Raw genomic sequence first — 71,388 nt, forward strand, 5'->3', positions numbered from 1 at the left:
GTCCTGAGAATACTTCCTGACCCTGCACGCTCCACCTCAAGCCTCCATCAGCGCCCAGGCCACTGGAAGATCCCACAGACACAGCGGACACACTTGCTGTGCGGTACAGGAAAGGCTCAGCCTCTCTTTGTGCTGCTCTCTGCAAAACGGTGGGCCAGGAGAAAGCTGGGTTCCATGCTCCCCACACTTCACAGGCTACATGGCCAGCCTCTGACTGAGCAGAGTCCAGCCCAGCTCTAGGTCCCTGATAGGGAGACGGAGGTCAGCTGGGGAGAAAGGAAGGGGTCCTGGGGAAGGCCTGGGTTTCTGTCTTGGCTCTCCCACTTTCTTTGACCTTGAGCAAGGTGCTTGCCCTCCCTGAGACTTAGTTTCCTCATCTGTGAAATGGGACCATGGTCCTGCCTAACTCATAAGCTGTTTATGAGGATCAGATGAGAGGTAAGTTGTAAGCACATGCGGTTAGTTGCGAAGGGCACGTACATGTGAGCTCCCTGCGTGCATTAAAACCTCTCCAAGTTCTTGGCTGCGTGAGGGGACTCAGCGGGCCACTCTGCCTGGTGTGAATCATCAAGAACGAGGGCTGCGATGGCCACAGCTGAAACCTTCTGTTCAGACAGTGAGGAGTATGGGAACCTTGTCGCATGAGGGACCTGGATTCTTGACCTGACTTGGCCATTTCCAAAATACCCAGTGGACTCGTTGAGAATATTTAAATTGTTCTGTGTGGGTCCCAGTCATAGCCAAGGGCCAAAAGGGTTGGTAGAGGTGGTAGATTTCAGCTCAGTCTTTGGATAAATTTCCCCCCACCAAGGAAATGGCATCTGAGGAAGTAATGAGTTCTTGGTTCCTGGAGGCTTCAGAGCCTGGCCATCTCCCAGGAGGCTGAGTTCCCTCCTTCCTTCTCTGAGGTTCTGGCGGGGGGAGGGGGGGGGGGCGAGGAGGAGGGGTCCTGGCAGCCTCTCCCAGCCCTAGTCCCTGGTGCTTACCCTATACCTCTGAAACCACCACTCAGAAACCACCTTCTTCAGTGCCTGTAAACACCAGGAAGGCCTTATGATGCTCAGGGTTGGTTTGTTTGGTCTCCACCAGAGCACTCAGCCCCACAGCCCTCCTTGTTCCATCTCCTCACCTGAGGATTCTTGACCCCCTGGGCTCATTAACCCTCAAGCCCTTTGGGGGCAGTTCCAGAATCTCCCTGTCCAAGGTTTGGGTTTCAGGGTCCCTAAAGCGCTCAGAAATGCCCCTGACAGGGGCAGTGTTAGCCCAGTCAAGGCAGAGCTCCTATAGGAGGGCAGCTGGTGGGAGCCTCCAGCACATTCTCTCCTAAGGAGTGGCACCCAGAGCCCTGAGAGAGGAGGGGAGCAGGAGCCGGCTCCTGTGCAGCACTCTGTGGTTGTTCCTGCGCACGTGCTCACCGACTTCTCCCACGGTTACATAACGGAGGTGTTCTCCCCTTCTTATTTTAGATCCTGGTACCATCTGCCCTGGTTTTCATGCATCACTAGCTCCAGGCTGCAGGTTAGATCTGGCTTGGCCGCCCAGCTCTATCCCTCACTTGGTGAGAGACTTAGAGTTGTCTGTTTCCTTTGGTATAAAATGAGATTCTGGCTCCACCCTCCCTCCCTCCCAGGGCTGCTGTGAGAATGGGGGGAGAGGAAGGGGTGAACTGGCTGTGTAATGTGCTCAACTATACAGATGTCCCTGGTTGTTACCTGGCAGCCTGAGCCTGGTGTCTCCTGAGCTGAGGGTGTGTGTGTGGTGGGGGTGGGGGTGGGGGGCTCTGCTTGCTCACGCCCGCACCTGAACCAGGTTTGCAGAGCTGGGCCCTGTTTGAAATACAGGAAGTGAGCAGGCCACACAAGGGGGGAATCTTTGGTAGGCCCCCTGCTGTGGGCAGCAGGGGCACAGCCCAAGCAGCTTGTGGCCGGCAGGGCCAGGGAGCCTGTCACCTGCTCACAGTGCCTCTTGGCCCAGGGTGGACTGTCAAGCACATGCGCTCTGTAACAAGGCATTGTCAGGAGGTCAGTGCAGGCTGACGGCAGGCCATGGGACCCACGGACAGAGGTACTACTGGGCAAAGTCTGGGGCGCAAGCTGAGCCTCGCCTGAGGCCCCTCCCAGTTAGAGGCTTTGTCTACTTGCTTTCCCTCCTCTTGCCTGAGGCACCAATTGAGGCCCTGGACTGAGAGCCACTGGCTGAAGGTCACACCACAGGGGTGCACAGCAGGACCGGCAGAGGGTACTGGATGCTCTCCAGTCTCACAGGCCCTGAGGAAGATCAAATGAGATCATGAATGCTTGGTCCCTGGCCCAGGGACCTGCTGACTGGGAGATGGGAGTGTCCGTCAAGGGGTCCAGGCTAGTCCTACTGGCCGGAGACAGTGGGAGAAACATCAAGCCTCACTGACCCAGGGAATCCTTCCAAGGGGTGGATGCTGGAGACAGTGCTTCTCTCCAAGGCAGCGCCTGGACAGTAGGACTGGACAGTGAGAGCCGGTGGCAGCCTTTGGAAGGTTTCGTCTCTCCTCTCAATCCCACAAGAAGGGGCAGCTCTCTGCAGACAATCAGTGAGGGCCTAGGTGCCTGCTGTCCCTGACCCACCCAGTTCCCAGGGCTGTTGGGGCCGCAGGGTCAGTGATGGTGGACAGCAGCACTCCGGGGACTGTGACACTAAATAATTCACTTCCCCTGTTGAGAACCACCACCTCTGTTCTGCCCACCTCAGCCGACTCTTGTGAGGATCAAAACCAGGCTCTGCACCTCAGTAGGCACTAAGCTGCCAGAACGTGAATGGTAAATGTGAGGTTTTAATTAGTACTGAGGTTATCTGGAGGGGAGGTTCTCTGGGGTTTTCAATCACAGGGACAAAAATTAAAACTCAGGCAGCCTGCCGGCCAGCCCAGCAGTTCTAGCTTTCTCCTGGAGACCCCAGCAGGCTTGGATGCAGCTTCTCCAGCGTTCACGTTACTGCTGACCCCAGCTCTGAGCGTGAGACCATCTCCCCCACCTGCTAGATCCTAGCTATCCATGCATTACTTTTCCTTTAATAAAATTAAGCACGAGCCCTAGCTGGTTTGGCTCAGTGGATAGAACATTGGCCTGTGGACTGAAGGGTCCCGGGTTCGATTCCAGTGAAGGGCACATGCACGGGTTGCGGGCTCGATCCCCAGTAGGGGGTGTGCAGGAGGCAGCCGATCAATGATTCTCTCTCATCATTGATGTTTCTATCTCTCCTTCTCCCTTCCTACCTGAAGTCAATAAAAATATATTTTTAAAAAATTAAGCATGAAAATAAAAGATGTGAAAATGCAATTCTAAAAGGCAAGCTCTGTGAGAGAAAAGGACCTTAGTGTTATGTAAACATGATGGCCATCATATGTCCCTCTCTGGGCTCTACGGCATTTCAGACCTGTCTGCCCTCACTGTCATCCCTGCAGGCCTCTCGGCCTCACCTTGCAGAAGGGAGCTGGGACAGGGGACAAAGGGACACAGGCAGGGTGAATTTGCTCATTGTGGGATCTGCTTTCCCTTGGCACTGCCTGATCCCTGTGGTCAGTCCCAGCTGCCGAGGTCCTTCCGCCTTCTCCTAGCATCAGCTCCACATTGAAGCCAGATAGCTACAGAGCCGCGGGAGCTGTTTCTAAAGGGCCTTGTGTCTTTGTGCCAGTGGGCATCACAAACCCTTTGAGAGACCTCAGGCTTGAGTGGAAGCTCCCAGCCGTGAGCACAGGGTGTTCCGGCTGCGGGTGCAGGGCGCCCTCTCGTGGCCGGCATGGCCCTTCCAGGGAGGACGGAAGTGCAGTGCTGTGATTGGCGAGGCTTGACACTAATGATCCTGTCCTAGGCCTGCAGCCACCTGGAGGAGGGTAGTGCCTGGTTTAGGTCTGAACATCCAGGCCCTGGGAAATTTCAAGCAGGGCAACCTTCAAACCCAACTCCAAGAAATGATGACAGCCTATCAGTGACCTGACTTCTTAATTAAAAATAAGGCCACAGCCCTTGCCTGTGTGGCTCAGTTGGTTGGGAGTCATCACATGCACCAGGAGGTTTGGGTTCGATTCCTAGTCAAGGGCACATGCCCGGGTTGTGGGCTCAATCCCTGTTAGGGAGCATGCAGGAGGCAGCCAATCGATGTTGCGCTCTTACATCAATGTTTCTCTCTTCCCCTCTCCCTTCCTCTCTCTCTAAAAATCAATAAATCATTCTTTAAGAAAAGATAAGACCACAGTAGAAAGGCAAGCCATCAATGAAGGCCACCCTGAGCCCTACAGAATAGGTGTATGTGTGTGTGTGTGCATGAATGTGTGAGTGTGAACACCACATGAGATAGACAGAGACTTGCCCCACCCTGGGGGAGAGGGTGCCACAGTGCCTGGCCTTTGCACCATAGCTCCTACCCAGAATGCCTCAGGGGTTCCACTCCAGGCAAAACTAATCAGACCCAAACCAGAAACCGCCCTCTTAGCCAAAGAGTACCTCTCACTTAGTCTGTCCTAAGTCTTAAAAGAGGTTGGAGAAATCTCAAATGTAAATCTCCACAACATCCCACCCCCTCCACAGTCAGTTCTGAACTCTGGCCACACACACCGGCACCATGGACATGCAGAAAGGTGCACCGTGGGCACATGAGGCTCAGGCGAGGTCACAGAGCTGGACCCAGAGCGCCCTGGAACACAGAATGTGAAGCGGTTCTACAGCAGTGACAGGAACACGTGACCTGGACCATCCACAAGCAGTAAAAGGATTTTGCATGTATCCTCTCTGGGCTGCAAATTCTTTGTACAAAAGAAAAGAATCTGTCCCCTTACTCCTGAGACTGGCTTAAGGATCAAATGAGATAACATTTTTTGAACGGGGTTTTGGCTTAAAATGTAAAAGATTAGGATTCTGTTTTATAATAAATCTATTTTTAATACAAAGATACTTCCCCCAAATCTTTGTATGAAATCAACTCCAGAAAGACAGAGGCACCATATTTGCCCTGAAGTTTAGGGGCCCTGCCCACCACTCAGCACCCAATGGAAGAGGCCCAAGCCACTCACTGTGCACCCGAGTCAGGCTGGGCTACCCGTTTCGGTTGATAGTAAAACTGGTAGTGGGTCCTCCTGGGATGGTGGACAATCCACAAGTGAGTAATGAAGAGGTGACTACATAAGCTCCTTCCTTCCTCCCTCCCTTCCCTCCCTACCTCCCTCCCTCCCTCCTTCTTTTCCCTCCCGCCCACCAGGGCTCCCGACAGAGGCCAGCTAGAAACTCTTCAGTGTATGTAGATCCTGTCGGAGATCGCTCCGGGCAAGTGGGTCATGATCTGCATTCGCAGCCACCAGTAGTAGTCCATGGGATGGTAGCGGGTGTAGGGGCTGGCAGCGGTCAGGGCGTGGGTGATAGCGTTGATGACCGGGGTCGTGTCGGTGGAGCCACTGTTGCAGTAGGTCTCCATGGCAGCGACCTTCTCATCAAAGTACTTCTTGCCGTAGTCCTTGCGCACCACCTCGGGCAGCTCATCCCACATCTTATTGGCGATGGCCTGGATGCCCTCGGCGCTGTAGAGGCTGGTGGCAGCGATGAAGTTGCCGGGTTCCACCACACAGACCTTCACACCCAGAGGGTGCATCTCGTAGCGCAGGCAGTCAGAGAAAGCCTCTACCCCGAACTTGGTGATGCAGTACGGGGAGCGGGCCGGGTTGGCCATGCGGCCCAGCATGCTGCTGATGTTGACCACACGGCCTACAGAGGAAGACAGCAAGCACTGCTCAGGGGGCATTGCCTGGGCGGTGAGGGGATGGTGGTGGCAGAGGGCCTGGAGCCTGGCATGTTTCCAGAGACCTGGCTAGAACCTGGCCTTCTGGCCCCTCATACTTATTTTGCTGCCTGCCAGGCTGGGGCCCAGCCTGTACCACACAAGGTCTGAGGGCCTTCTCATTCATCGTCAAGGCCAGCTCCCACCCACACATCAGTATCAACATCCCTGACCCTCTCCCGGCAGCCAGCTGTGCTGGGCAGGACAGAGGAGGAGAAATGAGTAAGAAGCAGAGCTGCATACCAGGAGGGCACAGTAAAACTCACAAAACAGAACTAAGCTGTGTCTCACCTCCCACGTTCTCCCATTGTATTTCCCCCCAAAATGCTATTACCTGGCAGTGCTCTGTTGGCAAGCAGGGAGGGGCAGGGGCAGGGGCAGGGTTCTGGACCCGACTTCAGGGCTGGGACATGTGGGCAGAGTCTCGGGCACTGGGAGAGAGTGATGACCTCAGAAGGCTCTCCCACAGGCCCAGCTAGGTGTGCCAGACCACAGCTTCTCCCAGCCCTGGGGGCATGGAAGGGGCAGAGCCCATCCAGACAGACAGCCCGGGCAGACCTGGGACCCACCCACCCTGGGTGTGCGCCCAGGAAAAGGCACAGCCTCATCCTGGGCACTGTGGGAGGCTCCCTTCATAAGCCTCTAAACTGGAAGTCACTGAAGGTTGCGGTCTTCTTCTAAAATCCCACAGCGCTCTCTGGGTTCATCCTGTCGTTGCTGGGCCCTCGGGATAGACCACATGGATCTTCCCCTTTTTGCCATCATTGTTTGTTCTTCTAGGGAGGACATGTGAATCGGTGGCTTTGGGGTGGTTTACTTACATTGGCTCCTAACATGGTTTGGGCATGTGGTCTGTACACAAGGGTGGCTGTTCCTTCAGATTAGGTTCCCAGAGCGGGATTTGCTGCAGAGAAGGCTCTATTTTCTGAAAAACCACACATCCCTTTCCGCCTGCCAGGCCACACCACCTCCGCTCAACACCACCCACAGGCCCCCACAGGGCCCCTGGGAGATGTTGGATCTGCTGAGACCTATTCCCATTCTGAGCAAAGACGAAAAGGTGGGGCAGGTCCAGGGGTCATGAGGAAGGTCCCTTTCCAGCTCACCTTTGGCCCTTCGGATGAGGGGGAGAAAGGATTTTGTCGTCCGCACTGTGCCCCAGAGGTTCACTTCCGCCACCTGCTTGTAAGTCTCCATGCTGGTGAACTCCACCTCCCCGAACGTCGAGATGCCCGCGTTGTTGACCAGGCCCCACATACCTGGTTGGGAGGGAACAGAACGGAGGTCACCACATGGGCTAGATCACCCATCAGCCTGCAGCCCGCTCCCCTCCTCACTTTCATCCTTTTCCCCATGACTCGCCAGCTTTGTGTCCAAGGCTCTCGGGACACCTTCTAGACTCAGAGTCACCAAAGAAAACAGGAGACAGTGCTGGCTGTAACCCTCCCTTAGATCTACCACCAATCCTTATATTTCTTCTGCCTTAACTGAGTCTCTGGGCCCATCAGGACCCAGCCCTGCCGGTGCCCCAGCTTGGAGTCCCACCTCACCTCACACACTGCCACTCTCTTCCAGCCAGTCTCACCCCACACTGCACGGGCACTGTGTAGTCATCCCTGCCTCTGAACTTCCCCTCTTGCCAGAAGCCAGGGGAACCTCAGGAGTCTTCCAGGCCAACCCTCTATGGAAGACCAGAGAGGGGACCCAGTGTCTAATGTCACACAGCCAGTAAGAGGCTCGGTCAAGCCTTGATCTCGGGTTGGGCCTCCATCCTGCTTCACCCTGAGACCCAGCTAGCAATGACGCCATGCTCTGACCTCCCTTCTCTGAACCATGCACTGGTGCTGGTTATCATGTGGCAAGCCCCGGTGACCCGGTAACCTGTTCCTCAATACCCCAGGTGTGTACACCTGGCCTGTGCAGGTAGAGAACACCCCTCAGCCTTGTGTGGTCCCACAGGTACAGGGTCGGAGCAAATGGACACTCACCCAGGATACTTGCGCTGGCTATTTCCAGTAAAACCAGCAACGGGACAGCTGGCTTTTCTAGACACAGAACGCTGGTGCTAGAAGGCTCCTTGGAGGTCACGTCGTCTGATAACTAATTTCAGAAACAGGGATACGGACCCCTGGGGAAAGGACTGGCTGCAGTGCCCAGTACGTTAGAGGCAGAGCCTAACTGGGGAGGTGGCAGTGAGGAGGCAGTCGCATTTTGCACACCCTCTTTGAGTTCTGTTTTTTTGGGGTGCAAGGACTGGATGCGCTAGAGCCTCAGGACAGGACAGGCCCTGCCTCTTTTTTTTTTAATTTTTTATTTATTTTTTAAATTGTTTTATTGCTTAAAGTATTACAACGAGTATTACATATGTCTCCTTTTTTTTCCCACTCTTGACAATCCCTTGGCCTCCCCTACCCCCCAGTGTCTTATGTCCATTGGTTATGCTTATATGCATGCATACAAGTCCTTCGGTTGATCTCTTACCCCGCTCCTGACCCCCAACCCTCCCCGGCCTTCCCGCTGTAGTTTGACATTCTGTTCGAGGCTGCTCTGCCTCTGTATCTATTTTTGTTCATAAGTTTATAATGGTCTTTATTATCCATAAATGAAGGAAAAATACCACATGATCTCAGACCCTGCCTCTTTGTTGTGGAAACCCTCAGAGTTCAGTCTCAGGGAAGCGCTGTCCAGGCCCCCTGCCTGTGGGAACTCTGGCCCCGCCTGCTTCCTGAGTTCATCTTGGAGTTTGTGTAAATGACAGAGTAATTGGTCTCTAGCTGCTCCCTTCCGTGCTACCCAAATTAACGCTTCATCAACTGACCTCTGGTGCCTTCTCCTTCAATTATGGGAAATTAAGGACATTTATTAGGGAAAGGAAATTGCTGGTTAACAAAGTCCTCATGAAGTTCTCACTCCCACTCGCCGAAAGCTAAAGCCTGGCTCTCAGGTCTTACCGAGGACCTTGCAATGACTCAGCCAGGACAACCCCCCACAGCTGCCGCCCCCTCCCCTCCCCACCCCTCCCCCAGCCCTGCAGATTCCGCCATCCCCTCCCCTCCTCTTCCCAGGAGGCCTCTCTCGGCCCTGGCCAAGGCTGACACTTCACTCTCCACCTTCCTAATGGTAAGCCATCAATCCTTTCTCGTTTTTGCAACTTCCACTCTTCCATTGTCCCTGTCTCCTTCCCTTCAATGTCGTCGTACACATTAGGTACTTAATAGATGTTGGAGAGGTGAATACAAATACCATGTCTCCATATCCTAAAGTACCTTCTCTTTACCAGGCTACTCCCTCGTGCTATTCTCGGCTCCCCTCCCCTCTGAGGCCAGTCTTCTGAGAACACAAACTATCCTCCCCAGTCTCCCATTTCCCTGCCATTCTGGGTCCCAGCCCTACTACTGGCTGCTCTGGTTATCAAGGATGCCACATGCTAATGATGCCCCTTGTCTTCATTCTCAACTTCTCCACCATATGAGTGCTACTGATGGTGCCTGACACTCACTCCTCCCTCGGCGTTAATAATATCCAGGCATCTCCTCCATCCTCCCTGCCACCTCTCTTCTACCTGCCCCACTAACATACAGGTGTCGCCAATGTCCTGTCCTAGACCACCTATCCTCAAACTATACGCACTGCTGCCCGGCCAGTGTGTCTTAGGTTGAACACTGACCTATGAACCAGGAGGTCCCGATTTGATTCCCGGTCAAGGCACATGCCTGGGTTGCAGGCTTGATCCCCAGTGGGGGTCGTGCAGGAGGCAGCCAATCAATGATTCTCTTTCATCATTGATGTTTCTCTCTCTCTCTCCCTTCTTCTCTGAGATCAATAAAAAAATTCATGTTTTTAAAAACTACACTCAGTGCTTAGGCAGCCTCATTTTCTTTATGTTCATGGAATTTTCCAGCTGCTTTGTGTTCAATTCATATGGGGCAGTATCACACAACCTAAAGTAATCTTTCTTCCATCTAACATCAATGACATCTGACACTGACACCCAAAAAGGTTTACCGGAAGTTGGCCTGTGAAAGCACACTGTGCCTGGGTGATAAGCAGGACAGTGTGTGGACCCAGGAGCTCTCTGGAGGCCTCATGGCATTCCTGCTGGTCTGGTGACAGCTGTGTTCCTGCGGCAGCCCCATCACAGCAGCCCCATCACACCTCCGTGTGAGGGTCGGTGGTCAAGGCTCTCTCCTAACCCCAGTCCCCTCCTCCTGAGAGGCACTTTCACCTGAATGTCCCGCAGGTCCCCAACTCATCCTAACCACACCCAGCCCTGCCCCTCCTCCTTGTTAATAGTTTCACTTTAATGGTTGACTCCTCCGGCTTCTTCATTTCTCCCCCATCTGATGAGTACTGTTAACATTACTGATAAAGATCAAAAGGACGGCCGCCAGGCCCTGAACTAAACATTTTGCATCTACTAATTCACCTGACCCTCACAACCGACCGATAAGGTAGATATTAATTTGTCCCGTATCTGAGTGAGGCACTGAGGCTGAGAGGTAAAGCGTCTGTTCAGTGTCACCCAGATAACGAGCGGACAGGATGGAATCTGGACCCGGCCTGTGTGAGGACACAGCCCTCATGCTTAACCCTGTGCTGTTACTGACTTCCTCACATGTCCCTAGAATCGGCGTCTGCTATCCTGTTTCCAAGGCGTAGTTTGGGTCCTGTATTACCGGGAAGCTTCTCCCAGGTCTGCCTGTCTTCGTCTCTCTCCTCCACCTCCATCCTGATCCAAACGCCTCAGCCCGAGTCTCCTCTCTCAGTCACGTCCTGCTCCAAAGGTTCCCTTCCCTAGTGGGGTATGTGAAGCATTTTCCAGGCTTCTCTCACCCACTTCCACTCCCTTTCAAGTATTCTGCCTTCTCTGAACTGCCTGCCACTCCTCTGGCATCAGGGCCCCTCCCACCTTGGCTGCTTCCTGGCTCTACTGAGCCCGGCACCCGCCACCTCTCAGTCTGAGAGCGGCTTTTTGTTGAAATGCTACCCATGCTCCTGCAGCCGCCAGATCTAGGTATGAGCACTGGATGGCTCCCAAAGCACTTTTCCCACTTCACAGACGGGCACGGTGAGGCCCACACAGGTGAATATGCAACCCTCTTACTTCTAGTAAGAGGTGAAGCTCCGAGTAAATCCAGTCTTCTCACTCCCAGACCCAGGGTGTCCCAGATACTAGGGCCTTCCCTGCCCGTGGTGTAATGTCTCCGGTGCTATAACCGTTCCTCACCAGCGTCCACTTGGCCGGCCACCAACCACACACTCCTCCTGCCAGGTTGAACCCTTCCTGGTGCTCAGTACACTACCAACTACACACCAAGTGTTCACTCAGTACATGGTTACTGACGGTGAGGTAAGTGGTTTCGAGATCAGACATGCCCACAGCCTGCCGCTGGCCCACCCCCTCGGCCTTTCCCTGGGGAGGGAGTCACAGGCTCCAGATGCCCAGTCCCTCAGAGTCCTGCTGGGGAGACGAGGGGCTGGTGGCAGATGGCTCGAAGCTCTCATCAGACAATCCCCTTCATCTTACCCACCCCCCGCAGGCTGGCTCCCCTGGCTTTGGCAGCAACTGTTCCATATAGCCAGGGTGAAGGGCACCAAACTCGCATCAAATGTGCCCTCCACTCGCCTCCTGGGAGCTTCCTGCCTGGGCAGAGGGAGAGTCAGAAGCACCACCCCTTTAGGAAGCACAAGCTGGTCTGAAAGCTCTGGGAGGGCGCCACCTGGAGTTCAAAGACAGCATTGCCGGCAAAAGAGGAGAATTTGAGCTGTTCTACCTACCAGGATGACAGCACCTGGAGGGAGGGAGGCAGGAGATCGCAGGGAAGGAGGGAGTAGGAGAAGGGGAGCGGGAGGGGAGGAGAGGAAGGGGGGAGGGGAAGACCTGCACAACCATATATCTAACAGATTTATTTTCTTTTCAGACCTAAAAACCTTCAAATATTCTCCCCTCCCCCCCAAAGCAGTTTGGGTTCAGTGAGGTCACGTTGACCCATTTCCTGAAATGGGTCATCAGGAAAAGGTTCATGCCTCAGGGGTGATGCTGGGGTTTGAGCGCCTCCCCTTGTGGCTCTGGATTCACTCTGCCTTGTAGGTAAGGCTAAGTGCCCAGGGAGTGGAAGCGGACAAGGACCAGGGCCTTGAGCAGCCCCAAGACCTGGGGCAGCTTCATTCCATGCTCAGGTCTACAGGGATGATTCCTTTACACGGGCATTTTAAATCACTGCAAACCCACAGGCCATAATGAGTGGCTTTATGGGGCTGACTGCAGCTGTTTCCCTCCTCGTGGTTTACAAAGGCAATATCCCAGCTGCCAGGGAAGGCGGGAGGGGAGGATTTGCCACAGGGGAGAGTGGAGGGGGCGGGGGGGGGGGGGCGGGGAGTGGAGGGGGGGAGGGGGAAGCAGGCTGCACCTTTGGACTGGTAATCATCCTAATGCAGTGGTTGGCAAACTCATTAGTCAACAGAGCCAAATATCAACAGTACTTCTTCGAAATAGACTCGCCCAGGCCGAAAACCGACTTCTGCGCATGGGCTACGAAGTTTCAATCACACTGTATACACGCCTGCATGTGGTATTTTGTGGAAGAGCCACACTCAAGGGGCCAAAGAGCCGCATGTGGCTCTCGAGCCGCAGTTTGCCGACCATGGTCCTAATGGATCCCTCCTGCCTTTTCTTAATGCAGTGGTTCTCAACCTTCCTAATGCCGCGACCCTTTAATACAGCTCCTCATGTTGTGGTGACCCCCAACCATAAAATTATTTTTGTTGCTACTTCATAACTGTAATTTTGCTACTGTTATGAATCGTAATGTAAATATCTGATATGCAGGATGTATTTTCATTGTTACAAATTGAACATAATTAAAGCATAGTGATTAATCACAAAAACAATATGTAATTATATATGTGTTTTCCGATGGTCTTAGGTGACCCCTGTGAAAGAGTCGTTCGCCCCCCAAAGGGGTCGCGACCCACAGGTTGAGAACCGCTGTCTTAATGGGACAGAAGCCCTGGTCTGCCTGTTAACTACTAAACACGTGTTCCGGAACTCACAGGCCTTTCCCCAGAGAGCAGGGGGGCCTGGGAATGGCCTGCTGTGGGGTGGGGGTGGCACTGGGCTGACATGGTGACGAGTCAGCGACAGGCTGGCAGCCAGAGCAACAGCTCCTCACAGCACAGGGGCTTCTGAGGTGCCGCTGGGGCGGCAGCATGTCCCCTGACTGATGATGCTCAGCAGAGTGCCTGGCACTGGCCCTGGTCACCTCACCCTCCGTCCTCCCCTACCAGCAACTGAAGTCACTGCTCAGGAGAGCTGTCCCCAGCCCATTCTGTGGGGAAGCAGAGAGCTGAGGCATAGCCTTTCTGCCTGGGCTGTTGGGAAGCTCAAAGGTGAATGTTACAGATGAAGTGAGGAGACTGAACTGGTTTCCCCCAGCAGCACCATCACACTGGGTTCTACGTGAATGGTGTGCCCTCCCCTCTGTTGTACCACAGAGCCCTTCCCGTTAAGGCCCTTGTGGGCTGAACTGGGAGGACACTTGAGTCCTTATGTTACAGAAACTTTCGGCATCATGTGCCCCTATTGGCTATTGTCCCCCAAACTTTCTGTCCCTTTAGCTTCGGGGGCACTGTACCCAACCGCTCTGACAGTCGTGTCTTCCCCTTCTCTGGCGCCTAATTGTTCATGTTCCCCAGCGGACCCTCCTTGCATCTCTCCCACTCCTAGTGTCACCTCCAACCCTGGACACCCGAGCTCCAGCCCAGATACTCCCCCGGGGTGTCCCTTGGGTACTTCAGCATCTCCACACCCCTCAACCTGCTCCTCCATGAGGTGCACCAGGTGTCCAGGATGGAGGTCTCTTGTCTCTCCCACATCCCCACATGCATGTCACCAAGTCCGGCCAGCTGTGTCTTCTCAATACTTGAACCTGATCCTCCTCTTTCCCAATACTCACGGCCCTAGTTCAAGACTCTTATTCCCATGCTGTCACCACAGCCCCCAGAGCAAGCCTTCATGAGTATGACCAGGCCATTCCCCTCAGGGAAATCCCCTTCAGTAGCTCCTACTGCCCTCAAGAGAGTGGCCACCTCCCTTGCCTGGCACCCAGGCCCTGGACGCGCTCCATTCTAACCTCATTTGCTGCTGCCACTTCCACCAGACCTGACGCCTGACTTGTCCTCCCCTGCATACCTGTGTGCTTCCCACCACTATTCACGCTCTCCCCTCCTCCTGGAATGCCCTTCCCAGCGCTCTGCCACAGTCTGCCCTAACTGACCCCTTCCTCACCTCGCCCCAAGAGAGGACATAGAAATCACCTGAGTCAGCCCCCCACCCCCCGTCTCCCCAATAAACTGTGAGGTCCTTGAGTATAGGAACTATGTCTTGGCCATCTTTGTGTTCCCAATACTTCGGCCCACCACCTGGCTCTGAGTAGGAATTCAGTGGGCATTGGCTGAACTGGCCTGAACCAGAGCACTTCCATTCAATCACTCCTGTAGATTCTGAAACCACCTCTGGCTTTATTTCCCATTCCCTGATTGCACGGTGTGTTTAATTCAACCCACTTCCTCCTCCTGTGCAGGAGGAAGAGCTTGAACATAAAGAAAGCAGTCTTTTGGAAGGATACCAGCAAATGGAGGGTGGTGTTTAGAAAGGCGCCCGTGCAGTACCCTACTGCCCCAAGGGGTCCCCTACCTTTCTCGGGGTCCTCCAGGCTCGAGCGGACGGTCTCTACTGCTTTCTCCACCTCCTCGCTTTTGCAGACGTTGAGCTGAACAGTTCTCAATCGATCACTCTTCAAGCTGTCCAGTTCCTTGGCTCCAGCATCCCCTTTGTCCTGGGAGGAGAGAGGAGCTGCTTCACCCCCCTGCCTCTAGGACAGTGATGGCGAACCTATGATGCGTGTGTCAGAGGTGACACGCGAACTCATTTTTTTGGTTGATTTTTCTTTGTTAAATGGCATTTAAATATATAAAATAAATATCAAAAATATAAGTCTTTGTTTTACTATGGTTGCAAATATCAAGAAATTTCTATATGTGACACGGCACCAGAGTTAAGTTAGGGTTTTTCAAAATGCTGACACGCCGAGCTCAAAAGGTTCGCCATCACTGCTCTAGGACGAGGACCAGGGCCAAGGCAGGGGGCTGGCCCAGTCTCTGCCTAAGCCTGGGGCTACTAACAACTGCAGGCCCACCTGGGCCTAATCCCTGAGCACTGATGATGTACCAAGCACCAAACTACATGCCGTAGACACAGCCATGAGCCCCTAAATCCTCCCTGGCAGGGTCATTCTCTAAGCAGAAGTTACACACTCAATGCCGGGGCCAGGCATGTGGGTGTCACATGATAAGAAGGGGACTCTCGGGAGTGGAGCACAAGTCTCACCTCTCAACCCGCCCCCCCTGCCCCCGCCCAGCTGTTGTCCACATGTGAATGTGAGCCCAGGGTTGCCAGATGCGTAGATTTTTATACTTGTAATTGGGATTTCTGTGCAAAAGCTCCTAACTTTTTAAGTGTTGGCAACTTATTTGGGTTTTCTAAAAAAAAAAAAAAAAAATATGTGGGCCAAAGCACATCCACCCGCCACCTGTGACCAGCAAGCTGCCCGTTTGCCACCTCTGTTCTAAGCCAAGGCCCTGAAACCTGCAAGTTGGTAAGTGGCCAGGGCCAAGCTCTGTTGCCAGTTTTGCCACTAACCAGGCTCTGTGCACTCAGGTGCATCCCTCAACAGGTGCCCGGTTTTTCCAGCTACAGCTAGTCATAAGGACATCGCCACCTGTCTGGACCTGCTCAGGTTAATGGAACGAGGAAATTGTTTTTTAAAAGCCCATGAAATGATAAAGCGCTATGCAAATTCAGGTGTTATTACACATGAGAAAAGTATCGCTCACTCAGCAAACATGTCGTGGGCCTCTGTGCTAAGTACTGGAGACACAAAAACAAATAACGCAGCCCCTGCTCTCAGAAAGCCACGTTAGGGAAAGAGGCAGATGAGTAAGCACACAGTACAGGGAGTATTTGCTGCAGGAAGCCTCGTGGGGGGTGGGGGGCTGCACAGAAGGTGGGGCGGGCAGGGGAGGCTTTTCAAAGGCACTGACAGCAGTAGACACGGCCAGAGGGGCCCCTGTGGATGGGGCACTTCCGGCAGAGGTGAGAGGGTGCTGCCAGAAGCCACGGCAGGGGCAGCAGAGGCCTGAGGACGTTGTGGACAAGAGGCTGAGGGGTGGGCAGGGGTCTGTGTGGGCAGTGGGCAGCTGCGCGGGGGTTTGAATAAAAGCAGATGTCGTTTATTGGGCATTTGCTGTGCTTCCCATGGTGCTGGGCACATGACATGCATACACTCTGTTAGCCCTCACATCAGAGGCAGGCGGCATCACCACATTCATCTGTCTATGCCACATATTTTCACAATAGGCATTAGCTACAAACGAGGGGAAAATTAAACAGTCAGTCATCATTTAATTGGCAGTGATTTTCTCGGTGGTGCAGGGAGCAGTGACGCATCTCACAGAGGACAGGAACAGCTGCCGGAGGATGAAGTGATAAGAGGAATGCCGACTCTCAGCCCAGGCTTGCCCGGGGCACAGACAGCTGGTACTGAACAAGTTGCAGAGCAGAAAGCACAAGGAGGGTCAGCATGTCTGTGGAGGGTTCTCTCTGGGGTAGTCTGAGTCTCGTGTAAGTGGTTTGAACAAGGAGGACTCGAACCCCAGGACTGCAGTTCAGTGTCAGAGGGATGTACTGTCAGAGGGACTCAGGAGAGAATGGTGAAGGGCCTTGTCAAATGGGAGCCGACTTGTCCGACGCAGCCCAGAAAACAGAACCAGGGCCAAGAAGGCAAATCTGGCTCAAAATGAGGAGTGACTTTCTGAGTCCGGGGATGGCATGAACCTATGACACGCGTGTCAGGTAACACGTGAACTCATTTTTTGGTTGATTTTTCTTTGTTAAATGGCATTTAAATATATAAAATAAATATCAAAAATATAAGTCTTTGTTTTACTATGGTTGCAAATATCAAAAGATTTCTATATGTGACACGGCACCAGAATTAAGTTAGGGTTTTTCAAAATGCTGACACGCCGAGCTCAAAAGGTTCGCCATCACTGGCCTAGCGGTATTCAGACAATGATGGTGGAGGTGGGGTTGGGACAGGACGGGGAACATGGTGCAGAGAAAACCCCTCCTCTAAGATCTCTTCCAGCCTAAACTGCCATCCTCTCCAGGGATAACTCCCCCACCCCCACCCCCCCCCGCGCCGCGTTGTCTCTACTGAAAAAGCAACATGCTTGAGTCTCTGCCCAACCTGGCACCAGGAATGGCAGCTACACCCAGAATCATGTCTGCACAGAGCAGCCAGGTGTGAGGCTCGATTCATGCAAGGCTTGGCTCTGACCGCGCCCCCCACCCCCCGCCCCGGATGTGCCATCTTCCCAAATGACACGGCAGGTGCTCCATCTACCTGTACAGAGGGACAGCCAAGCCTGCCGTTTCTGCTGCCGTTTCCACGGAGGGTTCCAGAAAAGAATTCCCCGGGGACGCCACTTTTGAGTCCAGAGGCTGGAGGGGCTGGTGCCACAGACACCTCTCCTTTCCACACACAGCACACAGGCACCAGGAAAACATGACTTGTTTTCATGCACTTTTCATATCGAGGCCCTCAAATGCCCCTCAAGCTGAGCCCAAGCACTCCGTGTCTCTGAGGGGGAGCTGACATCAACTTCCTACAGAAAAGATTCCAGCTGAGATGCATGAGAGATACCTGAGTGTCCTTTCCTCTTCCCGGGACCTTTCAGTAACTCCTGGACCCCACCCCTGGCCTCTCCCCGCGCCTCTGGCCAGCATGGAGCCAATGCTCCCGTGTCCTTGGGGACCCCCCTCACCTCGGTCAGGGGGTCCACATGAACTTAGGTTGGCATCTTGGCAGCTAAGAGCTTTCTCTCAAAGGAAGCTGGGGGTCATCTCATAGCCCACAGCTTAAGGCTCAGCATTCAGGCCCCCAGGAGGGAAGCCCCACCTTCCTACCTTCACCTGACAGACCTCTTCAGGAGTCCGCACTCATCTCTAAGCAGCCTGCACACCCTGCTCCTGACAGCCACCTCCATGGGGAAGGGGACTGTTGTTTTGCCCCAGCTGTTCCTAGGAAACCTTTCCCAATGGCCCTCGGTCTGCAGGCTGCAGACGAGGTGGCCCGTCCCCTTCCTCAGGCCACGGCCGCACTGCCTGGGCCACACTGCATCCCTGGCTCCACATCTGTCTGCTGCTCAGAGACGAGCTTTCGGTCCTGCTGCGTTGGTCCCTTTGTAAAGGGGCAGTGCCTTCTGTCACTATCCCTTTAAACTTCACCTGTAAGCTATGTTTTCCACACCTGGATGAAATTCCAGGCAAGTCTTACAGTGTTTCCACTCATTCTCAGATAATAGAGAGACTCTTTGTTTTGGCACAAAGAGTCCAGTTCAGTCTGCTAATCAAGTAACTCCAGCCCAGCCTGGGTTGAAAACCCAAACCCTCCCTCCAACTTGTACCCAGTTTAGAGCCTGCCCTGCCGCAGGCCTGACGGAGTGTGGGAAGCCCGTGTGGGGCGCCAGGCAGCAGGGGCAGAGGTTGCCTTTCTCACTATGTTCTAGCTGCTCCTCCTCTCTTATTCCTTAATCTCAGATCCTCCCAGGGTTGGATGCAGAGGCTGACAAGTGAGGGAGCAAGACTCTAGTCTTATGAGGGTGGTGCCCTGGCTGGCCCGCCCTCCCTGGGGCACTTTTATGGGTTCCGAGAAGATCCCTCCCCTGGAGACTCCTGTGGCCTTCCTTCCTCCTACTGTGCATCTTCTCCCTCAGCCAGGACTTCCTGGAGCCACCTCTCTGGTCAGGTCGCATGGCCCTCTCGGAGTTTCACTGGGCATGTGCCCTTAAGATGATTCCAGGGGCTCTCCCATTATCCACATCAGGTTCAGGCAACAGTGTCCTGCCCAGGCTGAAGGACAGCCCTTCCCTAGGCAGCTCTCTCTGCACTGCTTCCAGACGAGCCACTCTGGCCTCTTTCTTGGCCCTTGCAAACATGAACACATCATTCTGTGGCCTCAGATGCCAGGGCACAAATGGTAAGCTCTCCAAGGAGTTCTCTTGAAACCAACTTCATTTTACTTGAGACCAGATGGAAAATACCACAGCACACTATCAACTCTGTCCAACCCCTCCACCTCCTCCACCGTGAGACAGCTGATGGGCTAATCCTGGCAGAAAGGTTTCACAGTCTCCCAGCATTTGTTGTTAGTGCTCTAGCACCTCAAGCCCGGTGTAAGGACACTCAGCACTTGTTACCTGTGAGCATCTTGTCACATGCCCGAGAAACACTGTGACGAGAGAAGCAAGCCTAGGGCGTTGTACTAGTTACAGGAGAAGCAGCAGGAGGAGCTGGCAGAGAAGATGGAGAGAAAGGTGTCCACGAAGTCAAGAAACAAAGTGTTACAAACAAGAGTCGTATGGTCAAGTCTGCTGACGGGTTGAGTATGGCCTGGTCTGAGAAGTGACTGATGGATCTGGTATCCTTGACAGAAGCCGCATCAGAGGCATTCAGGGCCCCTCCTGCTCTGGTCCTGCCTTCCTTTCCCAGCTCATCTCCTCTTCTTCCACGAGTTCCACGAAGGCACTGGGCTTCAGCCACGTCAGATGACTGGCAGTGTCTGGCTTTGTCACCTCCATCCATCACAGGGAACTCCTGTTTATCCTTCCAGATGGCGATGAGATGCCACCTTGGCCCATCGAGCCTTCCTTATGATCCCAGAGAGAGGCAGGAAAAGAAGATGGGGGTGAATGTGGTAAAGGGTGTGTTCAGTTTTAAAGAGGGAAGGAAGACCTCACCAGGAAGGTGACATTGGAAGGAAGTGAGGGAGCAAGTCTTGAAGATACCTGGGGAAGAGGAGGCAGCCACACCAAAGCTGAGAAGGGTGTGTACCTGGCGGCTACAGCAGGAGCCTCTGTGGCTGCAGCCTCCTGAGTAAGGGAGAGGAGTGTGAGGTGAGAGTGGCAGGGGCTGGGGTGTCAGGAGAGGAATATAAGGTTTTGTATCAGAGAAGGAGCCTAGAAATAAACCCTCACATGATTTTTTTTACAAGGACCATTCAATGCAGGAAAGGACAGTCTTTTCAGAAATGGTGCTGGGGAAACTGGATATCCACATGCAAAAGAATAAAGTTGGACCTTTACCTAACACCATATACAGAAATTAACTCAAAATGGATCAAGGACCTAAATGTAAGACATAAAACTCTTAGAAGAAAGCATAGCACAAAAGCTTCATGACATTGGATTTGGCAATGATTTCTTGGATATGACACCAAAAGCATCGGCAACAAAAGAAAATAGGCAAACTGGACTTAATACAATTTTTTAAATTTTGTACATCAAAAGACACTACCCTCAGAGTAAAAAGACAATACCCAGAATGGGAGAAAATGTTTGCAAATCATATAACTGATAAGGAATTAATAACCAGAATATATAGAGAACTCCTAAAACTCAACAACAACAAAAAACAACCCAATTCTAAAATGGGCAAAGGGCTTGAATAGACATTTCTCCAAAGGGGATAGTATGAATGACAAATGAGCACATGAAAAGATGCTCAACATCACTGATCATTAGGGAAATGCAAATCAAAACTACAATGAAACATCACCTCACACATGTTAGGATAGCTACTATCTAAAAACAGAAAACAAGTATTGGCAAGGATGTGGAGAAATCAGAACCCTTGTGCACTGTTGATGGGAGGTAAAACAGTATAGCTGCTGTGGAAAACAGTTTGAAAATTCCTCAAAAAATTAAAAATAGAATTACCACATGATTTGAGTAATTCTACATCTGGATATATGCCCCAAAGAATTGAAAACAGTATCTTGAAGAGATATTTGTACACCCATGTTCACAGTAGCATTATTCACAGTAGCTAAAATGTGGGAGCAACCCAAGTGTCCATCAGCAGATGAATGGATAAGTAAAATGTAATATATACATACAATGCAATATTATTCAGCCTTAAAAAAGAAATTCTGTAAGATGTTACAACATGGACAAACCTTGAAGACTTTACGCTAAGTGAAATAAGCCAGTTACAAAAAGACAAATACTGGATGATTCTACTTATATGAGGTACTTAGACAATGTGAATATATGTAATATCACTGAACTGTACACTTAAAATGGTTAAGACGGTACATTTTATGTTATGTGTATTTTACTGCAATTAAAAATAACAACGTACAAAACAATGACTATGTGTGAAGGACAATGGTGACAATGATGACCCATCTCTTACCTTCAACAAGCAGCCAGCAAACACAAGGAAGCCTTTTGAATGCAGATGCTTGGCTAAGGAGAACCCAAATCCAGAGTCGCAGCCTGTGACCAGGACGGCTTTGCTGCCAACCTATTTTAGAAGTTCAGACCCCACGTTAGAAACCAGGATCCTGAGTGCAGAGTGACCCGTCCTCCTCTGGGCAGTAACAAAAAGTGCTTCCGGAGTGGACCGTGCCTAGGCCTCCCTGCCTGGTGTTTTTCGTCAGGAGAAGCACCGTAGTCTAGTGGGAAAAGCTTGGACTCAGAATCAGGAGACCAGGTTCTAACCCAGACTCTGCCACCAACTAATAATGTTGCTTGAGGTCCCCTTTCTGGACCTCGGTTTTCTCACCTGCAATCACCATTATCACAATCATCATATCATCTTCGTCATTACTTACCACGTGCAAGCACTGTGCATGCATGATTACTACATGGAGTTATTATTAGAATTGGTACAGAAGGCAGTCAATTGATATTTTTCCCTCTTAATAATTGCATATAGTAATCATGATTATTATATCATGCTACAAATGAGGAAACAGATATTTTTTAAATGCCCAACATACTAAGTGATAGAAATGGAATTGAAATCAGGCCTGTTGGATTCTAGAGTCTAAACTCTTAACCTCTAAAGCTCATTTGAGGGGAGGTTTGGGGGGCGGGGGGCGGAGTGTAGGTTAAAAATGTGAGCAAGTGGCTCTGAGTGTCCTAGAAGCTCTGAAGCCTGGTACTCGGAAGGTAGCTCAGGGCCCAGGGGACCCAGGGGGCCCAGAGGGAAGGGCTGTGACCACCTGGCTGGTTCCCAGGTAACTGGGCTGCCACTCACCGGGTTGACTGCGTCAGCGTAAGTGCGACGACCCACAGGGACGAAGGAGGCAGGGTACAACAGCAGTGCGTGCCTGCAAGAGAAGAGGAAGCCATGAGCACAGGCTGTGGACACACCCAGACCTTGTTCCTGGGGCAGAAGCAACTCAGAGTGCCCTCAGCCACCAGTGAGCAGCACTGACTGTCCCCCCACCCAGAGCCCCTGGGGACATCCTGCTGGTACTACTGAGAAAGAGGTCCTCTCTCCTCCAGGGTTGCTAGGCTGGTAGGAAGTGGGCCATCAGTTGCAGTGACCATTTCTGCCACTGTGTAGGAAGAACTTTCAGGTGATACGGCTTTGTTAAAAAAGTCTTCTGCAAATTCCACCCCTTAGCCCTTGGGTTTTATGCTGCTTCCTGACAGTCTTTTTAAAACTCTTTATTGTTTAAAGTATTACATATGTCTCCTTTTTCCCCCACTGAGTTTTTTGTTTTTTTAATTTAACTTTTTATTTTGAAATAATTATAGATTCACATGCAGTTAAAAAAAATAGACAAAAATGCCCTGTACCTTTCACCCAATTGCCCCTAACGAAACTTGCAAAACTACAGTACAATATCACAACCAGGATATTTACAGTGATGCAGTGAAAATACAAAATATTTCCATCACACAAGGATCTCTCCTGGTACCCTGTTATAGCCACATCCACTTCCCTCCCACCCCACATCCTCTTTAACCACTAATCTGTGCTCCATCTCCATAATTTTGTCATTTCAAAAATCTATATATATAAAAGCCTAAGTGACCATTACAATGGATCAACTGGAATGACCGGTCGACCAGTCACTATGATGTGCACTGACCACCAGGGGGGCAAATGCTCAACGCAGGAGCTGCCTCTGGTGGTCAGTGCGTTCCCACAGCCAACCTGCCATGGTCTCTCCCTCCGGCAGCTGGCCAACCTCCTTCAGTACCTCCCCTGGCTAAGGCTCTGGGTACCGAAGAATCTGGGTCGGGGAAGCCTATAGGAGGAGAGTGACCCTGACGCTGATCGAGACAGAGTAGCAGCTCAGAGGGGGCAGAAGGGGCAAGGCAAGCCGCCAACTGCAAAGACGTAAAGTAAGCACCACCGCCATCTTACCTCTGCCACTGCACCACACACTGCTTGCATTTCTGCCCCCCTTCCCGTCAGCCACTTCTAGCTCAGCCCTGTGCCTTTCCAGGCTCCCAACTGCTGATTCACTAGCGCTCCTACGGCAGTGTGCCACCATTGGCTGAAGTCAGCCGAGAAAATGTGTGGCTGAGGTAGGAGAGATGACCTGTCTGTATGTTAGTAACTCTGCCCCAGGGAGAATGAGGTGGCCCAAGCATGGGCAGGGAAGCAGAGCTATATTTCCACTTCAGAGTGTAGCTGGTGTTCAGGCTGTTTTGGGGCACTTTGTCTGTGGTCTTTGCTTGCCACTACCTGAGCACATCTACATGCCACCCCGGCCCCACTGTGCACAAATTCATGCACCAGGCCTATAGTCTATAATAATAAAAGCATAATATGCTAATTAGACCAGATGGCCAGACGACCTTCCGGACAAAGCCAGGGCTGCGAGGGCCGAGGCAGCTGCTGTGGCTTTGAGGGCCAAGGCAGGCAGCCACTGCAGCTGCAAGGGCTGAGCCCCTTGCATGAATTTCGTGCATTGGACCTCTAGTCCATATATATATATATATATATATATATATATATATATATATGGCTAATAGGCATGTTCTTCCAAACATATTTATTGGCATAAAAAATACCCATATTCCAGCTGCTGGAACTTTGAATTTAACCTAACACTTACTTTCATTCCTCTTAAATATAAAGACAAAAGGTATATTTCCTGGCTCTGGCTGCCACAGAGGAAAATGAAGTAGCAAAGTGCACTGAATCCCTTGGGAAGGGCAATCCCAGAACTCTCAACGAAGAGCTGCTTGTTTCATCTGTACGTAGCTGTCTCTAAACACACAGCAGTTCAGTGAAGTCTCAGGACAGTTTAGTTAGCTGCTTCATGTGTAAGGTTTGACAAGAGGAGTCACCCAGGTGATCAAAGCAGTAAGACACATCAGTGCCGTGCGCCTCCCGATGCGATGCACTGAGAAGATGCACCTCACCTGGGTGGCACCTTCCAAACATGAACACCTGAATCCAAACACGAGGACATCACACAAACCCCAACTGGGAGACATTCTTCCAAAGTGTCAAGGTCAAGAATGACAAAGACTCAGGAACTGCCCCCGATGCGAAGAGAGGAAGGAGACATGACAACCAAAAGCACTGCGGGCCCTGGTTTGTACCCTGGACCAGGAAAGGTCCATCCCTGGGGAATCTGACAAAACTTGAATCCAGTGTGTAGGTCTGTTAACACGTATCGGTGGTAATTTCCGGGTTTTCATGATTGCACTATGGTTTTGTAAGATGTTAACATTCAGGGAAGTTAGGTGAAGAGGATAGAGAAGCCCTTTGTACTACTTGGGCAACTTTTGTATCAGTTATTTCCAAATAAGAGAGTAAAAAATCTGATGGAAGATATTCTTCTGTGCCCTGTGTGCCCTGGGAAGGTCTCTGTCTTCTGAGGACACCTTTGAGTTTCCTTTGCTGGTCGAAGGTGGGCGCTGAGGGTCACTTTGAGAGTCAGGCCTGAGGACCACCTGCATCATCCAGGTGTGAAGAACTCTCTCTGCTTTGCCCAGAGAGTGTGGCACTCGAGGCCACTTCTACCCTTCAGTCTCTTACCTTGTTCCATTTTCTCTGTTAGAGAAACTCGGGGTTTTCCCGGGGAGCTTTGACAGGGGCCTGGAGAGGCGGGCGGTCAGCATTGTGGCCACAAGAGGTAGAATGACGGGCCTCCTCCTGGCGGGTTCTGAAACACAAAACACGCCCTCAGCATTGCCTTGTTGTCTGCAGAGGGTTAGGCAGGAGTGGACACTTTTCCTCCAGGTCGTGAAAGCCAAACTGAGCCCTGCACCGAGGCAGACCTCTCCTGCACCTTCCTCTCAAGCTGTAGCCTCACGTGATAGTAAGTGAGGAGGAGGGGACGTCTAGGAACCTGGGCCCTGCTTCTGGCTGCACCACCAAGCCTGGGCCAGTCACGAGGAGGGTGGACCAGACCTGTGATCCTCAAACCAGGCTGTGCAGCCACTACTGGGGGACCCAAGGACCTATCCTCTCAGAGGTTCCCGCTCCATGAGCCTCATTCTCTGTCCGTGTTCCCCATTTCCAACAAATCATCCATCTGTGTGACCCAAGATACCAACCTTCTATCTCAAGTTGCCCACATGCCTCCCAGGCAGCTTTTCCAACCACACAGGAACTGGCTCTGAGGCTAAATCATCAGTAACTCATTATAGCATGGGGACTGGAGTTATTAAATGAGACACACTTTAATCAACCTAAATTAAAACACATACACACACACACACACACACACACACACACACACGCAGTCTCTCCCACCACCCTACCACCACCTCTCAAGGTTAAATCAACCTGATTGCAACAAGGCCCAGTAGATTTAGTATCTCCTGAAGGTCCCCTCAGCACCGTGACTATTTGTGTATTATTAAGTGTGGATGAGGGTGTAGATTGTTTGCCTTCCTGTTCCTGTCAATTGTGATAATAATTCCTCCTGGCCTCAGGGAAGGAAGGGGAGGATGGGAGGGAGTGAAGCGAAGCAACCACAGTGGAGAGATGTTGCTCTTATCCGGGTGAGCTGTCCCAGCTTCTCCTTTGCACACCTGCCTGGGGTTGGTTATATACTGTTCTTACCAGTACAAGCCTTTGCCTGAAAGGCAGCTCCTCCCCTGCCCTTTGCTGTCACCCAGACTTAACTGGGCCAACAGGTCTGTAGTAAATTCACTAATTAGCCAACCACTGCAAGTTCACTGCAGGAAACAGGTGGAGGTTTAATCTGTTTAATCCTCAGAGAAGAAAAACAAACAGGGATCTCTAGGCTCGGCTTCCCCTCCTGCTCCTACTCACCACACCCCATTGCCAGCACTGCAGTCAAATTATGTGACTTCCTCACCTAAAAGTCTCCTTCCCATGCCTGTTGAAACACCCTCTGCTTCCCTTCCTAACCTTGTCTGGTACCGCCCTCCCCTGTGCTCTCTGCACTGTAACCACACTGACCTTCTGGAAGTTTCTGGCGTATGCCAAGCTCTTTCCTGCCTCAGGGTCCTGGCCCTTGTTCTTCCTCAGTCCAGATGGCTGAGTCCTTCTGACCCTTCAGACTTCACAGAGGATGTCCCCTAATCCCCCATGCAACACACAGAGGTTCTCTCTATAAGATCACTCTTCAATCCAAAAGTACCTTGTTTCACTACTTTCTCTTCCCCTTTTAGGTCATAAGCTTAGTGAGTCCAGGCACCTTGTCCATCTTGTTCTCCACTGAACCCCCAACCCCCAAAATGTCTACAAGAAACCTGACACCAAGGAGGCCCCCAGTGAATCTCTGCTGAGTGGGGACAAGCTGTGTGCTCACAGACCCTACTCCCCTCCATCCCGATAGGCCCTCCATGGAAGGCCCATGCCCATGATGCCCAAGCTAGACTCCGATCCTTTAACTGGGTGACCCATCTGGCCGAACACATACCTCCTCTTACCAGAACTGGAGTCTGAGGTCACCACCACTGGGTGATTTCAAATCCAATTGTCTATAATTAAAGCCCTTTCCATCCCTCAGGCTCAATACTTGTGGCTTTGAATTTTATTTTCCTTAGAGTCAGCAATATCTAAAAGTGCTGCGAGAATCAAAATATTTTAAAGTGCACAAAAGCTCACCCAACTTGGAAAATGTACTATTCACAATATTGTGTCTTATATGCAGAATGGCAGGCTTGTAGATCTTTTTCTTCTTCTTTTCTTACGTTTCTTAAACGTGTTGCTATTTTCACTCCAAACACAATACTGTAGGCAGTGGGATTCCCACATACTCTTTGGGGTCCTTTGTCATCTTAATGCAGCGGTTCTCAACCTGTGGGTCACGACCCCTTTGGGGGTCGAACGACCCTTTCAAGGGGTCTCCTAATACCATCGGAAAACACATATATAATTACATATTGTTTTTGTGATTAATCACTATGCTTTAATTATGTTCAATTTGTAACAATGAAGATACATCCTGCATATCAGATATTTACATTACGATTCATAACAGTAGCAAAATTAGTTATGAAGTAGCAACAAAAATAATTTTATGGTTGGGGGTCACCACAACATGAGGAACTGTATTAAAGGGGCGCGGCATTAGGAAGGTTGAGAACCACTGTCTTAATGCCTTGTGCTGGGCTTTATTCTCTGTAAATACTAAGTTCTCAAACTTGAAATACCACTCACTTGCCTTTTGGTTTAGAATCAGAAATGGTTATGGGAGGTAGTTGCTGAAGAACGGCAGAGCAGCTGTTGGGGTTGGAAGATAGTCTCCTTAGCCTTGAACTCAATTAGCTACCCCAGGGAGACTTGGCACAGGGGGCTTGACTCCCAGCAACCAAGTTTATAAGATACTATTTCAAAATGCTCACATATCAATCTATAATCTGGGTGAAACATATCTAACACTAAGAACATTTGGGTCTGCTCTCAAGGGCACCTCCTTTCCATTTGCAATGCATAGCCCATGGGTAACCTGTGGAAAGCATGAGGATCCAGCATGCATCCTTGTCCTGATGCTGGCTCCCTTGTTGCCCTCTGACAGGGTCAAGGTGTCCCTGCAAGGGACAGACATTCCCAGTACTGACATACTCAGAAGAGGTGGAACATCATCAAGAAACAGGAACATGCGGGCAGCAGGCCTTGGGCAGGAAATAGAAGTCACTTGTTTCTGGACATGAAGTCTAGATGCGCCTTGGCACTACCAAGTGGGAAGGGAAGGCCCTGTCCCACTGGAGAGGCAAGCTGGGTTTAGGCAGGGAACCATCCTATGTAGGGACCCCACACTAAGGACCATAAGATGAGCAAGCTGTGTGAGACTCCCATGTCTGGCAAAGGCAGCCTCTCTTCTACTTGGCTGTTTTGTTTGCCAGTCTAGTGTCTTAAAAGGCAATGTAACTAGGCAACTACATGATGCTTGAACTCAGAATACAAATAGTTTTCACTTACTATCTTAAGCCTACCCAGACTGCCTTTGTTAACTGCCTGGACACTGTGGGCATTTGAGTTTGAGGTCCCTCACTAGATAGATGTATATTATCCTTCGGCTATTTCCCTTCTGATTGCTTATTATAATCTTGCCTAAAAGTTCCAGCTCAACTCAGCTATGCATGCTAACTGCACAGTTAATGGGGCTTCCTTGAGGCTGTTACAGAATTTACCAGGTGACTGAAAAATACACAGGGAGTACTCGGAGATCCAGGATAAGCCCATTTATTTTCAGATGTACTAGTACAGTGACTCAGGGGGTCAGTTCTCCAAATCCTGACTGAGTGAATATGGAGGAAGCTTTCCTTTTATACCCTTTGGTTTCTTTGTTTTCTACCTGTTTCCTAACTACCAGGCTTTTGTGGTGGGCTTCCACAGCCCCTCCCGAGTCAGTTAGAATGGGGAAGTTAGACTGTATCTAAATGCCTGGTCTGGGGGGTGCCAGTGACCCCCCTCCTCTAGCTAAGCTGTTACATTCTTTGTTTATGGCCCCTTTGTAAAATGGCAGATTTCTGGGAAACAGGTTCTGCCAGATAGGACAGGTATCAATGGAGTTAATTATCCGCTAGCAAGAGTGCGCCTTAGAAGGCAGGTTATTGGCACAGATTCAGATTGCTAGCGCCCCCTACTTCCCCCCCCAAAGTGTGTTATATTCCGCATCAAGGCCACACAAAAGGCAACCTGACAAGTTTTAAAGCCCTCGTTCAAAAAAGATGCCTGTTAATCCTTAGAAAAATAACTACTGTGGAACAAAAGTCTAAAAGCACTATCTAGGAACATCAAATGATATAGTGGACATTGTTCTCACTACCATCCTATAAAATAAAACCCTAATATGCAAATCGACTGAACCGTGAAACAACCAGTCGCTATGATGCACACTGACCACCAGGGGGCAGACGCTCAACTCAGGAGCTGCCCCCTGGTGGTCAGTGCACTCCCACAGGGGGAGTGCTGCTCAGCCAGAAGCCAGGCTCACAGCTGGCGAGCGCAGTGGTTGTGGCGGGAGCCTCTCCCACCTCTGAGGCAGCACTAAGGAGCAGCAAGCAGGCAGGCAGTAAGGAGCGAGGTGTCCCAGACGGCAAGAGGGATCCCAGACTGAGAGACAGATGTCCACCGAGGGGTCCCAGGCTGCGAGAGGGTGCAGGCTGGGCTGAGAACACACCCCCTGCCCCCCAGTGCATGAATTTCATGCACCAGGTCTCTAGTTTTATCATAAATACTGTGGTGACTCTTATGTACCTGTGTTTAACAGAGAGCCTAGTTAGGCAAACCTAACACACTTGGATTAGTCTGAGAGACACTCTAGTCACCAGATTAGACTTACTAGTAGGTGATGGCCAGTTCTCCCCAGAGACCACTTCACAAACACTCTCTGTAGTGATCTCTCCTGCTCACCTGATCCCTGTGCTCTTAGACCTGCCTTTCACCCACTGCAGCTATAGTTGGACAGTGAGACCTCCTCCCAGGTATGAGGTACTGGGTCGGGGAGAGACACCGACCCAAGATGAACCAATCACTCTGTCCCCTGGCACTGTGACAGAATGCAAATCAGCCTCTGAAGGGCAGGGACATGTGATCTGGCTGCTGGAGTGGGGAAGCGGGCAGTTATGCCACAGAGATACAGAGATGGAAAAAGCCAATCTGCAGAGAAAGAGAGAAGAGCCAGGCACAGGGGTCCATAAAAAGAGGAGAGAGAGAGAGAGAGAGAGAGAGAGAGAGAGAGAGGGAAACAATAGAGCTTCCTTCAGCAGGTGGATCCTGAGAAAGAAAATACCAACTAAGAAGGGCTCCCAGAGGCTAACTGGGCTCAATTAAAAAAAAAGAAAACCACACACACGCACACACACACACAAAACAAAAACAGAGCCTGGCAGCCATTTCTACACAGGGGCCTCTCATCCAAACTGCAGGTTAGGGAGAAGCCTGAACTGAACTACCTGCCTCTGAGCCAGCCCTTATAAAGGAGTTTCTGGAATCCTATTTCAACCAATAGGACTGAGGCTTTCCCTGTCCAACTGGAGCTGCTCAGTATTTGCCCCATCAGCATCTTCACCAACCAATCAGAGCTGCTCCATTCTGACCAATCAGGGCTTCTTGGACCAATCAAACAGAAAATTTGGAGTCCTCATTTGCATTAGGCCAGACCAATCAGGGACCGGGAGTGCGGACTTCTGTCTATATAAGTCAGCTCCCCCTTGGCTCTGGAAGCATACTCTCCCTTTTCACTGAAGTCAAAAAGACTGCCTCTCCTCAGCTGAGGCTGAAACACTGACCTGTTTAGCCAGAACACAGTAGAGCTGCCACACCAGAGAGGGGCTGGCCCCAGGGCTGCCTCACTCCAGGGCCTCCTAACAGCTGTACTGCTTCATAATTGAACGATATCACAATTGAGCTGCTTGCACTGAATAAAGTTTCTTTCTTCACCCCACCCCCAAACTTGGTGTTGAATTGACGCCAACCAGCGGTTGACAGACAGATCTGCCTATGAGGCCCTGCTGCACTCCTGCCCTCCAGCTCTGTACATGCTGGTTAAGCAGCTTAAAGTTTCTGTTACTTGTAGCCGGAACGATATTGGCTAAAACACACTGAAAGCAGGTTCTTTCTCGGATCATTATTATTAATTTTTAAATTTGCTCCATATTCTGAGAATGCCACAATGTAGATCTTATAATGACAAGAGGAACAGGGGCCTCCCCCTCTGTACTTCTTGATTTTTTACCCAAGGGAACCGGGTCCAGTTACTCAATAGTTGTCAGCCAAAAGACAACTCTAAGATGATTTGATGAAAAGGAATAAACTTTATTGCAAGCCAGCAAGCAAGGACACACCAGGGGTTCACTTCCCAAAGTGGCATGTCCCGAGATAAGGGATCAGATTCATCTTTATTCAGGGAAATCATGAATAAAATTCCATGTGCAGGTGGGAACATTCCTGCGCATGTGCAGTTGGAAAACATGCCTATACATACATTACATATTAAAGACTGGTGGAAAATCTGCGCCTCAGGCAGGAGAGTTTAATATTATAATGAGGACATAATGAAGTGGTCAGAGTCTAAAAGTAGAGCCTACTATGACTGGCTGGCAAATTAAATGTAGGATGTGAAAGAAGAAAGAATCAAAGATATTTTCAAGATTTTGGTGCAGATGAGTCCAAGTGACATTAGTCCAACTGACGGATGAAGGGGCCACTCAATTCATAAGTACTTACCACGTTTCCAATCTGAGTATACAAGCTGGGAATTCTGATCCTCACCGGCCCCTCCAAATTCTATCTCCAACTAGACTTTTCTCACCTACTCATTATACCCTTTGCTACACCTTCACCAAGCACTTTCCAATTTCCAGGCCTTGCTCATCCCATACCAAATCTGACTTCTTCATCTGACCAAGTCCTAACTGATTCAAATTGATACCTGCTTCAAGATGTCTTTCCTGATCCCCTAAATAAAAAAAAATAATCTCTCCCCAAATTAGCATTTCCCGCCTTCCTTCTGTACCTCTGTAACAGCACTTACCTAGGGAGGGTAATATGTAATATATTTCTGTTTACAACCATCCACAGCCCCCATCTAACCACTAGGCCCCAGTGGACCAAGAGTGCCCCCACAGATAGGACTCACGTGTTGTATCATTGATTTCTGGTCCTACAGAATATCTACTCTGGTGCTTGACAGGAAGCAGGCGCTCTATAGAAGTGTGTTGAGAGAGAATATGAAAGCTACACACATTCCAAAGGTCCGCTTCCCCCGCAGCAGCCCGGGGTGTAAGCCTTATGCAGGGGCGGGATCAAACGCTTGGGCGGAAAGTACATTCGCTACGTCATAAAGGATCCCGGCAGCGGAGGATTAAAGGCGGCCCCCTCCTGCCTGTGCCCTCGCAGGGTTAGACGGTGACTCCGCATCAGCTGACTGTGTTCAGATTTTGGCAGACCCGCCGGAAAAAAAACCGTGCCGAGCCCCACGACGCGAGCAGCGTCAGCCCCTCCCCCGACAGGGACGCGCACCCCAGGCCCCCTCTCGCCCGAGCGCAGCAAAGCGCGCGCCGCCGGAGGCGCGCAGGCGCCGCCACTCCACGCGGTGCGGCTCAGCCAATCTCGGGGCCACCCTCCCTTCCCGCCGGCAAGAGACCGGACCCGGGGGGACCAGGAGGCTCGGCCGGAGCCGCGTTCCCATTGGCTGAAGCGGCACCGCCCAAACAAAGCCCCACTGTACTCCGGCCACGCACCCCTTGGCTTCCGTCCCCATCCCCCACCCCCTCCAGCATCCCCAGCTTACTACCGCGTCGCCCCCACCTTCCTCGGCCCTCCTCCTGCCCCGGTCTTGTGGTCCGTCCTGTACTCCAGCAACGGCCGGCTTGGCTAGTGCTCAAGGCAGCTGGACCGGCGGCCAGACCTCCGTCTAGCATCCTTCCCAAGGGCGCAGCGGGAAGGGAGGGCGCGCTCACCGCGCCCGCGACCATAGAGCCTCCTGGAAGGCGCGGAAGAGGAGGGGTGCTGGGCAGAACAGAAGGGCGGCGGAGAAGGGCGCGGTGCCCGTAGCCCGGGCTGGAAGCAGGACTACAATGTGACCTTGGGCGGGTTCCTTTCCTTCTTGGGGCCGGGGTTCCCTAATGTAAAATGAGGCAGCAGGGGACGATGAGTCGCGAGGGTTTTTGTCTGGGAGCCTTGGGGCCGCTTGTTCAACCTGGGCGGCCTCCTGCAGAACACCTCATTCCTAATAACGCCGGCGAGGCTCCCGCCGGGTGGACAGAAGGCCCGGCGGGCGGCGGGTAGGGGCCATCAGAGGCTGAGACGGGTCTGAGCGGGATCAGTCCATCTTCCTACCTTTACTCCGCCGCGGCCACAGGGCAGGCCTGCAGGGCTGCAGGCCCCCTTCCCCACCCGCAAACCGGAAACCCGGCTAAAGGGCCGCACAAGGACAAACCAGGCTGAGGGCGCGGGCGCGCCCCACCCGGCGGAACAGATTCGGGCCCTTCCTCTGACCCCACACCAAATGGGGAGGGACGCCGCCTGTGGAGGGTTCCGCTGAGGCACTCGCCTTAATCCGGCGCTGCACAGGTACCCGCGCTCCTGGGGGCGCTGCCGCCGTTTCCTTCTCAAAGGCCGTCTACCCGCTCGCACTCTGGCGGCCTCTGCAACCCGGATGCGCCTAGACACCTAGGGCGCCCGCGTTCCAGCTGCGCAGGCGGGTCCCGACCGCGGGAGTCGCCGGGGCGGGGAGTGCTGCCGCGCCAGCTCTCTAGGCGCTGGGGCGTCTGGCCTGGCAGCTCGGGTAGAGCGTCCCCCCAGCCCTTAGCGCCCAGCTGCCTGCTAGGCGCCCCCTGCAGCCAGTCCGGCTCGGACCTAAGCCCGGCGCACATCTCACAGCCGTCGCCCTCCCGGAACCCGCCCAGGCCAGAGAAGGTGCTGCTTCGGGAAGTGAGGACACCCTGGTGAGGAGGAGGCTCCTTCCAGGTCCGGGGCGTGCTTGCTGTCTTTAGAGCTCACCAGGGCTGGTTGGTTTTTAAATCTGTCTTTTGATCAGATGAAATGTTTTTTAAAGATTTGCTCCGAAGGGTGTTTAAAAATAGTTGAATAGCACAGCTCCCCAGAGTGTCAACAGGACAGCGTCAGAGGACAGGCTGTCCCACCCCCGCCAAGTCTCCAGAATAAGAAACAGGCTGAGGAGAAAAGGAAATTATCCGGGCTGTAGCTCCAAACCATGAGTTTCTTCAAGGCTGTGTCTTCTTCATCCCCAGCTCCTGACCCATACAGCCTGGAAAACTACTGGGACGATCATGGAGGGAGAATGCACTTGGTTCTCTGTACCCATTTCACAGACAGACTCAAGCCAGAATACCTGCTTCAGTGCAGTGTTTCAAAGGAGTTACTCTATTCCATGGCCATCAATAATAACGAAGAGCTACATTGAGCCACCAGGTTATACTTTTAGGATTATGCATTGCTGGAAGAGCAGTTAATTACAGGAGAATTAATATTGCAAGTAGGAAAACCATAGGTCCTGACTTTGGACTGAGAAGTAAAGGGAAATACAGTTCTATTCATGGAAGACAGGAAGAGAATGATTGAACTGCCTGTGGTTATATCAGACTCCTCCTGTGGCTGACCTATCTTTGTACTCCAGCTTTCCTGAGGTAACCAGCTGCATACAGGTGTAACCCAAGAGCACCTTGTCTCAGCTGCACCCCCTATCTTCTTTGCCTCAGGGCTTCTCTGTCACGGCAGCCTGGGACCCCTGCAAGGAACAAACACCTCATGGGACCAACTTTGACCAAGGCAGGCAGGGGCTGGGGGAGAAATGCTCCACCCTTCCGTTCTAGTGGGCGATTCCAAGATACATTCTATATAGCTCCTAAGATGATGGAGCCCCAGTTGCCCATGGTAGTGTCCATCTCGATCAACTCAATAATGCACCCTTGGATTGCCTTTGTCTTTCCCTCTTTGCTTGTTTGGCTCTTCAGAGTCCATCACTCCTGTTCCTTGGGATTCATTCTCCTACCTGTATGTATACAAGTCCTTGTTCAGGCTCTGTTTGAGGGAACCCAGATTAAGCCATTCGTTAACCCAAAAGAGGCATCTCAGTCCACCCTCCGGGCCTCATTCTCACCAAATCAATTCTGCTAACAAGGAATTTATTTGTTCAGTTTGAGCTTTTGCTCCTTTTCTTTCTCAGTTGCCCTGCCCTCCAGAGCATCACTAATAAGCTCTCTGAGACAGGCAAAATCCCCTTTGGAGATCCCCCTGCCCAAAGGGTCACAGTGTTTGCTCCCATTCCTGTATCAGCATCATACTCTCCCAGGAGAGAGGGCCAGCTGAAGGGCTGGACTGGGTGAGAGTCTCACAAAGCCATTCTCAGCCCCACCTTACACCTCCCCAACCCTTTCAAGGTCCTGGCTGCTCACTTTGAAAATGGGAAAACAGTTCTGGGATTGAACGTGGAAGCAGAAACAGTGTGGAACCCAGATGCCTCCCAGCATGGCCCATGCCAAGATTTTGTCTCCTCCTCAGCCCTTTCCTTCCCCCCTTCCCCATTGCACCACAAAAGCAATTTCTCTGCCTGGATAAGAGGTCTTAGGCCAGGGTCTTAGGTACTTAGTACATTTTCGTCTCCTTTCAACACTAAGAAGGTGGTGTTGAATTTTTACCAAGCTAGGTTTGGTAGAGAAAGAGCCCTTACTCCCTGCCTTCAAAGAGGGAAATGGATCTGTACATAAGCTAATGAATTGTTAGAAGTCTCCTGTAAGTCTTATAAAAAAGGGGTTTTTGACAGGCGTTCAGGACAGGCTTTGTAAAGTGGTAGCATCCCAAAAGACTCAGTTGGAATGTAGTGCCTTCAGAAGATCCCCCTGCCCAGAGAGCCACATTGTTTGCTCCTGTCCCTGTATCAGCTCCTAATTGCCTCCTAGCACACCTCCTTCTTGAGTCCCAGCTCAAGCTAGTCTTTGCCTTGTCTTCCTAGGCCCCATCTCCCATGCTAGATCTGGCCCTGCCCCATTTCTGAATGTCCCTGGTCTTCTCCCCACTCAGTGTTAAGCATTGAATGCCAGATGGAACAGGGAAATCCTGCCGAGAGCCCGCCACCTCGAAGCCCTCCAGGAGCCCACCCAACTGTGCAATGCTGAGTTCTGCTGAGGGATAGAGAATAAGAACACCATCTACTTCTATACCAAACCCACAGGTTTTCTGCTTTTCTTGATGCAATTGAGTTTTCTTTTTCTTAAAAAAATGGAAGGGTGGGGGGAAGAAATCTTACCCTTAACCTGCAGAATTTTAGAAGCACCAAATGGCTTTTTCTATAATTGACAGTGAAGGAAAGAAAAGGCCCAACGCATTATTCTAAAACAGCTGTGGTGCTCAGAATCGAGTGTGCTGAAAAGAGCCCATGATCTTCACATGACCGTAATACTGAATTCCACCAATATGAGAACTGGAGGCCCAATGTTTTCCCTGAAGTGAATGAGTAAGAAAACCAGTGTTGGGACCTTAAGGGAAAAAGAGGAGCTATATCAGCATCTGCATCCCCACCGCCTTTCTGTCTCCTGACTTACAGATTTACTTAAAATGTTTAAGCCACAAAGTTGGGGGTCATAGACTAGAAATTAAAGCAAAGTTCTTTTGAGGTAATTAGGATCTTTAAAGAGGGGAGAATATAGGGAGGTAAAAAAAAGAAATAAAACAAACACACAACTGCGTCCCCATCTCTGATCATATCACCCCAAACTACAGCAACCCATAAGACGTCCTTCCTTCCTTCAGTGGACACGGATTGAGCCTTTATTCTATGCCAGGCATTGGGCTTTGTTCTGGAAAGCCATGCTATCCCGGTACAGGTTCCTGTCTTCAGTAACACAATCTGGCAGTTAGTGACTGGCTGCTGTGCACCTGACACTAGGCCAGGTGCCTTGTGTGCATTATTTCACTTAATCTCTGCAACAGTCCTAAAAGCAGCCCAAGACTATCTCCATTTTGCAGCTGAGGACATTGAGGCTCTGAGGGCTTGAATAAGTAGCCCATAGCAACACAGCTGGGACATGGCAGAGACAGGTCAACCCAAGTCTGTCCCACTACTAAGACGTTTTTAAGCACACCACCAATTGTCTTATGGTTCTTGCTTTGAAAGACAAGCATGACGGTCCACATTTACAAGGCTATTTGGAATACAGAATTTTGGTAACCAGTTGGGCTTTGTTTCTGTGAGTGATCCAACAGAAGTTGGAATTGCTTAGAAATTACATGGAAACTTCTTTCAATGAGGACAATACATGTGCCATGATCTGATGCCCTCAATAGAAAAAGTAATTATAGGTTCTAATTGGTCAGACAAACTTTGAAAGACAAAAACACGGGACAAGATTCTTAACTCTTAAATCTGATTTCATATTCTCAACTTCAAATTCTATTTATTTCAAAGAATATGGAATATGTTATAATAAACTTTTAAAAACCAGGATACAGAGCTATATGCTTATCTAATATATTTTCAATATTTTTCCAATGAATGTATATTATTTATATTTTCTGATTATTCTACCAGGAACAGAGCCTGCTGTTTCAAAAGGGAAATTGAATTGCAAAGCTGCTGCCTCTTGTTTTGGGTTGCCAGCACCTCTTCCCAAAGGGCCATTTGCTCCTCACCAACCCCGTCCTCTCACACCAGGCTCTTTCCAAGACTACTGCTGCGTGTTCTCACATTCAGCATTCTCTTACCTTGGCAGGCTGTAGCAAGGCTCCCTCAGCACGCTCAGCACGCAGGATCCTCTCAGGCAAGTTGCAAGCCAGATACACCTGGAATCTTCTTAATTCTCAGTTAATAGGGGGTAAAAAGACACCCCAGGAGACCTCCCCCAGGCTTTGTGTGTATTATTTCAATGCTTGTCTTTAGCTGGGAAGGGAAATTCTCACACTCATGCTAACCAAAGCCAACTAATGATACAATACAATATTCAGAGCTCTGAATGTTTGTGTGTTTGTCACTGAGGCAAAGTTCAGCTTTGTAACTATTTGTTTTAAGTTTAAAATGTCTATGAATTTGGCCCTCTGACAAGCAGAGGGTCAAAGGCAGGTGCCACTACTTGGGGACACATAAGAAAAAATTATGCCAAAGGGCAGCTCCAGCCAATTCCATCTGGAGCTCTCCCTGCCAGATATGTGTGGGCATAAACGAGCACAGGAACTGACCTGAACAGAATGAGAGTGTCCTGACTTCACATCACAGTATTTAAATTATGGGATATCAAGGAGAAAAGTAACCACCACAAGGACTTTGTCTCCCCTTCTGGGGAAAGGATTAGTCCCTTGGTTAGGCCACAAGGCCCAGATATTCAGTCAAACATAATGCAGAATCAGGACCTGAGAAAAATTTCAAAATGGCCAGCGACTTTGGACCGGCTCAGCTGCAAGAAGATGGGGCCAAATCATGCCCCTTGAACGTCACAGTGGCGGTAAGGGGAAGTATATCTGGAATACAGCCCCCTTAGGGCATCTTTTAATATTACTATACCCTGTGATTAAAGTCAGTGGAAATTTACAACAACCAAATTCCGGCAGGACAGCTAATGGCCTAGACCAGGGGTGGGCAACCTTTTTGTGAGTGCATGCCAAAACCAGCAAAATCTCTGACTCAAAATTCTTCTGCGTGCCAACCCTAATTTTTTGAGAACATGTCATGCCTACTTGATATCTCTTAAGGTATACGTATGTGAAGAACCTTGAAGAAATAATAAATTTCATTTGAGCGACAAAAACACAGTATATGGTGATGAAAAATACATTTATTTTTTAATGTATACATAAACACTGATAGTCCGACAGAAAACTTTATGACTCCATTTGATATTATCAGTGGGACTTTTGCTGCTGCATCACTGATGACAGAGATTTTACATCAGGTTTATATTTCGTGACCTTCAGAGATATGCACGAGCTACTACTTTCATCCGTCAGGCTACTCCTATTACGAGACTTAACAAAATTCATCACTGAGAACAAAGATTCACAAGCGTATGTGGATGAAAACAAGAGTAACGCTGTTGCAAAGTTTTTTAAACAGAAAAAAAATTCTGGAATGGCATTTCAAGTCCTCAATAGTTCGTTTTCGACATTTCTCTCTGGTACCCCTGTCTTTAATCGCTTTTTTTCAATGTTTTCAAAGTCAACTCGAAGGTCAATAAATTTTTGCTTCCAAATTGAGCTACAGTGAAATTCAATCAACTGCATTTCAAAGTCAGCCATGTCTATCCATGAAAACATTTGTAAGTTTAGTTCCTCCAGTTTCATGCTGTCTGGAAACCTCATGAATTTTGCTGTCTCTTCCAGTTCTCTGAATTTTGCAAATCTTGAGAAGAACTGCTCAATAGTTGACTCGATGATGTTTAAAAACAGCTTTTGAAGGCTTTGACAGTCTGTTCTGTCATCTTTTGGGAGGTCTTTGATGTGCCTCTTGAGGTTTGGGAAACATCTAAATCTCTCACCATCCACATCCCTCTTAAAGACTTCCAGTTTCTTTTCAAAAATCTTTATGTAACCAAACATAACATCAAGTGTCTTGCCAGTTCCTTGTAATTTAACATTTAAGTCATTCAAATGTTCACAAAAATCTGCAAAGAACATCAGTTTAGAAACCCACGTGGCGTCAGACAATTCTTGGTAAGAAACATGTTGGTTATTCAAGAAGAGCGTTATCTCATTTAAGCATTCAACGAATCGTTTCAGAACCAAACCTCGGCTAAGCCATCGAACATTGTTGTACATTTTCAGTCCTTTATACACAGATTCTACCTCATTCAGTAAAACTTGAAATTGTCTTTTATTTAAAGTCCGAGCAGAAATGTAATTAACAACTTTGGTAACTGTTTGCATCACTTCCTGCAGTTCCTTCAGGCCAGCTTTTGCACATAAAGCCTCCTCATGTATGATGCAATGAAAACCTATCAGTGTATGACCAACTTCTTTCGCAAACAGATTTACAAAACCTGCCTTCTCACCAGTCATGCAAGAAGCACCATCAGTGGTGATGGACACTACTTTTGAAATACCAATTTGTCGAGAAGAGAATTCATTCATAACTGCTTTACATATTTCAGCCCCGTTAGTACACTCAGGTAGAGTTAGAAGGGCAACCATCTCTTCACATATTTCATCACTTTTACAAAGTCGAGAAAAAATGGCCAGCCTAGATGATGATGTAATGTCTGTACTTTCATCAATACAAATAGAAAAAATTGACATGAAGACAAATCTTTTGTTAATTGTTCAGCAGTATTACTCGCCAACTTAAGTATCCTATCCTTAACTGTTTTCCTGCTCACGGACAAGTCTTTAATGCCCTGAATAATCTTTTCTTTTTCTAAGATGGTTTCGCGTGCCAGCAAAAGTTACTGGCGTGCCATGTTTGGCACGTGTGCCAGGGGTTGCCCACCCCTGGCCTAGACCTTTCATGAATGAAGGTTTGGGTCACCCCACCAGGTTAAGAACCATGACTAGTTGATGGCAAAGGGACAATGGAATGGGCAGTTGGAAAAAGCAATTATAAATACCAGCTACAACCATGTGACCAGTTACAGAAACAACGATTGCAATGTCATGAGTATTCCTTCCTTATTTTGGGGGGAGGAGGGTGTGTGATATCTTCGTTTTCTTTCTTCTCTTATCACCTTATTATGTAACATGAGATGTTTTGACTTTATATCATATACTAGTATATCATAGTATTGTTGACTTTATATCAGGGGTCCTCAAACTACGGCCCGAGGGCCACATGCAAATACAAATATTGTATTTGTTCCCGTTTTGTTTTTTTACTTCAAAATAAGATATGTGCAGTGTGCATAGGAATTTGTTCATAGTTTTTTTTTTAAACTATAGTCCGGCCCTCCAACTGTCTGAGGGACAGTGAACTGGCCCCCTGTTTAAAAAGTTTGAAGACCCCTGCTTTACATCATAGTATTTAAATTATGGGATATTAAGGAGAAGAGTAAACACAACAAGGACTTTGCCGTCTCTTCTGGGGAAAGGGTTAGTCCATTTTCCATTGTATATGGGATAGTTGTATCGTTTTAGCTGGAATTATGCCCTTATTATTTATTGGCTTTATTTGGAGATTAAGTATGATTAAGCTGATGTGTATGGGTGCCAAGCTGACAAGAAGTAGACTGTGATGGTTAAATTTGTAAGTCAACTTGGTTAGGCCACAGTGTCCAGATATTCAATTAAACATTATTCTGAATGTTCATGTGAAGGTGTTTTTGAAAGCAATTAACATTGAAATTGGTGGACTTTGAGGAAAGCAGATTTCCACCATAATGTGAGTGGGCCTCCTCCAACCAATTGAAGGTTTTAATTGAAAAAGGCTGACCTACCCAGAAGGTGAGGGAACTCTGCCAGCAGACCGCTTTTGGCCTTAAACTGCAACTCTTCCCTGGGTCTCTACTCGCCGGCCTACAGATTTTGCATTTGTAAAACCTTTACAATCATGTCAGCCAATTCCTTAAAATCAATCTCTCTCTCTCCCCCCCCCCCCCCCCCCCCCCCGCCTTCCCTCCTCTCCCTCTCCCCCTCTTTATCCGTACACATCCTGTTGGTTCTGTTCCTTAGGAGAACGCTGACAAAAATACCCACCCAGTGTGGCCTGCAACCCTGATTAGATTCTGAAACAACACTGAAATAGATCCTTCTGCTCTGAAATTGATCCTCCTGCTGCAGGACCCAACAGCAGCAGAAAGGGCCCTTACTCAGAGGCCTAGAGCACAGGAAGATTGGTCGCAGGCCAAGCTGGGATGCGGCAAGTCTTGCTTCTCAACGTCTCCATCTCCAGAGATCTCTGTGCCCACTGCCCTCCAGGTGCCCACAGCCCCGGGAGAGGGTCTGACACCACTGCAGCTTATTCAACTCCGGGGCACCTGGGGCCAGATAATGTAATAGGCAAAACCATGAGGTTCTGGGAAGTTGGAAGAAGGAGATATTCCTTCAGGTTGGGGCCAAGGAGCAGGCTACAAGGAGGAGGTGACTACTTTGCATCTCAGAGTCAACAATAAAGAATATTTTTCCTCCAAATTTTTACTTTGAAAAAGTTTAAACTTACAGGAAAGATGAAGGAAGAGTATAATGACACCCATACAGTCATAATCCAGATTCATGAATTGCTAACAGTTTGTCACATGTGTTTTTTCTCTATATTTATACACATACACATATAGTACATACACTTTGCTGAGTCATTTGAAAGTATGTTGCAGACATCATGACACATCACTCCCAAATATTTCAGCAGATCTCTCAAAAGAACAAGGCAATTCTCCTACATAACCATAATATGATTGTCACATTCAAGAAATTTAATATTGATAACAATAATATGATCTAATTAATCTATATTCAAGTTCCTTCAATTGTCCCAATAGCATCCTTTATAGTTTTTCCTCTACATTAAGATTCCAATCAAGGATCATGACTTGCATTTAGTTATCATGTCTCTTCACATTCTTTGAATCTATAACAGTTCCCTGCCCTTGGGGAGGAGAGTTGTCTCTCATGATATTGACAATTTGATGAGTGCAGGCTAGTTGTTTTGTACAATGTTTAAAGATCTGGATTTGGCCCTAGCTGGTTTGGCTCAGTGGATAGAGCATTGGCCTGCGGACTGAAGGGTCCTGGGTTCGATTCCCGTCAAGGGCACATGCCTGGGTTGCGGGCTTGATCCCCAGTGGGGGGTGTGAAGGAGGCAGCCAACCAATGATTCTCTCATCATTGATGTTTCTATCTTTCTCTAGCTCTCCCTTCCTCTCTGAAATCAACACAAAATATCTTTTTTAAAAATCTGGATTTGTCTGATTGTTTCCTCATGATTGGATCCAGATTAAACATTTTTGGTAGGAATACTGCAGAGGTGATGTTTAAGTACAATTTGGACAGGCTGAGATGAGGAAGGGTACACCAGACATAGGGAACAGCAAATATTATATCCCTTGGATGTGAAAAAGCCCAGCATGACTGGAAATAGCTGTGGTCCAGGGAGCTGCACTGTGGCCTGGAGTCTGTGGGCAGGGAGACAGGGGGACAGGAGAAGGTAAGTAGAAGGAGAAGGGTAAGTGGCAGGAGAGGAGAGTGGCCAGGAAGTTCGGTCCATGTTCATTAGCCTTTGTTCAGAGGTCCCTGGGAAATCAGTCTCTGGAGGCATATTAGCTTTTTACAAAATCATAAAAGAGCCTCAAAGACCAAAAAGCCTTCAAGACCCAAAGAAAGGAGTCTCAAATGGTATAGTTGCAGGCCCCTCGAAGAGATATTTTGAACAACAGGGTCTTCCTTCCCAAGCATCTCCCAGAACACAATATATTATTGGAAAAAGGAGAAAATCTCAATTAAGTAAACGGGAGCATAATCACTTTTAGAGTCATTTCTCTTTCTTTCACTTCTGTCTACCAGCTCTGTCATTATCCGTTTTCCTCAGAGATGTTTCCTCCCCTCCCCCACTTTCCTCTCCTTCCCAGACTCCCAAGCCCAAAACCTGAGATTCCCCCAGATGCCCTTCCCTTCACCCCTCACATACCTGCCTGGCCAGCCCTCTGTGGTGGGTGCTGCAGAGGAGGGGGAGGAGGCAGGCAAGAACCAGGCCACCAGGTACTAGCTGCCAGGACTGCCCTCGAGGGCAGCTTCAGTTGGGGACCTTGGGACATGCCCAGAGGCAGATCACTTCAATAGGCCGTGACTCAGAATGGGGGTGCAGGCTGTGGACAGGAGGCAAGCTGTGGCCCAAGCCAGTGCCCAAACTAGAAGGAGGAGCTTGTAGAAATGAAGAGAGTCGGAAAAGATGAGGCTGAAGAATGGGTGGGGGTAGGGGCTAGGAAGCTTATCTCCTTAATTCCAAAGAAGAAGCATCTCGGTCCATCTGCCAGGCCTTGTTCTCACCACATCTTTCCCAAGCTCCTGAGGAGGAATTCATTTGTTTGGTTTGAGATTTTGCTCCTTTTCTTTCCCAGCTGCCCTGCCCTCCAGGGCATTACTAATAAGCTCTCAGAGGAAGGATGCATCAGAGACTCCCAGGAGAGAGGGCCAGCTGAAGGACTGGACTAGTTCAGAGTCTGACAAAGCCATCTCAGCCCTGCCTTAAACCCTTCTCCTCCTTCCCACGGTCTGGCTGCTGACTTTGAAACTGGAGAAATTCTCAGCTCAAGGTTCTCTGAAAGGCTGGATCTTCAATTGCAGCCTGCGTCAAAATGACGAAGCTGTGAAGTACTCCTACCAGGGGTGGGCAAACTTTTTGACTCGAGGGCCACAATGGGTTCTTAAACTGGACCGGAGGGCCGGAACAAAAGCATGGATGGAGTGTTTGTGTGAACTAATATAAATTCAAAGTAAACATCATTACATAAAAGGGTAAGGTCTTTTTTTTTTTTAGTTTTATTCATTTCAAAGGGGCCGGATTCGGCCCGCAGGCCGTAGTTTGCCCACGGCTGTCCTACACTGTAGAGCAGTGGTTCTCAACCTTCTGGCCCTTTAAATACAGTTCCTCATGTTGTGACCCAACCATAAAATTATTTTCGTTGCTCCTTCATAACTGTAATGTTGCTACTGTTATGAATTGTAATGTAAATATCTGATATGCAGGATGGTCTTAGGTGACCGCTGTGAAAGGGTCGTTTGACCACCAAAGCGGTCGTGACCCACAGGTTGAGAACCGCTGCTCTAGAGTCTAATTAGAAATTAGCAGTTCGGCAGTTCTGAATACTTCCAAGTAAAAAAACTGGCCCCTAGTTCTGCCACTGCCCAGCTGTGTGACCTTGACACCTATCCTCCTTGAGCCTCCAACTCTGCATGCGCAGATGGACAGGCAGGTTGGGGTGACACTGAAGGTTGCCTGCAGTTCTGATGTCCCATCATTTTTATCCAGGGCGATGCCCTCCTGACTCCTCCACTTTCGGAACTGCCCTTTCAAGTTCCCCAGAGCTGTGATCAGGACATACACACAGAAGCCATGGTGGAGAGCCAGAAAAGAGTCCGACACCCCTCCCCCTCCCCAACTGTGGTACCAACTGGCTAAAGGTAGAGCTCTCCAGTTAACTGAGAAATGATGAAGTCATATGTTGAGTTGATATTCAAATATTATATTCACTAGTGTATCACTGAACATTTTAGGCACATAATACTCCCTCAAATATTAATAGCAATGAGTGACTCACCATGTGTACATACATAATAGCCTGGCTTCTCTTCTAGGAGAAATTAATCTGAATGTGACGACTTAGTTTGGGTCAGAAACAACAAAAAGTTCAATGTAATGGGTCTAAATTAATTAAAACAAGGCTTCGGAAAATGCTTCTAAAATCCAGGGCTATGCAAATTTGTGTGCCACCAAGTTGTAGATAATTATTATCTTATTAAAATAACCATACAAAAATGCATCATTTTCTTCTCAATGCTCAATGCATTTAAAGCGATAGCAACCTCAATCCTTAGAGGGCGTTTAGAATCTTCCTGACTATTGCTCTATCTCTCAAGTCCTTTGGATACTCCAAGCTAAGTTTTAAAGGTCTTTGAGACCCAGGCCAAATGACTGTCCTGAAAAGGCAGTGACCTTCTTAAAGATTCAGACTGGCTAGTGATCAGTCTGTGGTGGCAGGGACAGCTCCTTCTGCAAGATGTACTTGTGCCTTCTGCCACCACCAAGCCACCTGAACCCTGAACCACACAGCCTACACCACTTACTCCTTGGAGTTCATTGAGCTTCTTGGATCTGTGAGTTTACAATTTTTGTCAAATTTAGAAACATTTTGGCCATTGTTTCTTTAATTTTGTTGTTGTTGTTGTTGTTGTTGTTGTTCTTCTTCTTCTTCTTCTTCTTCTTCTTCTTCTTTTTCTTATTCTTCTTCTCCTCTCTCTCTCTCTCTCTCTCTCACTGAATTTTGACTGGCTCAGGAAACAATAAATATCCAAAATGTTTTTGGGGAAAAGCATAAATAGTTGGGTTTTTTTAAGGGATATAAGAGTAAGACAGATTTTAGAAAAATATATAAATAGCATGTAAACAACAGCCATTAAAAGAGAGAAAAAATAAAAATAATGGATAGATTTGAAAGCAGAAAATGTTTAAACCCTCACATGGCCAAAAAAAAATTACCTCAATAAAATAAAAAATAGATGACAAAAAGAGGGGAGGAGAACACATATGCCACACATGTAACAGAGATAATTAATGTACACACAAATTATAAATGAAGAAGATAAAGATTAAAAAAGAAAAGATATAAAAAGGTAGTGCACCAACCCTGGCTGGTTTGGTTCAGTGGTTGGAGTGTTGGCCCATGGCCTGAAGGGTCGAAGGTGCAATTCCTGGTCAAGGGCACGTACCTTGTACCTTGGTTGCAGGTTTGATCCCTGGCCCCAGTGGGGGTACAAGCGGGAGGCAACCAATCAATGTGTCCCTTTCATATTGATGTTGATATTCCTCTCTCTCTTTCTCTCCCCCCTCCTTTCTCCCTTCCACTCTCTCTAAAATATCAATGGAAAAAATATCCTTGGATGAGGATTAAAAACAAAACAAAATGGTAGTGCATCAAAAAGTAAGTGGCTAAGAAACATATGTAAATGTGCTCAACCTTGCCAATTTTAATGACCTGCCCATCATAGTTATACATACCAGTTTTACCAATAGCTTTGCAGAGATTGAAAACTTGGAAATGACCTATCCTTAACATTTGCAAGATTAAAGCAGCAATATAAATGCACTCCCATATCATATAATTAAATACTTAATATCTCACCCTGAAAGGCCAGCTTCAAATTTAGAATTCTCACACTCCTCAGACTTCTGCACCAGATCCAGCTCCCAGGCCCTAGTCCATAGCCTACCCCTTCTTTCCCCACCCAGGTCCATACCCCACTGTAAGGAGCCTTATGCCTGTGTGTGTGTGTGTGTGTGTGTGTGTGCGTGTGTGTGTGTGTACACCCCAGCCCACACATCCAAGCCCTATCTACTCTCCATACATAGTCACCCCTTGGCCACCTTAGGTCCTAGGGATGAGAGTACCAGCCATACAGACTCTGGAAGATACATCTGGGAAGAGGCCTATGCAGACCCTAGAAGTAGGCCTAGGGTTCTCTGGGAAGGAAATTCTGGGATTCCAGAACCCCAGGGCATGGTCAAGAAGGGGAAGGATGCAGGCTCTAGGTCAGCCGTGGGCAAACTATGGCCCGCGGGCCGGATCCGGCCCATTTGAAATGAATAAAACTAAAAAAAAAAAAAAGACCGTACCCTTTTATGTAATGATGTTTACTTTGAATTTATATTAGTTCACACAAACACTCCATCCATGCTTTTGTTCCGGCCCTCTGGTCCAGTTTAAGAACCCATTGTGGCCCTCGAGTCAAAAAGTTTGCCCACCCCTGATCTAGGTGGACATATCCCCTTGACCTCATAGAGCCCATAGAGCCCTGTGGGCAGGACATACCCAGAGGTGAGCCAGAATGGCGCTTCCTACAGCTTGGGACCCATGGCAGGGACCCCTCTGGCCCTGGTCCCAGGGAAGTACTAGAAATGGGGAAATAGGCAGGTTCATACACTAGTTGTTTCAAATAAATTTTGAGGGGAAGCAATTTGGCAATATTTTTCAAAATTCAACCTGGAAGTTCAACTTCTAGTAATATATCATCTAGATTTACTGCAGAAGTGCCTGATGGTGCATGCATAAATATGTTTACTATAACACTACAAATCAGGGCACATGCCCTAGTTGCAGGCTCAATTCCCAGTAGGGGGTATACTGGAGGCAACCAATCCTATATAATAAAAGCCCAGTGACCAAATGGCAGAATGACCAGAATGACTGGTTGACCAGTCACTATGACACACACTGACACCAGGGGACAGACGTTCAATGCAGGAGCTGCTCCCTGGTGGTCAGTCCGCTCCTGCAGCGGGAGCAGCCACTCAGAGGGTGGGTCCTCAGCCGCTCAGCTGACTAGGATGAAAGGCACTCCCACAGCGGGCCAATCCCTGTGGGCCACACCCCCCACCAGTGCACGAATCCCGTGCACTGGGCCTCTAGTCAATGATACTTCTCTTCTCCTACATGTTTCTATCTCTCTATCCCTCTCCCTCTCTCTCTAAAAACATTAATAAAAACATTTATTTTTATTTTTTTTAAATTAAATCTTTATTGTTCAGATTATTACATTTGTTCCTCTTTTTTCCCCCCATAACTCCCCTCCTTCCAGCTCCCACCCCACCCTCCACCCTCACTCCCCACCCACTGTGCTCATCCATAGGTGCATGATTTTTGTCCAGTCACTTCCCGCATCACCCACACCCCTTTTCCCCCCAAGAATAGTCAGTCTATTCCCTTTCTATGTCCCTGATTCTATTATAATCACCAGTTCATTCTGTACATCAGGTTATTTATTCACTTGATTCTTAGATTCATTTGTTGATAGATGCATGTTTGTTGTTCATAATTTGTATCTTTACCTTTTTCTTCTTCTTCCTCTTCTTAAAGGATACCTTTCAGCATTTCATATAATACTGGTTTGGCGGTGATGAACTCCTTTAGCTTTTCCTTATCTGTGAAGCTCTTTATCTGACCTTCAATTCTGAATGATAGCTTTGCTGGATAAAGTAATCTTGGTTGTAGGTTCTTGGTATTCAGCACTTTGAATATTTCTTGCCATTCCCTTCTGGCCTGCAAAGTTTCTGTTGAGAAATCAGCTGACAGTCGTATGGGTATTCCCTTGTAGGTAATTGAGCCTCTTTCTCTTGCTGCTTTTAAGATTTTCTCTTTGTCTTTTGCTCTTGGCATTTTAATGATGATGTGTCTTGGTGTGGTCCTCTTTGGATTCCTTTTGTTTGGGGTTCTCTGCGCTTCTTGGACCTGTAAGTCCATTTCTTTCTCCAGGTGGGGGAAGTTTTCTGCCATTATTTCTTGAAATAGGTTTTCAATATCTTGCTGTCTCTCATCTTCTGGCACTCCAATAATTCTGATATTAGACCGCTTAAAGCTGTCCCAGAGGCTCCTTACACTATCTTCACACTTTCGGATTCTTTTTTCATTTTGCTTTTCCAATTGGGTGTTTTTTGTCTAATCTTTGGTTTGATTATTGTACTCCTCTGGTCTGCTATTGGGTATAATATTCTTTATTTCAGTCCGTGTATGCTTACTTTCTAATTTCTTTATCGTAGCATCGAGGGTCTCATTAGTTTTTGTGAGGCTCTGCACAAATTTATGGCAAGCCCTCAAAATTGCAATTCTTAGCTCCATATCCTCCATTTCTGTCATGTTTTTTTGTCTCCGCATCTTTTATGCTTTCTTGGTGCACCCCCTTGTGGTCTCTGTGCGCAGTCTTGTTCTAGCCAAGCCTTAATTGTTGTAGTTAACACTAGAGGGATTTGACCGCCAGGCCGACTGGCTATAGGAATCAGCTGTATGGAAAACGTCTGCCTTCTGGGGAGGCGCTAATCCAGCCTTTGCCTGAGGCGATCGGCAAATGGCTGTGCGCAGGGTTTGGGCGGGGCGGGATCAACAGGGCGGGCGGAGGGAGCAGTTATGGCCGTGCTCAGTCCCGTTCCCAGAGGCTCTGCTTCTCAGAACCCCGGCAGCCGCTGCAAACCTCGGAGAGAAAGCTGCCCTCAGGTTCCAACTGATGCCGGATAATCCCGCTTCTCCCGTTTGAGTCTGAGTCCCTAGAGACTCGCCCGGATCTGGAGCCCAGAGTCTGAGACTCACTCTCGACAGAAAACGACAACCGCGCCCTCAGCCACCAGCCCGCTTTGCGCGCGCACCTCGGTACCTTTGTATTTTCCACACTGCGCCGCCTCTGAGCCTCGATTTGCTGTTCTCTTTCCTTCTAGTTGTAGAGTCTCTCTTCAGCCAGCCTTCCTGTGGTTCTGGGTGATGTCCGTTCAGTCTTTTAGTTGTATTTTTGAAATGGTTGTTTGCGGCAGCGGTCTCCGGTGTTTACCTACGCCGCCATCTTGGTCTCCAAATTGTTCATATCTTAATGGGGATTGCATTAAGCTACGAGTCAATAAAAACATTTTTTAAAAAGCTGCAAACAATCTAAATATCAAACAGTGAATGGGAAACTAAACTATGGTACACTAATTTAATGAAATATTTATTGCTGCCATTAAACAGGATAGGCTGGTGTGACAGATATATATATTATATAGTGAATATAATAGGTTTTAGAAAAACATATAACTAGCATGTAAACAACATCCATTAAAAGAGAGGAAGAGAAGAATGTAGAGAAAAGAAGGAAAGTAATGGATAAATTTGAAAGTAGAAATGTTAAATAATTAAATATTTAAAGGTCATAAATCAAGCAAACTGTTAAATAAAATATGTTCTTTTCTCTTACCTTAAATATATCTCACCCTGAAAGTCCAGTTTCAAATTTAGAATTCTCACATTTCTCAGACTTCTGCATGATAGATAGATAGATAGATAGATAGATAGATAGATAGATATCATAGATAGATGATAGATAGATACATAGATATAGTGAAAAAACAAGTTAAGGATCTGATGTATAGTATGACTTACTGTGTGTTATGCTTACGTTTGCTAAGAAATCTTTCATGAGGAAGTATAAGAAGCTATGAACCCCTGGTTAGTAAGCAGGGGTTGCTGGAGGCAGCTTTTACTTCACACCTCTGTCAGTTTGAATTTGTTGTCAGAGCATGTAGTACTTTCATAATTAAAACAATAACAAAAAGGCACAGAGTAAAAGTTCTTAGAGGCAGCCAATAACAACCCGGCTTCAATCAATGACAGCAACGGGAAGCTGTCAGGTGCCGGCAGTGTGCGAGGCCCTGGGCAACACAGCCATGCGCCCTAGAAGTCTCCTTGCCAGTCCACTGGAATGTGCTCAGCCAGTTGCTGCTGGGTTTTCTCCTTCATTCCCAAGGTTAGAGGGACCCTACAGAAACCCAGGAGAAAATATATCACACACTGTAGTGTGTTTTCTGCATAGACTTCCCTAGAAGACTGCCGCCTGGGCAGTGGGAGCCCCTCTAACTGCTGGCTCACACACAGCTGGCGGTGCAAGCCCTGCAGGCTCTGGGAGAGCTTGGACCCTGACCTTGCCTAGTCTCACCCATGTGGGCAGTGGATCAGAGGATTTTTCTGCTACTAGGAAAACAACTCAAAGCCAGTCCTGCTCCAGCAATGAGTAAATATCAGCATCCCCAATTCTGAGAGAGGCCCAAAGAGATGCTCTCCACCCAGGCACAGAGTCCTCCAGGGCTAGTTCCTGATCACTGGCCTGGGAGCTCCTGGACCTCAGGGACAAGAATGGATTGATTTCTGTGCCCCCAGTGCCTGGCATAGTTAGTGCATGACACGTAGGCGATGCTGCGCAAATGTTCCCTGAATTGACATTAGGGCATGTCCTCTCCCCCTGCCACCTCACACTTCTGCAAAGAGCTGACTGTTCCTGCTCCTCATTCCTTAGGGCTTGGAACACTCTGAAGGTGGTCCATCTTCTTGTAGAATCTGCACTCTGCACCCAGGAAACTCTTGATGACTTGCTCACTGTAATACTGGCAGCTTATTCTAATCTAGACATTTTAGAAAACAAAGATTACTACTCAAATAAGATAAACACTTTATATCCTCTCACCCTCTTGCTCTAACGCCATACCCCCCTCCTCCCCCCGTGGAACTTACTCCCGTGGTGGATCTTCTGGCCTTACATTCTACATATTCCTTCACTTCCATCTGCCAGAGCAACTCAGGCATTTCCACTCCAGCTCTCAGCACTGTCTGTATCACTTTTCCAGGCTTCCAGGAGCCACCCTAGAGTTTGCCTCATCTCCTGGCATCCAGGCAGGGAGTTAGATCTGACTTAGCCAGTCTCAGACCCCAGTCCCCTGGATCAATTCCCATTCTCTGAGCAACCAGCTGTGTTTTCTTAAGAAGCAATGGCCTGTTTGGTAATGAGCTAACTTGGATTTATTTGCTTTGCTTCCTCACTTCCCTTTTCCCCCTCATTCACATTTTCCTGGAACTCAACCCCTCCTGGCAGTAGAGATCTAGTACAGGAGCTTTGCCTCAGGCTCTGTTTCCTGGGGGACGGGGCTGAGGCAGGGATCTAAACTGTGTAACCTGTTGTGAGAGAAGGAGAGGCTTTCTTCCTGCCCTTGGACTGAGGAGTAAGTCCCTCTACTGTAGGGATGAATAGGAAAACCCAACTTTTTTTTTTTTTAATTAAATCTTTATTGTTCAGATTACATATGTTCCTCTTTTTTTTTCCCCCCATAACTCCCCTCCTCCCAGTTCCCGCCCCACCCTCCGCCCTCACTCCCCACCCACTGTCCTCATCCATAGGTGCACGATTTTTGTCCAGTCTCTTCCCGAATCTCCCATTCCCCTTTCCCCCCCAAGAATAGTCAGTCCATTCCCTTTCTATGTCCCTGATTCATTATAATCACCAGTTCATTCTGTGCATCAGATTATTTATTCACTTGATTCTTAGATTCACTTGTTGATAGGTGCATGTTTGTTGTTCACAATTTGTATCTTTACCTTTTTCTTCTTCCTCTTCTTAAAGGATACCTTTCAGCATTTCATATAATACTGGTTTAGTGGTGATGAACTCCTTTAGCTTTTCCTTATCTGTGAAGCTCTTTATCTGACCTTCAATTCTGAATGATAGCTTTGCTGGATAAAGTAATCTTGGTTGTAGGTTCTTGGTATTCATCACTTTGAATATTTCTTGCCATTCCCTTCTGGCCTGCAAAGTTTCTGTTGAGAAATCAGCTGACAGTCGTATGGGTATTCCCTTGTAGGTAATTGAGTCTCTTTCTCTTGCTGCTTTCAAGATTCTCTCTTTGTCTTTTGCTCTTGGCATTTTAATGATGATGTGTCTTGGTGTGGTCCTCTTTGGATTCCTTTTGTTTGGGGTTCTCTGCGCTTCTTGGACCTGTAAGTCCATTTCTTTCACCAGGTGGGGGAAGTTTTCTGCCATTATTTCTTCAAATAGGTTTTCAATATCTTGCTGTCTCTCATCTTCTGGCACTCCTATAATTCTGATATTAGTGCACTTGAAGCTGTCCCAGAGGCTCCTTACACTATCTTCACACTTTCGGATTCTTTTTTCATTTTGCTTTTCCAGTTGGGTGTTTTTTGCTTCTTCGCATTTCAAATCTTTGGTTTGATTCTTGTGCTCCTCTGGTCTGCTATTGGGTATAATATTCTTTATTTCAGTCCATGTATGCTTAGTTTCTAGTTTCTTTATCATAGCATCGAGGGTCTCATTAGTTTTCATGAGGCTCTGCTCAAGTTTATTGCAAGCCCTCAAAATTGCGTTTTTTAGCTCCATATCCTCCATTTCTGTCATATTTTTTTTGTCTCCGAATCTTTTATGCTTTCTTGGTGCACCCCCTTGTGGTCTTTGTGCGCAGTCTTGTTCTAGTTAAGCCTTTATTGTTGTAGTTAATACTAGAGGGATTTGACCACCAGGCCCACTGGCTGTGAGAATCAGCTGTGTGGAAAACTTCTGTCCTCTAGGGAGGTGCTAATCTAGCCTTTGCCTGAGGCGATCTGGCAAATGGCTGTGCGCAGGGCTTGGGCAGGGTGGGCTCAACAGGGCTGGCGGAGGGAGCAGTTATGGCCACGCTCAGTCCGTCCCCAGGGGCTCTGCTTCTCTGTCCCCGCAACCGCTGCAACCCTCGGAGGGACCGTAGCCAGACAGTCCCGCTTCTCCCGTTTGAGTCTGGGTCCCTAGAGACTCGCCCGGATCTGGAGCTCAGAGTCTGAGACTCACTCAGGACCGAAAATGACAACCGCGCCCTCAGCCACCAGCCCGCTTTCACGCGCACCTCCGCATCTTTAAATTTTCCACACTGCGCCTCCTCTGAGCCTCGGTATGCTGTTGTCTTTCCTTCTAGTTGAAGAGTCTCTCCTCGGCCAGCCTTCCTGTGGTTCTGGGTGATGTCCGTTCCATCTTTTAGTTGTATTTTTGAAGTGGTTGTTTGCAGCAGCAATCTCCGGTGTTTACCTATGCCGCCATCTTCCCATCATTCGGAAAAACCAACTTTTATGGAAAGATATTATAGTTTAGGAAGAGTAACACCAAGGCTAAATAAATAGACATTAAACAGGTTCAAAATACAGTTGGCCCTCCGTGTTCTCAGTTTTACATCCATGGGTTCAACCAACTACAAATGGAAGATATATTTTTCAAATCCTAGAAAGTTCCCAAAAGCAAAACATGAATTTGCCCCACACTGCACATTGAATCAAAATGTGAATGAAGTGATGTGTAGGCATATCCCGCTGTAGTCTGCATGCCAATGGAGACTATATGCAAATACTTCGCCATTGTATATAAGGAACTTTAGCATCCTTGGATAATGGTATCCACTGGGGGTTCTGGTACCAATCCCCATTGGGTACCCAGGGTCCAGTGTCAAGTCCCTCTTTGAAATAAAACAGCGCTTTTTCACTGAAAACAGCTTGGGGAGGGTGCTTAGCTGAGGCAGCCCAAGCAGCAGAGAGGAGTAAAGGAGGATGAGAGTGTACCATATGCTTACTTGGTTCTCGGCCTGTAATATATTTCTGCTTTTCTCAAGGTGCATGATGCTCCACTCAGTGATTCCCAAAGTGGGCGCTACCGCCCCCCGGTGGGCGCTGCAGTGATCCAGGGGGGCGTTGATGGCCACAGGTGCATTTGGGGGCGATGAGTAACTGCTATTAAAATTTTAAAAAAATTAATTTCCAGGGGCTGAGTAATATTTTTTCTGGAAAGGGGGCAGTAGGCCAAATAAGTTTGGGAACCACTGCTCCACATCCTACCGAAAGTATGATGAACTAAAGTATGTGAGGGGGATGGGGCTTGAGGGAGGGAGCAGGATAAACTGTTTCAGAATTTTTAAAAGGCTTTTAATATTTAGAAGAGCTGCATTGCAAGAAAGAGGGAGGGGAGTGTGGCAAAAGTTGGTGATCATCACACCAAAGCTCCTTAAGACTCCAAATCATAGGCTTTCTTTTATGTACAAGTTCAACCCAAGACTCCTCCCAAGAATGGGTTTGTAGTCAGGAAGGGAGGGGGCTTATAAATAAGAAAAGACCTCATACTGCCCAGCAGGGAGAGGAAGGCAGATCCCTGTGGTCATAAGTGAGCAGACTCTATGGCTGTTTAGAGGGGTCATAGTGATGCACATTTGATAGGGGACATCATATTTGTCCAGTGAGACACTGGGAGTATGTCCTATTCTCGAGACTCCTCTTTTCTTTAACTACTGACAGGAAGCACTGTCCTACTGTAGAGAGGCTCAAATGTTCATCAGACTCAACCAGAAGTGACCAGGAAGTGCAAAGTCAAATGATAGATCTGTCTTTATATTTTATTACCAGAGGCCCAATGCACAAAAATTCATGTACTCGGTGGGGGGTTCTCTCAGCCCAGCCTGCACCCTCTCCAATCTTGGACCCCTCAGGTAGGGTCCAGCCCTGGGCCTGCGGGCCAGGGGCGAGGCACCAAGAGGCCAGTCCAATCGCAGCATGGCTCCAGTTCCTGGAGCCTGTGGGCCGGGGGTAGGGACCAAGAAGCCAGTCTGATGGTAGCATGGCTCTGGTTCCTTGGAGCCTGTGGGCGGGGGAAAGGACCCAGAGGCCAGTCTGATGGCGGCTTGGCTCTGTTCCCACAGCTCCCTCCTGCTGCTGCACTGTCAGTCCTGGATTGGGGCCCAGGACTGACTCCCACCGCACCACTGGGACCCAGGACTGACTTCCGCCATGCTGGCTGGGACCCTAGCCTGGTGTTCAGTCGTCTGTCTGAACATTTAGGTCGTGATGGACCTGGCTCTTTGTATATTAAAATTATACTAGAGGCCCGGTGCACAAAATTAGTGCACTGGGAGAGGGGTCCCTCAGCCCAGCCTGCGCCCTCTCATAGTCCAGGGCTCTCACAGTCCAGGACCCCTCGCTCCTTACCGCCTGCCTGCAGCAGAGGCGGGAGAGGCTCCCGTCATTGCTGCTGCACTCGCCAGCCATAAGCCCAGCTTCTGGCTGAGTGGCGCTCCCCCCTGTGGGAGCGCACTGACCACCAGGGGGCAGCTCCTGCATGCCTTATTGTTTTCACCTGGGAGTGATTCATGCCAACACCATGGAACTCCTTTTATTTTGCTAAAAGAAAATTATGTTCATAATATTTTTTAGGATAATGACTTAAAACACCATTTCTAGCCTCTGCATCTGGGCTGCCACACTCATTACTGTCCAAGGTCTCTGAATTCCTTTCTGCATCATCTCCCTGCCCGCCTCAGCCCCAACCCCCACAAGTGGCCTGACAGACTCTCAAAGTGTCTTGATGAACAGCCATGTGAGATTTTATTGGCATTTACAGTTAAACAGGAGTCTTAACCCCAGTTTTGCCAAAAACTAGTGCTCTCTCTCTCTCTCTCTCTTTCCCCGTCAATAAAAGGACGGTTTGGGATAATAAGATAATAAAATAAGAGTAAAAATGACAATGTTTTGATATTTATAGTTTACTTGGCACTTTGCACACATATCTGCGTTAATCCTTGTGAGTTAATTTTTATTCCCTCCCCATTTTTTTTTCTTCACAGAGACTGAAAGAGAATTGGAAAAGCACAATCATTTTTGAGGACCAATTTTTCTTTTTTAATGACCACATAGGAAATTCTGCTAAAACTAGCACTGAGGACATCACACACAGTCCCTTATGTTGCTCAGTGCCCCTTATACAACAGTTTATGTGAAAAATTTGTCCTCCAATTTAGTTTCTGATAAATATGTTCCTCCAAATGATAGCATATGCATCATTTTACAAGATAGAATGACCTTCTTAACCTTCATGGTTTCCTTCTGTTCCAGTGGCCAGGAAGCTTAGAGCTATTTAGGCCAAGAATATAATGACCATTTAAATTTCAAATTCCTGTAATGTTATCTCTCACATCCTATAAATCCTTACACCTAAATGTTTTCTTACATAAATCATCTGTGATTGGGGTGACAGTGTAATTGATTGTCTAAATGGGACCCTTTTCAGAGTAAAAGGGCCACCATTAATAATTATGCCAGGGTGACAGATGTAAACTGGGTGCATGCTTGAACCCGGTGAACCCGGATGGGTGGTCACCCTGCCTGTAACTGGAAATAGACTTGGTGAAAATTATATACAAACTAGAGGCCTGGTGCACGAAATTCATGCAGGGTAGGGTCCTAGGCCTGGCTGGCGATCAGGGCCGATCAGGGCCTTCCTTCCCCCCAGCTGCTGGCTGGGGTTTTCCTTCATTCTGCGCCACCCAACTGGTGGTCAGTGCACATCATAGTGGGCGGTTGAACGTTCGGTTGGTTGAACTCTTGAGGGGATAATTTGCATATTAGCCTTTTATTATATAGGATAACATTCAATTTGACCATGTAGGTGCAGCAGCTTGGGGTCTGATTAAACTCAATAAAGTCACATAGAGCTGAAAATAGGATATAATTCATAGGAAACAACCACAACAAAAGAGATTCTGAATGTATTTGCAAGTTGGGGAATTAAAGGGTACAGTACTGATGGTACAGCCTCTGCCACTTCATTTCCCTAAGCGCCAGGACATCCTGTTCTGTGGCTGGTGGCAGCTATAAAATCCCTTATGGGAGGGGCTTAGCAAGGCAATCTGTTTAGAAAGAAAAGAAAGAGGGGGGCTTTAATCTGAATTGTGTAACACTTTACTGAAGATTTTGTAAAATGTGGATTGTCCCTCTCAAAAAATGGGGTGGTATTGATGAAGATTGTGTGGCTCTAAAAAGCATAGTTACCAGGCAGTCCTGCTGCCTGACACCCTCGTAGGGCATGTCACCCAACATCTATCTACTCACACACTGCTAAACTCTCCCCTCCCCCAGCCTGCAGAAAACAGGACTGATCTGATGGTCATTGCAGGACCACGAAGGCACAGAAGGAGGCCACCCAAGGACTGGTGCTATCAACGGACAACTGGGCGGCCGTGTTCCTACTCAGACACACTGCTCGATGCCTTTTCCACCTTTCCCTTCTTCAGTCACAGACGCAGGTGAGCTTGTTGCGGCCGGGTGTCAGGGGTAGGCTGAAGTTTGGGTGTTACAAGAGAGGAGGGTCTGGGACAAATGTGTTCCGCCATGAGCAGGCCTGAGAGGCTAAGTGTGTATGGAGGGACTTCCTGGAGCTCAAGAGTCCCCAGTCTGTCCTCCCCACTTCTCTGCTACTCCCAGTTAGGCTCTGCTCCTGGCTCCTCCCCTCCCCGCGGTTCAGATCCCAGAGCCTCACTCAGGCTGGAGGAAGCTGTTTCGTCTCTACCAAAAACCCACACTAGAGGGCGCTCTTCTCCAACGTCAGGCAAGGTGCCACGGAAGGAAAAGCTCTAACTTCAGCTTAAAAGGCCTTGTGGCCGCTGGCCAACTGGCTCTGAGCAGAAGTGGCAGCCCCGGGCTGGCCCTCTTGAAGGCGCTGCTCCCGACAGGCAAGGAAGCTGGGCCCACCAGGCCCCTGAGCAGAGGCAGCAGGGCGGAGGTGTGAGTGGGTGAGGGGAGGACCTTCCAAGGCTGTGCTCTTATGGGGAGTCAAGTGCCTTGGGATCTGAGGAGCTGCTGGGTGGCAAGGCTGGGTAGAAATTCTTTCCACAAGAGATGACACTTCCGGGAGCAACTAAAGCCTGTGCAGTCTGGGGAGCACAGGAGAGTGTGTGAATTGTAAAGTGCTACCCACAACCATTGTTATTCGGCGTATTAATCTCTGCAGATACGGACATTCTGTAAGGAAGGCCCAGGTGTCCCGTAAGAGCCATCTTGGGCCAGGGCTCACAGGAAAGCCCCCAGTCTGGCTTGCCTGGTTCTCTCTCCCTGGTGTTCTTCTTCATGTTTTCTCATAAAGGTCTGATTTATTTTTTAAATTTTTTATTAATCCTGAGCTGAGGATGATTTTTAGAGAGAGTAGAAGGAGAGGGAGAAATAGAGAAACATCGAAGTGAGAGAGACACATCAATTGGTTGCCTCCTGCACACACCCCGACTAGGGCCTGGAAACCTGCAACCGAGGTACATGCCCTTGGCCAGAATTGAACCTGGGACCCTTCAGTTTGTGGGCCAATGCTCTATCCACTGAGCCAAACCAGCTAGGGGTTGGAGGCCTGATTTTTAGCGTGGCTTCCAAAAGGCAATTCTATAATCTTTAGTTTTCTAGTCACAACCCATTTTCAGCTGGAAGAGAGAAAGGTTTGTTCTGCATGCAGGTGAGAACACTGAGGTTTAAGGAGGTTCACTACCTTGCTGAGATTCGACTGGAACCCTGAGCCTTCTCACCCCCAAGTTTCTGCTCCCACAATGCATCTGCTCTTCTCAAAGGAGAGTGTCTTCCTCAGCAAAAGACACAGAGTTAAAAAGAAAGCTGTGCCTGAAAAGACAAAGAGAGAATCTTACAAGCAGCAAAGAGAAAAACAGTTAGTTACCTATAAGGGAATACCCATACGACTGGCAGCTGATTTCTCAACAGAAACTTTGCAGGCCAGAAGCGAGTGGCAAGAAATATTCAAAGTGATGAATAGCAAGAACCTTCAACCAAGATTACTTTACCCAGCAAAGCTATCATTCAGAAGTGAAGGTCAGATAAAGAGCTTCACAGATAAGAAAAAGCTAAAGGAGTTCATCACCACCAAACCAGTATTATATGAAATGCTGAAAGGTATCCTTTAAGAAGAGGAAGAAGAAGAAAAAGGTAAAGATACAAATTATGAACAACAAATACACATCTATCAACAAGTGAATCTAAAAATCAAGTGAATAAAAAATCTGATGAACAGAATAAACTGGTGAATATAATAGAATCAGGGGCATAGAAAGGGAGTGGACTGACAATTCTCAGGGGGAAAGGGGTGTCGGGGGGTGCGGGAAGAGACTGGACAATAATCATACACCTATGGACGAGGACAGTGGGGGGCGGGGCGGTAAGGGCAGAGGGTGGAGTGGGAACCGGGTGGAGGGGAGCTATGGGGGGAAAAAGAGGAACAACTGTAGTAATCTGAACAATAAAGATTTTTAAAAAAAAGAAAAAGAAAGAAAGCTGTGCCTGGGCTGAAAATTTCAACTAGGCCAGGGCCTCAAAGCAACACAAAAAGGAACAGAAGTGAGCATTACCTGTGAGCCGGGTAAGCAGTTCCTCAGCCACTGACGCACTGCCAAACCAACATCCATGAGCTCTCTGACTGGGCCTTTGGGATGGGCAGACAGGTCAACTGCTTGCCTCTATAGCACCTCAGGTTTTTCTTCACCCAGACCAGATGGCAGCCCTCAGCTGGGGCTGGGTATGCAGTACTGGTGCTGCATGTGTCCCCAGTGACATGCAGCCCTCATTGTCTTCAGCTGGAGAACGGAGATGAATGATTCCACGTAAAGCCCAAGGTGGCCCACGGGTCCACAAATATGGCACGTCGCAGCCCTCCCTCTTCCCACTGGGAGGAATATTCCCCACAATCCATTGCTCAACTGTAAAATGACCTAGAGGTCCTCCCTGGACAGACTGTCCTAGCTGGGCATTCTTGGGGGATACATGCTGGTGCTGTCACACAACGTGAAGATCTGTGTAATGGCAGAACTGAAGTGTTTGATGAAAATGTTGCGTTTAATAACCCAGCTAAGCACTAGCTCTCTCTACAGCTTGAGTATGAGCATCTCGAGGACAAAAAACATGGCGATTCACCCTAAGTGCATGTGCCCCCACGAACTGAACATAAAGCATATGATGGGTGTTTTAGGAAGTTCTGGTCTAATCAAACAGTCTTCTTGCTCACCTCATTAAGACTCGGCTACCTCTCTTGGGAGAAATTGTTTTACGGGAACACAGGGAGGGTCCTTGGATGTAACAAGCCAACATTTTGAAGCACAATAACCATTTAAAGGCATCTGGGGTTTTTTTGTTTGTTTTAATGAACTTCTGAAAAAAGGATCTTTCATGAGTACAAGTTGTTGCCACATTTCTCCTTTGTTTTTCTCTCAAAAACCAACATTTCCCCCCCAAGAGAATGACTTCATTGGTGTGTTTCACCACCATTGAAAAGCTAGATAGTGCCATGAGAATAGGCTGTTACTCAGCTCATATTGATCTTGAAGATCATCTTTAAAGTGTCAGGGAAAGGGAATAAGACAAAATATTCCTGAATTTTTTTATGTATTTCCTTTGTTGGTAGTGAACTCAAACTATATGACAAAGGTTTAGTAAACAAAACACTATGGTATTGGCATAAAAATAGGCACATAGACTAAGGAAACAGAACAGGAAGCCCAGCAATAAGCCCATGCGTATGCATTCCATTAATCTTTGACAAGGACACCAAGAATACACAATGGAGTAAGGACAGTCTCTTCAATAAATGGTGTTGGAAAAACTGGGTAAGCACATGCAAAACAATGAAATTGGGACCCTAATCTTAAACCATACACAAAATTCAACTTGAAATGGATTACAGACTTAAGTGTGAGAATACTTCTGGGTTCTACACTCTGTTCCATTTATCTATGTGTCTGTTCTTTCACCAATACCACACTGTCTTGATTACTGCAGCTATGAGGTAAGTCCTGAAGTTGGATAGTGTCCATCCTCTGACTTTGTTCTTCTTCATTATTGTGCTGGCTACTCAGGTCTGGGTAAGATTTGATAGGCAGAAATGGAGGTGAGAGCACTCAAGAGAGGAAACTGAGCAAAGGTTTGATAGAGGAAAAGGGAAGACACATTTTGAGGATCCGTGAGTAGTTTCAGCTGTCTGTACCCTAGTTTTATAAATGTAGTTATGGCTGTGTTTTCTAGAAAATAGATACTTCCAACCACAGATGGGTATTGTGAGTACCCAAGCCTAAAAGAGCTTGTGGCCTGGCTGTCAGGGGCATTTTGCTGGCCATGGAAGTTAGGATCCCAGACTTAATATTGTGAACTTTTGTTGATAATGTGTCTATCTTTCAGTCTGATATGAGGACAGATTGAGAAGCCTCCCCATTTTTCTAGCTGTGGGGAGTCAGTGATATTTGGGGAAAGACACTGATTTGGAGTCAGGAGACCTAAGTTCTAGCTTGGGCTCTGCCATTTCTGGCCTCATAATGTGATACAATTCATTTCCCCCTCTGTGCCTCAGCTCCTTCTTCTCTATGGTGGGATGATGGCAGGTGCCCTCTTGGCCTCCCAGGGAAGTTTTGTTTTTGTTTTGGCTGGGTACAGTGACCTTTATTGATGATGCACAACAAGGTAGGACTCCCTAAGCCCCTCCCCTTCTTCAGGGGGTCTGGGATGGAAACTGTGGTTAGGAGATTCTCAGTGCATTGGGGACTGACTTGGGGCGAGGACTCCCTAGCAGCTGAGGGCCTCTTTTCCTCTCGCTGGGGCTGGTGGTCCAGTGGGCTCTTACTCCTTGGAGGCCCTGTGGACCATAAGGTCCAACATCCTGTTGCTGTAGCCGAATTCATTGTCATACCAGGAAATGAGCTTGACGAAGTGGCCATTGAGGGCAATGCCAGCCCCAGATGAAAGGTGGAGTGGGTGTCACTGTTAAAGTTGCAGGAGACAGCGTGGTCCTCAGTATAGCCCAGGATGCCCTTGAGGGGCCCTCTGATGCCTGTTTCACTACATTCTTGATATCATCATATTTGGCAGCTTTTTCCAGGCAGCAGGTCAGATCCGCAACTAACACATTGGGGTGGGGACACAGAAGGCCATGCCAGTGAGCTTTCCATTTAACTCAGGATGCCCTTGCCCACAGCCTTGGCAGTGCCAGTAGAAGCAGAAATGATGTTCAGGCAGCCCCTTGGCCATCACGTCACAGCCTTCCAGAGGGGATATCCACAGTATTCTGGGTGGCAGGGATGGCATGGTCTGTGGTCATGAGTCCCTCCACGATGCCAAAGTTGTCATGGATGACCTTGACCAGGGGGGCCAAGCAGTTGGTGGTGCAGGAGGCATTGCTGACAATCTTGAGGGAGTTGTCATACTTGTCATGGTGCACACCCATCACAAACATGGGGGCATCTGCAGAAGGGGCAGAGATGATGAGCCTCTTGGCTCTGCCCTTCAAATGAGCCCCAGCCTTCTCCATGGTAGTGAAGACATTGGTGGGCTCCACAACATACTCAGCACCAGCATCACCCCATTTGATGTTGGCAGGATCTCGCTCCTGGAAGACGGAGATGGACTTTCCATTGATGACAAGCTTCCCGTTCTCAGCCTTGACTGTACCTTTGAACTTGCCATGAGTGGAACCCTACTGGGACATGTAGACCATGTAGTTGAGGTCAATAAAGGAGTCATTGCTGGCGGCAATATCCACTTTGCCAGAGTTAAAGCAGCCCTGGTGACCAGGCGCCCAATGTGGCCAAATGTGTTCACTCCGACCTTCACCGCCGTGTCTAAGGGTTGTGCTGGCACTGCTCAGGAAGAGCAACCATGTGATCCCCAATCAGTAATTTGGAGAGAACTGATTTCCTGACCAACAGGAGGAACAGAGGCTCTCTGCTCCCTTCCCAAGTAGCAGGGCCTGAACCTCCTCAGTGGGTTTGCATAAGTTATTAGGAGCATCAATGAGGAGGCTCCATCTACAGACCCAGCCCGGCTCTCGATTTACCTTAATTTATCTTAAGTTCCTTAAAGGTGAAGGACCTACTATTTTTCTGTATGTCCATAGTGCCTAGCACAGTGTCTTGCTTATAGGAGACATTCAAGGAGTATAATTTTGACTTTTTAAAAGTAGAACATGTTGAGGGAGACCTTGCTTGATAGCCATTTATATGATAAAGTCAGTTGACCACAGGCTTAGCGTGAATCAGACGGCATAAAAGTAAATGTGTGGTGTCTAGTAAAAGAGAAGCACTCACTCAGTGACAGCCTTCACAGCCACAGCGATGGCCCTAGAGAAACTGCCACACTGGCTCCAGGAGTTATATTCAACAGTGTTCCTTGCAACACTGTCAGGAAAAACCGTATGTCCATACGTAGCTGGTCTTTATGTGGACGTATGGTTTTTAAAAATCATTTTATTTAATGATTTAAAACCAAAATATAATTTTCACATATGACATTCAGTATACCTTTAAATCAATACTTAGATTACCTAGACTTTATAGCTTTGGGGGCGGAGAAATCCTAATTTAAATTTGCCACCATTCTATTACTTGTTAATTTTTTTATTTTAATATGAATGACATAAAATGTACACATTGTTTGCAATTTTAAGGAACTAGAGATTTCTTAAAAGATGTTTTATTATATATATATATATATAATGGTTACATGTTTAGTTGAGAAATGGTAATATACACAAAAATTAAGTACCTTGATATGGACGTATGTTCTTCTCTTGGGTAAATACCTAGGAGTGGAATTGCTGGGTCATAGGGTATGTGTGTGTTTAACTCCCTAAGAAGTTGTCAAACTGCTTCCTAAAGTGGCTGTACTAGTTAGTATTCCCAGCAGCAATGCCTGAGAAACCCTGTTGTCACACATCCTTACTAACACTTGGTATGGTCAGTCTTTTGTATTTTAACCATTCTAGTGGGTATGAAATGATATCTCATTGTTGTTTTAATGATGACTAATGATGTTGAGCACTTTTTTATGTGCTTATTAGCCATTCATATATCGTTGGTGAAGTGTCTATTCAAATCTTTTACACATTTCTTTAATTGACTTGTTTGTCTTCCTATTACTAAATTGTAAGAGTCTTTTATGTATTTAGACTATAAGACTTTCATCAGATATATTTGCAAATATTTTCCTCCCAGTCTGTCGCTTGTCTTTTCATTTTCTTAACATTGCCTTTTGAAGAGCAAATATTTTTAAACATGAAGAAATCCAATTGGTAATTTCTCTTTTACAGTTCATGCTTTATGTGCCCCCCCCCCCCACCAAAATTAAAAGATGTCTTATTCTATTTATAATGCTTCACAAAGATTTTGGCCCAGGTTTTCTCTTAGAATTTTTAGAGTTTTAGCTCCTGTGTTTAGGTCTATGTCTCATTTCAAGTTAATTTTTATATGTGATGTGAAGTGTGGGTGGAATTTCATTTTTTTCCAAATGAATATTTTTGTATTAACATCATTTGTTAAAAAGACTATTCTTTCCCCTATTGAATGACCTTAGTATCTTAGTCAAAAATCAACTGGTCATGGATGCATGGGTGTTTCATGATGCCATTCTTTCTTTAATCTCTATGTCTATCCTTTACACCATTGCCACACTGTCTTTTTTTAATGGATGTTTATGGTATTTTTTTAATTACAGTTTTCATTCAACACTATTTTGTGTTAGTTTCAGGTGTACAGCACAGTGGATAGACTTTCATATAGGTTATAAAGTGTTCCCTCTGATAATTCAAGTGCCCACCTGGCACCATGTACAGTTATCACAATAGTGTTAACTATATTCCCTATGCTTTGCCTTACATCCCCATGCCGATTTTGTAACTACCACTTATTACTTTCCTACCCTTCACCTTATTTCACCCAGCCCCCACAACATCCCTTCTCCCTGGCCTCTGTCAGCTTGTTCTCTGTATCTATAAGTCTGTTTTAATTTTGTTTGTTTATTCTGTTCTTTAGAAACCACGTGCAAGTGATATCATATGATATTTGTCTTTGTCTGTGATGTGAAGTGTGGGTGGAATTTCATTTTTTTCCAAGTGAATATTCTTGTATTAACATTATTTACTTAGCATAATACCCTCTAGGTCCATTCATGTTATCACAAATGGTAAGATTTCATTCTTTTCTATGGCCAAGTAATAGTCCATTGTATATATGTACCCAACTTTTTTTTATTCACTTGTCTATTGATGAGCACTTGGTTTGTTTCTATACCTTGGCTATTGTAACTAATGCTGCAATGAGCATAGGGGTAAACATATTCTTTCAAAATAGTGTTTCTTTACATATATACTCAGAAGACTACCACTGTTTTTATTACTGCAGTATTACAGTAAATCTTGAAGTCAAATAGTATAAGTTCTCCAACTTTGTTCTTCCTTTTCAAATGTGTTTTATTATTCTCAAATATTTGCAATTCTATATACATTTTTTAGTTAGCTTATTCATCTCAATATCAAAAACAACTAAATCTGTTGGGGTTTTTATTTTTAAGGGAGAGAGAGAGAAACATCCATCAGTTGCCTTCTATTGGTACCCCAACCAGGGATCAATCTGCAATCTAGGATGATGCCCTGACCTAATGGAACCTGCAGCATCCCCAGAGCTTGGAAAGTCAGCTCTTCTTCCTCATCACTGCTAGTGGAGGGTGCTCAGATGTCACCCCGCAGTCGGGGTCCAGTGTCCAACAGCTGTAACTCTGAGGGTGAGTTCCTCTCAGCTTCTATCCTACTTCCTTATTGGGGTTCACATGGATCATGTCTGTTTCCTGCCAGACTTGAGATATTTGCAAGTTGTGGTCATATGCCCGTGGAGTCCTCTCTCTTCCAATTTAAATATTTCCCATTCCTGTAACTGAGCCACCAAACCAGGGCAAATCTGTTGAGATTTTTATCAAGATTATGTTGAATGTATAGAGTAATTTGGAGAGAACTGATATCTAAATGAGGTTGAGTGTTCTGATTATTGTTAGTGTGACATCTTTTCGTATCCTTTTAGTTTTAATCCATCTATGTCCATCTATACTTGAAGCTGTTTTTTTGGTTTATTTTTTTTAACAAAATAGTCCTTACTTCTAAAATACAGTCTGACAACCTTTGCATTTTAGTTAGCGTGTGTAAACTATTTACATTTAATATACTATATAATAAAGAGGCAATATGCAAATTGACCATCACTCCAACACACAAGATGACTGCCCCATGTGGACACAAGATGGCTACCACAAGATGGCTGGCAGGGGAGGGCAGTTGGGGGGGGGCACAGGCCTGCAGGGAAGGGCAGTTAGGGGCAACCAGGCCTGCAGGGGAGGGCAGTTGGGGGGGGACCCAGGCCTGCAAGGAAGGGCAGTTAGGGGTGACCAGGCCTGCAGGAGAGGGCAGTTGGGGGCAACCAGGCCTACAGGGGAGGGCAGCTAGGGGCAATTGGGTCAGCAGGGGAGGGCAGTTAGGGGCGATTGGGCTGGCAGGGGAGTAGTTAGGCATCAATCAGGCTGGCACGGGAGTGGTTAGGGGGTGATCAAGCTGGCAGGCAGAAGCAGTTAGGGGCATTCCGGCAGGTAGGCAAGCAGTTGGGAGCCAGTAGTCCTGGATTGTGAGAGGGATGTCCGACTGCCCGTTTAGGCCCGATCCCACAGGGTCCCAGATTGGAGAGGGTGCAGGCTGGGCTGAGGGATACCCCCCCCCCCCCCGTATGAATTTCATGCACTGGGCCTCTAGTCTACACTATAAAAAGCTAGGGTCCGTAATGTCCAAAAAGACCTAACAGACGACCGAACACCAGGAAGTGCATGGAGCACCTCTAGGTCCCCCTCCCCCCGCCCTGCCCCCAGGCTCCCATTGCTGGATGGTCAATGGGGAACCAAGGGGAACTGGGCTGGGTGGCAGCGGAGTGGGACTGGGGACTGGTGAGCAGGCACAAGGCAGACCTCCTGGTCGCTCCCCCAGCCAGCAGGCTCCAATCGATCCTCAGTTTCTTCTGGAAGGAACATGGTGCCTCCACTGGGCAGCCTCCCGGGACACGAACTCTCCGCTGGGAGAGGCTCCAGAGCAGAGACTTCAACAAGGACTTCAGCGCCTGCAGCGACCCTCAGCCTTCACTGCTGGGAGGTGGGCAGAGAGCATCAGCTTCAAAGTACAAACACCCTCCTTGGGAAAAACCACCACCTCCCTACTCCACAGCTTCCATGTCTGCAAGAAACTGCGCATGCTCCTCCCTGCGGGATGGGCGGGGCCAGAGCCTGAGCTGAGTGGTTCCTCAATGGGGGAGGGGCCGAGCCAGGCAGCTGAGCCAGTGCAGGGATGCAGGGATGGAGGGAGGGCGGGTGGGGCAGGAGCAAGGGGGCAGCCCTGGTTCCCTGCACCTCCTCCCACAAGCATAGCCTTTCATGGTGTTATGATAAAAGGAGTTGTCTTTTTCTAACTCTGTCGGGGTAAAGGAAACAAGTGTCTGTTGACTTCCAATCTTACTCTCCTAGCCACCAGTTAATCCCTCTGGTGCATCATATCCAACCTCCAAAGGATCCAAGGGGCAGGTTCAACCTTTGTTCCATAATTGAGGAAACTGACCAATAAACACATGTGTCTCATGCCTCAGTGTCAACTCTAATGGAAATCTCCGGGTAATAATTCAGATTGTATATCTAAGGGTATATTTTCTTCTGTTTTCATGTTTAATTCAACCCCAGGAATCAAATAATACAATAAAGAATAAAATGAGTTCAGAGGGCTCAGCATTGTATTCTCAGGGCACTTGGTCCCACACAAACTGCAGAGCTCAGTTTCCTGAGATGAAAGAAAAGGAAAAAGAAATGTGAAAGGTTTCCCAGCTCAGTCACAGAGACATCTCATAGCCATATACTAAGGACATGACATTAACTTAGGGGTGGGAAGGACACAAAAGGAATAGAAGATGGAGCCATTTCCATTCAGATTCAAACCAAGTTAAATGAGGCAGAAGAAACACTGGACGCCATGGAAGAATAAGATGAAACGGTCCAGTAAGGAGTGTCACACACCTCACAGGGACAGCACCTGGGACTCAGGACATGACGGGAGGAGGGAAGGGGCTGGATGAGAGGATGTGCCTGGAAAAGCCTGGGAGGAGGAACAAGAGGGTGATATGCGGAAGGTGGGCCCCACCGGGTGATGACAGGGGGCAAGCCTGCGGGAGGTGGCCAAGTGCCCTCACCTCTGCTGAGGGGTGCATGCATCTGTCCTGGGAGCTGCGGCTGATGGAGAGGGAGGCTATGGCTCTATGTGGATGAGTTGCCAATGAGAGCCTCCCTGCAGCCACAGTACTCAGTGTTCTTAACACAGCAGGAGCACAGGATCATGTACATAACATCACAAAAGAAAAAGCATCCTATTCTCAACTTATTCACAGACTTCTATTTCTGGTATCTATATTCCCAATGTGTCCACAAGTACACTTGGAAAAAGAAAAAAGATTTGTACGTGATATGACTGCATCTTTAGAAAACCCAAGTGATCACAAGCAGAGCACTTTTAACACCTAATGAGCCAAATACACTGATGAACAAAAATAGACCCAGAGACACAGACGCATGAACAGACTGTGGAACCTCAGAGGAAAGGCGGGGGAGGGAGGGTGGGTGGGAAGAGATCAACCAATGGCCTTATGTGCATATATGCATCACCTCTGGACACAGAAAATGGGGTGGTGAGGATTGGGGGGGAGGGGGTAGTAGGCTGGAAAAGGTTAATGGGGGGAAAGGGGACCTATGTAAACCATTCAACAATAAAGATTTAATTAAGAGAGTAAAAAATAAAAGAAAAGAAAAAAGTAAAAGAAAAAAGAAAAGAAAAGCCAAGAATAACTGCCCTGGTCGGGTGGCTCCGTTGGTTGGAGCTTCGTCCTGTACATTGAAAGGTTGCGGGTTTGAACCCGGGTGGGAGTGTGTGCGGGAGGCCACTGAGCAAGGGGTTGCCTGGAGGAGGGAGGCTCCTCAGATCTAAACACAGTCCAGGCTTCACCCATGATCCAAGGCCCATCCTCTGCTGAGTGAGACCAGACCTCCCAGCTTCCTGTCGAGTCTCTGGTCTCTGAGTCATTGGGCTGCTTCCTCATGTTCCCCAGAGTGCACTGCTCAGTAACCACCTATACCAGCAGTTCTCAATCTGTGGGTCGAAAACCCTTTGGCGGTCGAACGACCCTTTCACAGGGGTCGCCTAAGACCATCCTGCATATCAGATATTTACATTATGATTCATAAAAGTAGCAACATTACAGTTATGAAATAGCAACAAAAATAATTTTATGGTTGGGTCACAATATGAGGAACTGTATTTAAAGGGCCAGAAGGTTGAGAACCACTGATCTATACTAATAAAACAGTAATATGCTAATTAGACCAGACGTCCCTTCAGACAAAGCCATGGTGGCGGGGGCTGAGGCACAGGCGGTTAATGGCGACCAGGCCAGCAGGCAGAGGTGGTTAGGGGTGATCATGTAGGCCGAGGAGCAGTTAGGGGCACCAGGCAGGCAGGTAGAGTGGTTAGGGGTGATCAGGCAGGCAGTCAGGTGAGCGGTTAGGAGCCAGCAATTCTGGATTGTGAAAGGGATGTCTGACTGCCGGACATCCCCCGAGGGGTCCTGGATTGGAGAGGGTGCAGGCCGGGCTGAGGGACCCCCTCCCATGCACAAATTTCATGCACCGGGCCTCTAATCTATATAATAAAAGCCTAAGTGACTGTTACAGCAGAATGACCAAAACAACTGGTCGCTATGATGCGCACTGACCACCAGGGGGCAGACTCTTAATGCAGGAGCTGCCCCTGGTGGTCAGTGCACTCCCACAGGAGGAGCACTGCTCAGCCAGAAGCTGAGCTCATGGCTGGTGAACACAGCAGCGGTGGCAGGAGCCTCTCCCACCTCCGCAGCAGCACTAAAGAGCAGCGAGCAGGCGGGCAGTAAGGAGCGAGGGGTCCCAGACTGCGAGAGGGCGCAGGCCAAGCTAAGGGACCCCCAGTACACAAATTTCATGCACTGGGCCTCTAGTATAATATAATAACCCAATAAAATGGAATTGTAAAAAGTACTCAATCTACAAGAAAATAGGAAAAGGGGCAAAAATAACAACAAAGAACAGATGAGATAAGATTCAAAACAAATAGTAAGTTGGTAGATTTAAATATAGATTTTTAAAAATCAATATTACCACTGGGTAAATAATTTTTGGTTGACATATATTTTTTATTACAGTACTTTATTTATTTTTAATATATTTTTATTGGTTTCAGAGAGGAAGGGAGAGGAAGAGAGAGAGAGAGAAACATCAATAATGAGAGAGAATCATTGATCAGCTGCTTCCTGCATGCCCCACACTGGGGATCAAGCTGCCCACAACCTGGGCATGTGCCCTGACCAGGAATCAAACTGTGATCTCCTGGTGACCTCCTGGTTCATAGGTCAATGCTCAAACACTGAGCCATGGCAGCTGGGCTTATTTCAGTACTTTAAAATACCACTTCCTTGTTTCTAGCTTGCATATTTCCTGATGAAAAGTGCATTGTCACTTTTATCTTTGTTCCTCTGAATTTATTGTTTTGTTTTTCTTTTTTCTGATTTCCTTTAAGTTTTTCTTTATATCTTTAAAATTCAGCAGGTTGACCATTATGTGCCTGGCAAGTGTTTTTTCTTTGTGTTAATCTTTCTTTGGGTTTTCTCAACTGTCAACTCTGTGGTTGGTCTTTTTATTTTTTAACTTTGGAAAATTCTCAGCTATTACTTCTTCAAATATTACCTCTGTCCCAAATTCTCTCTCTCTCTCTCTCTCTCTCTCTCTCTCTCTCTCTTCCAAATTCTCTTTTGCCTTCTTTTGGCAAATCCAGAGACATGTATGTTAGACCATTTGATATTGTCCCAGAGATCCTGGATCCTGGGTGTATGTTTTGCATTTTTACCCTTTTTCCTCTGTGTATTTTGGTTTGCATAATTTCTCACCTATCTTAAAGTTCACCAATTCTTTTCTCTTTTACGCCCATTCTGCTGATAAGAATGTCAAAGTAATTATTTTGAGATTGTGCTTTTCATCTAACATTCACATTTGACTAGTTTGAATAGCTTCCATCTCATTGCTAAAATCCCTTGTTTATGTATGTTGTATACCTTTTCCACTAGTTCTTTTAATATATAAATTATAGCTATTGTATGG

General features: G+C 48.1%; 1 protein-coding gene and 1 pseudogene across 5 annotated transcripts; both read right to left on the reverse strand.

The window, feature by feature from the left end:
• Window positions 1-5,199: 5,199 nt before the first annotated feature.
• Window positions 5,200-37,498, reverse strand: BDH1 (3-hydroxybutyrate dehydrogenase 1). Of its 5 annotated transcripts, none has more exons than XM_070406519.1 (7): window positions 37,328-37,498; window positions 24,716-24,842; window positions 21,965-22,037; window positions 21,116-21,226; window positions 14,495-14,636; window positions 6,906-7,058; window positions 5,200-5,726 (listed from the first exon to the last, which is right to left on the reverse strand). In XM_070406519.1, the coding sequence occupies exons 2-7, from the start codon at window positions 24,796-24,798 to the stop codon at window positions 5,257-5,259; spliced, it is 1,032 nt and encodes a 343-aa protein (XP_070262620.1). In that variant the 5' UTR covers window positions 24,799-24,842; window positions 37,328-37,498; the 3' UTR covers window positions 5,200-5,256. The 5 variants fall into 5 exon arrangements, with proteins under 5 accessions (XP_070262620.1, XP_070262618.1, XP_070262619.1 ...); XM_070406517.1 differs by lacking the exon at window positions 37,328-37,498 and adding an exon at window positions 33,159-33,372; XM_070406518.1 differs by lacking the exon at window positions 37,328-37,498 and adding an exon at window positions 32,945-33,016.
• A 24,488-nt stretch (window positions 37,499-61,986) lies between these two features.
• LOC139002648 (glyceraldehyde-3-phosphate dehydrogenase-like) overlaps window positions 61,987-71,388 on the reverse strand; it is a 22,180-nt pseudogene continuing 12,778 nt past the window's right edge.

This window comes from Myotis yumanensis, unplaced genomic scaffold, assembly GCF_028538775.1.
Source record: "Myotis yumanensis isolate MYYU_CA2020_CCGP unplaced genomic scaffold, mMyoYum1.0.hap1 SCAF_2, whole genome shotgun sequence".
Taxonomy (NCBI): Eukaryota; Metazoa; Chordata; class Mammalia; order Chiroptera; family Vespertilionidae; genus Myotis; species Myotis yumanensis.

Excerpts from the sequence above, each read along its gene's own strand:
- BDH1 (XM_070406519.1), bottom strand. The coding sequence starts at position 24,798 with ATGCTGACCGCCCGCCTCTCCAGGCCCCTGTCAAAGCTCCCCGGGAAA. Across the intron at positions 14,637-21,115 it reads TTGCTGGCTGCTTGTTGAAG|GACAAAGGGGATGCTGGAGC; the intron begins GTAAGAGATGGG and ends CTCTCCTCCCAG. Across the intron at positions 7,059-14,494 it reads CCTGGAGGACCCCGAGAAAG|GTATGTGGGGCCTGGTCAAC; the intron begins GTAGGGGACCCC and ends CCTCCCAACCAG.